This window comes from Lissotriton vulgaris, chromosome 11 (genome assembly GCF_964263255.1).
Source record: "Lissotriton vulgaris chromosome 11, aLisVul1.2, whole genome shotgun sequence".
NCBI lineage: Eukaryota > Metazoa > Chordata > Amphibia > Caudata > Salamandridae > Lissotriton > Lissotriton vulgaris.
Genome location: NC_141699.1, coordinates 563849893 through 563921981, shown reverse-complemented (window position 1 = coordinate 563921981; position 72089 = coordinate 563849893).

Below are 72089 nucleotides of genomic sequence, written 5' to 3'. Positions count from 1 at the left end.
CCGCCTTCCAGTGGGCAAGACTTATCAATTCATGGTTGGATTTAAATCATGATTTTTATAAAGATGTGAGCATGGTTATATCAAAAGTGAGAAAAAGTCAGGGGAATGAAATTAATGGGTGAACAAAATTGATTAATATGTCAAACGGGATGGTATGAGGAAATCAGATAATAGTCAATAGTCACTTTAGTTCTCAGAGATGTATGTATAATTCTTCTGATTGGTTTAATCCATACGGAGTCATTGTCCTGAAGTTCAATATATGTCTGGACTCTTTGCGTCTAAGAAGTTTTTCATTGTGTCCGCCCCTGTCTGAAAGGTTCATTGTTTCTAGACCCCAGAAGCGTAATTGTTTCCAGTCACCATTGTGGTTGGCTTCCATGTGTTTGGCAACGGCATTGCCCCTGTCCTTGTGTACCGTTGCACGTACATGTTCCAAAATGCGCTTTTTTAGCTCGCAAATCGTGCTGCCAATATACTTCAGTTTGCACGGGCATTCAATCATATATATAGTATATTTGCTGTCACATGTTATGCATTCCTTTATTTGCCAGATCTTTTTGTTGGGCATCGGTATTTCTGTTGTAGGCTTGGCAATTTCGCACACTTTGCAGTTATAGCACTTAATGAAGCCTTTAGTTTGTAACCATTGTTTCTTTTTTGGTGTTTTTTTAAAGTGACTGTGGACCAGTTGGTCCTGTAAATTTCTCGCCCTTCTGTATGTTATTACGGGATGTTTGCCCATTTTTTGGCCTATGATTGGGTCTAGTTGTAAGATTTTCCAGTTTTTTCTCAAGATTTGATTTATTTGCTTGGATTCTTGGCTGTAGTTCAAAATTAGCCTGATTGGCTCATCCGCTGTGGTGGGTGGAATTTCTTTTTTCTTTAAGCAATCAGTCCTTGTTGTTTGATTTGCCCTCTCCCAGCATTGTTGTATGATGTGATTGTTGTATTTCCTTTTTTGGAAACGTTTCATTGAGTTTTTGCTCTGTTTGTGCCATTCGGTTTCTTCGCTGCAAATTCTTCTTAGGCGAAGAAATTCTCCGTAGGGAATGCTTGATATCAGAGACTGCTGGTGAAAGCTAGTCGCTTCCAAGGTTGCATTTGTCCCAGTGCATTTTCGATGAAGTGTGGTTTCCACATGGTTGTTATTTATGTACACCTCTGTGTCGAGAAAAACAGCTCTATCGTGGTTGATGGTGTGGGTGAATTTTATGCATAGCGTGCTATTGTTCAGTATTTTAAAATATTCCAAGAATTTTTCTTCTCCCCCGTTCCACACTATAAATAAGTCATCAATAAATCTTTTCCAGATTACGATGTGTTTTGTGTAGGTTTGGTACTTCTCATTCCATGCTGTTGTTTCCTCCCACCATCCCATTGTTGTACAGGCATAGTTAGGACTAAAAGAGAACCCCATGGCAGTCCCGTTTTTTTGTCGGTATAATAAATCACCAAACATGAAGATGTTGTTGGTCAGTAGATTATTTATCATTTCCATTAGCATATAGTTGTGGCTTTGGTAATGAATGTTCCGTTCTTTTAGGAAATATTAGCAGGCGTTGAGGCCCATCTCATTGTCAATGTTGGTGTACAACGAGATCACGTCCATGGTGATCATGATGAAATTCGGTTGCCAATCGATATGTTCCAAGTTACAGAGAAAATCCGTGGTATCCTTTATGTAGGATTTTAGTAGTTTGACCAGGGGGCTTAGATAATAGTCAATGAAATTCGACAAAGGTTCAAGTAGGGAACCATTAGCAGACACGATTGTTCTCCCTGGTGGTTTCGTGGCATTTTTGTGTATTTTTGGTAAGAAATACACGGTTGCTGTTTTTGGGAAATCTACTGTTAGGTATTTCCTCTCATCTGAGTCAAGTAGTTCATCAGTTTCCCATTGATTTAGTTTTTTGTCCAATTCTCTTTTTATGTCGTCAAGTGGGTTTTTCTTTAGCTCCTCATAATAGTGCTGGTTCTTTAGTTGTTCCATAGCTTCTGCAATATATAAGTTTTTGTCACAGAGCACTATATTCCCCCCCTTGTCTGCTGATTTTATTTCAAAGCTTTGGTCATTTTTTAGGGAAGATAGAGCATCTCTTTCACTCCTTGATAAGTTGTCCATACCCTTCATTTTGGTGATTTTATATAAATCATGGATGACAGCCTCCTGAAACATATCTATTTTGTTTCCTGGTGTTAGTTGGGGATAAAATTTGGATTTAGCTTTCAAGTTACTCATTCCTGCGCCTAATTGCGGTATTGCAGTGTTTAGGTTGATTTCCTGGCCCTCTTCCACATTTAGGTTCAAAACAGTTCAGTTCAGTTCAAATTCTTTTATTCGGTTAGACAATTAGTTAACCATAAAAAGTACATCATAATTTTAAAAAACATATTCACATAAAAAAGAAACAAATTAATGTTATTACAGTATTATAATACGATTTAAAAAGCCTATAACGTTACAGAAAGAATAACAGAAGGGAAAAATACACTTTCAGTCAACTACATAGCACAATGTTTCAATGTGTTAGATCTTCGTTCCTTATTGCTTTACGAATTATTATGCATGATTTCAAATACATGGCCAGGCTCTTAGCCTCGTGTTGTGAATTTGGCTGTTGCAATGCAAGAAGCGCTGGTCGGCAGGTCCTCAACCCCATCTGACGCAACACGGGCAAAACCCAGCGTTTGCGAGGTATGGCGTAAAAATAACAGAAAAAGGCTGCATGCATGGTGGTTTGGGTGGCTTGTCGCATGGGCATTTCTCTAGGTCGTGGGACCAGTTTAATGGGTTTGGGAAGGTTACCAATCGGAAAAACAAATTAAAACGAAACCTGGTTAGAAGGTATTTTTCGTAGTTAGACAGATAATAAGTGAGATAAGGCTGTAAGCCTGGAGACACTTGTACCATCATAACGTGGGCATTTGATTGCTTGGGTAATTCGCCGCTCAAACGAAGTTCCCTAAGATGGTTAAGACAATGGCACTTAAAGGTTTTTCTACTTAGCTCACTGATTAGTGACGGCTCTGTTACATATTGGTTAAGATCCAAATCTTCCAGGAAGTTAACAACGTATGCCAACCAAGGGATCTTTTTCCAAGAGGTCAGCCCCAGGCAGTCCGAAATCAGGGCACGAGTAAGGTGACATTCAGGCTTAGACCAGATACGATGCCATAGCAGCATTGGTTGACATTTGATGTAATCAGCTAAATAGTCAATCCCAAGCTCAATATGGCATCCGTATGTGGGGGCACTCTGGGGGAGGGCCAACAAATATTTTACAAAGCCATTTTGAATTTTTTGGAGTTCAGCCGTATTTACATAACCCCATACACCAGCCCCATATGTGGCAATGCTCTGGCACTTAGCTTGGTGGATTTTAAGTAGTACGGGGGGAGATGGCTTACCCAATTTTCTAGAAAATGAGACTAGGGCGGATGTAGCACGTTGGTAAAGCAGTTTTCTAGTTACCAGTGCCCTTTTCCACATTAGCTGATCATCTATTAGAATACCCAAGTAAGGGTATTCCCTGACTCGTTCTAATTTTGATTGCTCGATAGAGAGATGCTTCGAGCTTTTCACCTTGGGCCCCGTTTGCATGACAAAGGTCTTGGTCTTGTTCACCTTTAACCCAAGGGAGAGCATATAGTTGCAGTATTTGTCCAATTGTTTCTGCAATTGTACCAGGGATCTAGCAAAGATAACTGAATCGTCAGCGTAGAGCAATGCTGGGATAGGGCGATGGTTAATGGTAGGTAAATCCTGGCTCCCTTCAAGCATGGCTGCTTCCAAACCATTGGTGTATAAATTGAACAAGAAGGGAGCCAGGACGCAACCCTGCCTAACTCCACGTGTTATTTGAAAGGAAGATGTTAATTCGCCACCTGTTCCAAACCTTACGCGAGCCGAAGCTTCAGAGTAAAGCTCGTGCAAAAATTTGATTAGCGGCGGATCGACCCCCAACTTCTCCAGGATGGGCCATAGCTTGGCATGAATTACACAGTCAAACGCCGCACTAAGGTCGACGTAAACCATGAATAGGTTTCCCCGTTTGGCTCCCACATACTTTCCTATTAGAAGTGTCAGATTTAAAGCCTGTTCAACAGTGCCCAGTCCCTCCCGGAATCCATACTGGAGGTCGGTAAAGATGTTATTCTCTGCCGCCCAATCCTGCAAACGGTCAAGAATTAGGCGACCCGAACAGTTAAGTATGCCTCAGATTCTTACTAGCAAAAGAATCTGAGGCATACTTAACTGCAATACCGCCTGCGTGAGAAGCTAGTGCCCAGTGAGACGCCGAAGACCCTACACCTGCCGCACTCGCGTATGAGCAGGAATGTGCTGACGCTGCCAAATCCGGGATCCTTACCGGGACAGTTCCGGTTTAAACTTCTATGTTCAAACCCTCTTGAAAGAAAATCAGCGTCTTGCCGCCCAGAGCAGCAATTGGTTTTTAAAGATATATGCCAGATATCTTCGGCGGCATTTTCATACAAAGGCGCCTGCGTGAGAAGCTAGTGCCCAGTGAGACGCCGAAGACCCTACACCTGCCGCACTCGCGTATGAGCAGGAATGTGCTGACGCTGCCAAATCCGCGATCCTTACCGAGACAGTTCCCGTTTAAACTTCTATGTTCAAACCCTCTTGAAAGGTAATCAGCGTCTTGCCGCCCAGAGCAGCAATTGGTTTTTAAAGATATATGCCAGATATCTTCGGCGGCATTTTCATACAAGGTTCATCCAATGTTCGTCCCGCGTTGCCAGCCGATTTCTTCTAGCCACTAACGTCTGCATTCTGCCTCATAGTGGCATGTTATTTCAGAGAAGCCTGTTCTTACCTGACCCCCTTGTGACTATATCTTCGTCATCTGGGTGTGTTTGAGGCCCTGACGAGAATCCCTCACGAATAGATGGGGATTTGAAACGCTTAGGCCATGTTTCAACTGGTCTGCTTGAGCATCTAGGAGATATTACTACTCTTGGATAGCTTATTTTTTGTACATTACCTATCATTGAATTAATCTTATTGAATGGTGCAAAATTCAAAGGATTTACTGGATTGTACTGTTTTCAAATATTTGGATTGTATTAGTGTATAATCTTTGCAGACCCAGTTTGTACTTCATTTTTACTGTAGTGTCAGTATGTGGTATGTGTGATAACAATCAGGTATGAATGTGTCGAATGCTTTTGACTGTGATATGATTGAGGTTTTTGGATGATTGAAGTTTCTATTGAATGTTCTTGACTTTTCTAATGCTTCTATTTTTTATGAAAAGATAAACTATGTTATGATCATTGAATTTCTATAAAATAAAACTGCGATTTAGTAGCAATACCCTATCTTGAATTATTTCTCTTGATATGGATGATGAGTTTAATTACTGAAATAATGTTATCAGTATTGGCAATTCCTTTTGTTATTTGATATGTAGGCTCAGCCTTGCTGATTAGAGCCAACCCTATTTTGTTTTACAACAAAAAGATCTGGCAAATAAAGGAATGCATAACATGTAACAGCAAATATACTATATATATGATTGAATGCCCGTGCAAACTGAAGTATATTGGCAGCACGATTTGCGAGCTAAAAAAGCGCATTTTGGAACATGTACGTGCAACGGTACACAAGGACAGGGGCAATGCCGTTGCCATTTGAAACTGATTTTAGTAATTTTAAATCAGGTTCAACAGTCGTTTTATGAATTCATGACCACAGGGTTTTGAAATTTAACAAAAACTATGAGTCTGTTGTTTATTAGATTATTGTAGTAGTTCTCACGTGACACAGCACGTAAGGGTGTTTAAAAATGGTTTTGGTGAATTAAATTGGACTATGCTTGGGTGGTCCTTTCAGACGACGCGCCCTCTGTTGAGGAGTAGCGGCGGGGTGCACACAAGCAGCGAGCAGGGATATATCTATATATATATCCAATCGCACCGTCCATGAAAGCCCCCCTGCCACTGCCTACGAAAACAGCAGTTCAGGTGTGAGTCTGGTAGTACGCAATGCAAGGTTATAATGACAAGCAATCCATGATTCTCCAAGGTTTTGCGAAAGCAAATCCTTTATTGTGGCAGTACACCAACTCCCAACGTGTTTCAGAGGTGGAAATCTCCTTGATCCCGGGTCGAGAGTTGACACCCAAACTCCATATTTAAACCTTATTCACACTGTGCAGTTTACATGGAGAACGGATTATACACACAATAGTTATGCATATTAGAACATAAATGGGTGCCATCTTAATATGAGTTGTTGCTCAATGAAAAGGTAAACTGATATCTCACAGTTAAATATAACAACCTTTCGGAACACATCAGAATTCATAAAAATGATGAGCATTGATTTCTTGTGAGGATTTCACATATTGTTGCAAGGATTAACAAACCACAAATATTTCAGTGCTGCGCTTCTCATGCAAAGCCCATACATAATGATAAAGTATAGTGAAAGTACACAAAAACTATTTGATTCACAAATATATTACTTATGGCAACCCAATGCTAAAGATTTCATGAGAACAAAACATACAAATGAATCCCAAGTGGGTTAGTATTCGGTCAATGTGGCTAAATTTACTTAAGATTGTGCTCTGGGGAAAATTCAGCCCAGTGATTATAGATCAGAAGTGACTCTGAAACTAATATGACTAGCATACGGGGTGCATACACAGCCCAGATATATATACATCAAATTCCACCAGGCAATTTTTCCAGTGATAGCATAAATATGAAATTGTGCATATAATGTACAAAAAATAAATAAAGGAAAAACTGGTATAGACTAGTCCCAATGAGCTTGCAATACAATGTCGTCATCATCATCATTTAGTAAGAATGTGTAACATGAAATTACCAGAAAATCAGTTTTCATGAATACATAATTATAAACAGAGAGCCCAAGTGGTCTTATGAAACATCTTTGTCAAAGTATATTGACGCAACATAAATAGCATTATAAGTTACACATCCTTACTAAATTATGATGTCGACAATTCATTGCGAGCTCATTGAGACTAGTCTATACAATCAGATATCACTCTAGTAGTAGTCTAATTTTAACTTTCCATCTACTAACAAGCCATCATAAGGCCCATGTTCAATTTACCTTACACTTACGATTTATACCTATAATAATTACAATTTAGTATTTCTGATACCTGAAAATATGGTTAATATTGGTATACCCTCTTTCTCTTTTGAGTCATTTTGTTAGTTTTGAAAAGACACAATAGTCTCAACAGGAAAAGAAATTAGAACAAGTTTAAAAACTAAGGCTATTGGGGAGGACTGGTGAGCCATAAGAAGCTCGCGATGGGTGGTCACATCCCTCTTCTCAGCAACTATGTCAATATGGCAGTGGAGACAGTATGTTGTCGTAATGCCATATTGCTCTACAATTTCATGTTTCTGCCTCAAAAGATGTATTGGCACGGTAATACCAGGAGCAGGTACTGGTGGAGGGGAAGATGCACTGGGTGTTGCTGAAGGGGTAGATGAAGCAGAAGAAGTCAAAAGTGCTACTGGAGGGACAGATGAAGGGGTTGGTGGTGGAGTTGCTGATGCAGCAGAAGAAGTTTAAGGTGTTGGAGTAATGGAAGAAGTAACCACCGCCAATGTCCCTGCATCTGCCTCTTCTATCTCCTTCTGACACTTTCTTTTCTACATGCGCCAACCTAGTGTAATGAATAACGTGCAGGTGTTTTCTCATTCCCATGGTACCAAAGGAACACTGTTTAATGTTCCCATGGGAAACAGCTTTGTTGCATGCAACCTACGTAACTAGGTTTATAAATAACTTTTAGACTTCAGGTGACAAAGAAATACATGTCCATACTATGGAGTCATTCAATTTCTTCATCCATGCCCCCTCTTCTTCCTCCTATTAGAACAGAACAGGATCATCTTCTTCAGACATTGCAGTTCTCCAAAGCCTCCAAGGTGGCTTCTGAACAGAAGATTTTAACTCTTGCAAAGAGAACCACCTTCACCTCTGAAGATATCAACTGGAAAAGGGATAAGGGGTATACACTTCCTGTTTTCCACAATTCACAGAGTTCTAAGCCAATAAAAATCTGGTTTATAAAAGGGAAAGTATTGGGTTGTATTTCAATACTATTGCAGTTCCCTAATAGTTCTAAAACACAACCTACAGTCATAATACTTACAAAGAAGCATCTAGATTACCAAAACTAGCCATCAATCCCTGGAGCCATTTTTTAAGAAAAAAATAAATGTTGGTGCAAATATCATTTAAAATTTAATGGCGGTACTGAAGTACTATCAAGGTATCACTATTGAAAGCAAAACGATCAGGCAAATGACACTGATGTTCATAATTATTTTGACCCACCTCAAAAGTAACACAGTACTGAAACAAAACATTTACATAATTAATAGCATAATGAGCAACATTATATGATTAAAAACAGATGTTTGAACACCATACAAATTCAATGAAAAAAAAGGTTTAAGATTAGTTAAAGTTAGAAAAACGTAACTTATTACTTTTATGCAAGCCAACGTAAACTACACAAACCTTAGAAATTCAAAAGTTATAGTTATAACTTAAAGTTATAATTTGCACCCCACCCAAAACTTACTAGGGTTCGTGCACCTAAGTACACAATGTTACGAACAAGCTGCCCAGTCTAATTTATCTGTAACTTGGTCCTCTACTATGCACAGTCTTTTCATAAATGATGTAATTTGAGATGCCATAAGTGTTCTTAAGAATACTATGATGTAATTTGCTATAAGTGATGTAATATGAAAGGGTATAAGCAGTGCACGAGGAAGGCGCAAGTTATAGTTAACTTAGTTGCAGATCCCCTGAATAGGCCTCACAGGACACAAGGGATGCTCAGACCACAGGTTAAGAACCTCTAGTTTAGGCAATCCAATAAAAAGACAGAGAAGGCATGCTTTAGAGTTTGGCAGATAAGTTTCTGTAGACCTACTCCTGTTTGCTTAACGAGCACAACATCATCGGCGTATTGTAAGAGCTTAGCAACTGGCTGCCAAGGGATGGTGGATGAGAAGGCACCTGTTTCCAGAGAGGGCTCAGATCAGAAATAAACAGGTTAAAAAGAGTGGGCATATCACAGTAATTTCTCAAAAGAAATATGATGAAGTTAGATAAATTGCTGTTGAAATAATGACTAACAATACATCAATTAAAATTTTCAATGTTAAAGGTCCTACATCAATAAATATTTATTTTTGAAAAGATATTGCTAGCTTACAATGAAGCGATTTTCATTATGGGTGGTGGTTGTAACCAGGTCATGGACTCCATTTTAGATATATACCCTAGAGTTACATTTATTCCCAATGAAAATGCATAAAACCTTTTGCTCAGCTATTTCTCAGAGATCTTTGGTTGATGTATGACGATAATGTAATCACACATTAAAGGAATGCACATTTTATTTTCCTGCACATCATACACAATGTAGAATTGACCATTTATTTATGAGTAAAAGCTAAACAACAAATCTACTTAAAGCAGAAATTGATTTGATCTTATATGTGACCATACTACTATAGTTACTGATGTTGACTTAATCCAATTTTAACCTTTCCCCAACACATAGAGATTTAACAATTCATTGCTTTTACTTGTTATTTGGCATTCCTTTAAAGCATCTGCAAGAGGTTCTATTATTAAATAGACGAGGGAACAAAACAACAAATGGAAAAAAATCTATTTCTACTTTAAATAACATTAAATAACTAGAGTACAGAGCACATAAAACTAGAGTGGACATTTTATTGTTCTACATCTCAAGAATCATTATTTGACCCCTACAATGTTATTTATTATGATGTTAGTACCTTTTGTTTCTAAAACTAGGCAGAATATAGATATTTCGGGTTGTCGGATTCTCAATTGAAGTTATTGGTACAAGCCAATGATACACTTCTATACCTTTCTAATCTGAACAATGCAATTTATGCTTTTCAAGAAGTTAAAGCATTCTCTTCTGTGTCTGGATATAAAGTGAGCTCAGATAACGCTGAAATATTACCACTTAAAATGTGTATCAACCAATCTTTGCTTCATTTGGGCATCTTCTGCAATCTAAATAAGCTTACTATTTGGGAATATGGTTCACAAACTCAATTAGAGAAACAATTAAAACGATCTTTGATGAGATCTAAAACTAAATAACTGTGAAAGGTTTATGCTCAAAATGGAAACCATTATTTTTATAATGGTGAGTACTTCTACTTTAAAATTGAATGAACAAGATGGAGGAGTGAACTTTTGTGAATTTTCAAAAATACCATGATGCATTTAGCTTAAGACCAACTGGGTATTGGCTAACATATAGTGATGATGTATTTAAATATTTAAGGGTTAAAATACAACATTCCTCCATTCATCATATTTCTTTCAGGATTTTTTCTCTTTTTACAGCTAAAACATGATTCTTCCTTATGATATAACAAAAATATAAAATTAATAATAAACCATATTTTTGGAAAACATTGAGAGACAAAAGTCTTAAATGGATTTCTGATTGCAAAATTATGTCTTTTGAACATAGTCAAGTCCCATTCGTTCAAACCACTTTATTCAGTTACTGAAAACCATAAAAGTACCATTCATTAGATCACAATACATTACATAAAACACATACGATACACAGTAAAAACACATGCATTACACAATAAAATGTCATAACCAATTCTTCAATAATAGGATGATTTAAGGAAATTATGGCGGTAATAAAACAAAATTCATGAAAACATAAAGTCTTCAGTATGGTTAAAATATTAAGGGCAATACACCATTACAATAAAAGAAATTAGTGATAAAAAGGCAAGTATTAAAAAAGTAGTAACATGGACTTTAAAGTATTCTTATACCAGCATGGGGTGCCAGATTTTTCCAAGTCTCACTGCTGCGACAAAAATTATCGCAATATTAAAAATCTGCCATGGATCATTAAGCTTTTGTAAGTACAAAAGAGCGGGTTTAACCTGAATAAAGCCTCTCTCTTTTAAGATTGGGACTAAAAACCTCTTGCAGATAGCGCAATAATGATCACGAAACATAATAAAGTGCATTGTGTCCTGTATCGAAAAATGATCACAGGTACAGGGCCCTAAATCACACGTCCTGCTCCAGGCTTGTGAATTTCCCAGATAAAAATGAATTAAGTTAAAACAGAATATCGTTAGAAGCAGGCGGGGAAATGGTTTAGTAACAATCCTCAGATAGGGTTCAATCTCAGGGATAGTTTTTAACAGGAAATGGATTTTAACCGTAGGTTTCATTAGTTCAATCTCCTCCCTTTCTACTTTCATCCGATCCAATAAGTCTATTTTTACCCATACCAAATCATCTTTAGTTACTTTAGGCCTAGAATTGAATAAGTCTGGATGTCCAAGCTTAGTTAAAATATTCTTGACATATTTCAGCCATGGGATTTTGTTGGCTTGGTCCAGAGTGACACAATCCCTGATTATCTTATGGTTCAGCGTTAATTGGGGGTTAAGCCAGGTATTAAGCTAGCAGAGCACCAGAGCCTGCCTCAACCTGTCTGTCACATAGCCAACCCCCAGTTCCTGGTGAATTGAAAAAGTAGGAGTGAATTGGGGTACAAACAGGAGCGAGCGTAGCAATTTATTTTCAATTGTTTGTATCTCCTCCATCAGTTTATATCACCATATTGCTGAGCCATACAAGGCAATTGCTATACATTTAGATTTATAGATAATAAGCATTGCTTCCATCGGTTTAGCCCCCATTTGCTGCTAAAAACCATTCACAGCGGCCGTTGACCTAGCCATCGCATTTGCTTTAACTTTTTTTGAGGTACCCAGGAACCCTTCTCATCAAAAAGTACTCCCAGATACGTGAAAGAGGTCACCTTAGTCAATTCTACAGTATCACAAAGAAAAGTTATAGTCAAGTTATTTTTAAGTTACCTAAATCTTTTGGAAGGAAGTATGCTTTGCCAACAGAGGCTATTTCTGCATCCTTGTAAAGTAATTCTAACAAAATGAATGCTGAGGTGCAGTGGCGGCTCTTTCATGGGGGCGTTTGGGCATTGCCCCCCTGTTTTCTTGCAGTGAGAGAAGCAGAGACATAAAATGGTAAAACTACCACTATTTCTGCTTCTCGCACTACGAGAAAGCAGAAGTGCCTGGAGTGCCTGGTTGTGGGAGGGTGGGTGGGCGGTCCTGCTCGAGGGCAGTGGGGGTGGCTTGCCCAATGTTGTGGGCCCTGACTGCTTTGCTCGGCCCCAGGGCCAAGCAAAGCAGTCATGGGCACTCCCCCTTTTCTCTATGAAGGGTGCATGCAGCAGCATACATAGAGAAAATTGACCCAGCTGTGGCGCTCTCTGCTGCACCTCACCAATCACAACACTGTCATTGCAGCGTTGTGATTGACGTAGGGGAGGGAGGTAGGCTGCCTGTGGGTGGCACTGCAGCTTCCAGAAGAGTCGCCGGAGAGAGAGCGGCAGCAGGAAGCGCAAGACGGTAAGTTTTATTTTATTTTGTAAACCCCTCGCCTCCTCCCCTTCCCCTAACCATGCACAACCCCCCACGCAATCTCCCCCAGCCACCTGTCCTGCCGCCCGCGGCCCGTGACTGCTGAGATGCTTCTAGCACCGAGATTCCAATCATAAGCCTCATTAATTACAAGCACCTTATTACACCAACAAATCAAAAACTGATTTGAAATGGGGTTATAGAAAGTTGCAATAAAATAAGAGAGAACATTCACAAGTCTTCTCAGGCAGCAAATACAGCTCAAACACTATATTATACTTCTAGTAGATTACTGAAAATGGAAGAATGAAAAGTGGTACATGATGGTCTTGTCAGGAACTGAGACAGATTTAGAGAATATGTTCTTTACATTTCCATATATATCTAGATTTTTAAAGAATGGTTTAGAAACAAATTGAAATTATATTAATGTTACTAGTCCATATAAAATATTGAATATTTTCTCAGGAAGTTTCTCTACTAAGAGCTGTTGCATTTCAGCAGATACCTTCTTACTGGAAAAAGACTTGAAATGTCAATTTCAAATCCTGGTGGTATGCTCCATGCTTTAGTTATCCATATATTTCACCTATATCACTTGCTAGTAACAGCATTTACATAGTGTTTGCTATGCAAGGAAAATCATATGCCAGACCACCTCCCAGCGAGAAACCTCAACTCAAGCAACCGCGGCAGGTCACTACCGCCCACGTTGAGAAACCTGCCGCTGGCATTGAGGAAGCTGCCACTTGAGTAGAACATCCCTTTGAGCTGCAGAAAGAAGTGAGGGACAAACACCCAACATATTGCCTCCTAACTCAACTCTATAATCATACCATTTTTCTTTATTGCAGGGTAAGCATGGCGCTTGTCTTGCTGATATACTAAAACAACAGTGGTCCCATGCAAGGAAAAAATGCAGTATCAATAAATATAGACGCGAATCCAATCTATATTTTAGAGTGACATGTCCAGCCGGACAGAGGTCATTCAAGTTTACTCAATAAACAAGTATCCAACATATAACAGGAATACCTTCCACAATGCCCCTGTGAGGTACACAAGCCTGTGCCCAACACTTGCGGGGTAAGTACAGGTGAAGAAGTGATAGAGAGAGTTTAAAGGCAAAACAACGTTTTCTGCTTACACATTCATTGCACAGAAAATATCAAGTTGCACCATTACATTAATTTAACAATCAAATATGTTTGTATAAGGTGCATGAGCGAGTCGACGGCGTTTCGGTTCCCCTAAAGGATAATTGGAACCATCATCAGGACAAAAACAATTTATTTGCCTTATAGCACTAAACCTCAAATTGCCTAAAGGAAATAGGGAAAAGAGTAAGAAAAATGACATTTAAGAAACAGAACAATAACATTTAAATTTCATGGAGTGACTCTTGGTGCAGGGTGTAACCACATACTCCTTCCATGCAGAGTGAAGTTATTACGCCGTTTTCTATTGGTGAAAAATCGGTGTTGGCTATGAAAATAAGAATCTAGTTCCATCTGTCAGTCTGACGTGACCCAGGGATTTTAAGCGCGAATACTACCATGCAATACGTAGCGATCAGGCACGTTTGAGCAAAGTGAGCACGGTGCTTGGGAGCTGCAGTGCCTATTTAGGACAGTGAAGGGAGACGGAAACACTAGAATCGCGTGCTTACCGAGGTAGTACAAAAATGGACCCATGCGAGTCGATGCTCAGTATGGTCCGGTCCAGCAAGCCTCTATAATTCAAAATTCTGAATGTTAGAGGTCAGGCATCTTTATGCCGGTTTAAGGATCTAAAAAGTGAAGAGCGAGCTGAGGTCAGTCTTACCGAATGAAGGGCTGCCGGGGTCCGTGTTACTCAGTCGCAACCGGACGGCGCCAGGGTAAGCCTGTGGGAGTCAGGAAACGTATTAAGATCCGGCCCTCGAACTGTCTAACAAAGTAAGGGGCAAAGCCAGGCTGTAAGGCTTACCTGAATCGGCGTTCATGGAGGTATCCCCTGGTGTGCTGTTGTGCTCAAACCAGGAAGTAAAGAAGGGGCGGGTGTATCGTGATTGGCCAGTGTTCGTGAGGGAACAGTCATAGAGATAAACAAGGGGTGCCTGGAGCGGGAGCCATCTTAGGTGAAGTGATATTCATGCACAGTGACATTTCAGAATCCATACTTTACAAGAAACGTTTCTGGAACAATAAAGTGCGCAGCACTAATTCCAAGGTTTTGAAAAAATAATAAGTCTGATCAGTCTAAATTAGAGCAGTCCATTCCTCTTGAAGATTCAAGCCCGAATTCAGGCTGTCTGTCTTCAATATCCATTTTAATTCTTCTCTGTTCAGCAGGCGCGATAGGTCGCCCCCTCTTGGTGGTATTCGGATTTGTGTAATGACCATCCAGCGAATTTCATTTTCAGTGTGCCCTCTGCTTTCAAAATGTTCAACCAGGGGTGCATTTGCAGTTTTGCACCTGATGCGGCTCCGATGCTGTGATATCCGTTGTTTAATCTTTTGTTTTGTCTGGCCCACATATATTAAGTTGCATGGACATAGAATAGCATAAATGAGATTAGAGCTATTGCAATTTGTCATAGTATGCAGTTCATTCTTTACATTTTTATAAACAAATTCTTTACTCTCAATTGTTAGGTCACAAACCACACAGGAGCCACATTTGAAATGGCCCAAGACGGGTGGTAGCGACCAATGGTCATGTAGGGTGACACTCCTACCAATTGAAGGTGGTAACGCTGCCCTTACCAATTGATCTTTAAGATTTTTACTTTTCTTGAAAGCAAAAAGTGGGGTGTCCCAGTTGAGGGGGCCTGAATTCAAGATGTGCCAGTTTTTTCTTATGCACTGTTTTACCCTGTTGGATATGGAAGAAAATGTGGTCACACACACTACTTTGTCCTGACTCTCACGCTGTCTAGGCTCCAGTAGGACATCGCGGGGACAGTACCAAGCTCTTTTCATAGCGTGCTTTATTAGACGCTTGGGGTAGCCCCTGAACCTGAGTTTCTCAGATAGTGTATCCGCCTCAGTAAAATAGTCCTCTTTCTTGAAGCAATTCCTTCTCAGCCTCAGGAATTGTGAATAAGGTAGACTATCCCTAAGCGCTCTTGGATGACAACTATTGTAACTAAGGAGGGTATTCCTCTCAGTAGCTTTGCGAAATAGGGATGTGTATAGGAGGCCCTCATGATGTTGAATAGTTAGGTCTAGAAAGGGTATACTATCTTTGTTGTGAGATAATGTGAAAGTAAGGCCATTACAGTTATTACTAAGCCAGTGTGTTAGGCCTGGTAAATCTTCAATAGCGCCATCCCAAATTAAAAAGATGTCGTCTATGTAGCGCTTCCAGACGTGTATACCCTGATGAAATTGGTTACTGCCAGACAGTATGGTATGTGTTTCCAGCCAGTCCATGTATAGAATTGCCAGGGTAGGAGCAAAAATGGCGCCCATGGAACAACCACGCACCTGCTGGTAGTAATCGGTGTCATAGAGGAAAAAATTCTGTGTAAGACAGACCTCCAGTAGCTGTATTATGAATAGGGTAGGTACCCTGTGGGGACGAGTCCTTGTGTTTAATATGCTTTCCATTACAAGCAATGAGTCTCTCTGAGGGATATTAGTATATAGAGACTCTACGTCTAGTGTACATAGAGTCTCATGCTCAGGGTCAAAAGAAAGGTTTTCAATCAAATTAATCATGTGCATGCTATCCCTAATATAGCACGCAGTTGTTGGCACAAAGTCCTTCAAAAAGAAATTAACATAGTGGCCCAAAGGTTCTAAGACTGACCCACACCCAGACAGTATTGGTCGACCCGGGGGATTGTCTTGCCTTTTATGGATTTTTGGTAGTGTATAAAGAACAGGAGTTCTCGGGGTGACAGTGTTCAGGAAATTATATTCATGCTTGCTTAAGATACCAGTCTCAAGCCCTTCCATAGTAATAGTTTTAATGAGTTTCTGAATATCCTTAGTGGGATTGTAAGGTAATCTGCAGTAGTGGTCAGTATTGGATACCTGGCGTAAAAGCTCACTCTTGTAGTTTTCAAGGTCCTGAAGCACTATCCCCCCTCCTTTATCCGCAGACTTAATAATCAGGTTGGTATTGTTTTTAAGAGAATTGATTGCCAACTTCTCTTCTAACGAGATGTTATAGGGTATAAAGAGATGGGATTTCTCTATATTGGAGACTTCCGTCAGAATCACTTTTTCAAAAGTTATAATCTCTTTAGGGATCATGCTGGATGTAGGAGAGAAGGTAGATGGGGGGGCGGAAAGGAGTCGTGACACTCTTGGGCTCCATTGGGTTAAGCTCAAAATATGAGCGTAGTCTCAATTTCCTAAAGAAGACAAGTAGTTCAGATTGTAGGTTTAGAAAATTCGGGTAGGTGGTTGGGACAAAAGATAGCCCTTTGCTAAGGATGGACAGTTCCTGGGACGACAAGACATGGTTAGAGATATTAAAGATTGGGATAACATTCAGATTAGCAGAATTTGTTACCACTGATAAAACTTCTGCCTGGTCTGGCGTTCCCCTGGAGGGTTTTGCCATCGTTTCTGTTGCTTCACCCTGCCTCTTTTCTGGGGTTCTGGATTGCCCCTGGATAAAAAAGGAATCTGATTAGGTCGCTGTCCACTGCCCCCCTCACCAGGGTCCGAACTATCGGATGAATCTGCTGAAGAGTCGGTGAATCCCACCACAGTATTCCTTTTGTTAAACCGTCCCCAGGGTCTCGGGGTTTGCTGATGTGGCTGAAAGTTACGATTTGTATAGAAGTCTTTGTTTAAGTATGGGTAAGCACGCTCCAAAGTAAAGAGCTTGATGTCTTTTTTGACCTTATTCGATTTTTTAGTTTGCTCAATGCGTTGAAATTCAGAGACTGTTTTTCCAATTTTCTCTAATAAGGCTTTTACATCAGTGATAGTTTTGTCATCAACTATTTGCTTCTCTAAGTCTTGGATAGTTTCTTCAAGTATTTTGAGTTCCTCTCCTGCAATTTCTATCCCTAGCACTAGCCAGTGCCTGGAACAGGTGGTACCTATGCCACTAAAGCCTGATATATATTTTGGATTGTCCGTAAAGACTCCTGGAATGTTTCTAACCTGGAGGCCAAGGGGAATCGTGTTGGATTTAAGGTATTGGGTAAGCTCAACTCAAGTCTCACATATTTTTTCTTTTGTTTTTCAAGCTCATCAGAGAGATTAGTACTGCTTGTAACATTAGTTTCGTCTTGATCAGAGAATAGGGATGGACCAGCACAGATTTTGTTAATATATTCGAGTGAATATAGGGGGGCTGTGTCAGACATCACAGTAAGAAAGGAAGTGGGGGACGGTGAAAACCGCTTGTGCACAGGTAGAGAAGCTAGTGACCACTTAGGAGAAGTGGGAAGGAGGTCAAAGCCCTTGCAATCTATTGATTGCGCACAGTTATTTTTTGTAACAACAAGGGACCCCAATTAGTCTGCTCGGGACCTCGGGGAACAATTATACTAAAACAACAGTGGTCCCATGCTGAAGCAAAACTTTTAAACAAACTACAATACAGCACAATATGGATCGACAGACACTGACAACCAAACTAGCACCCAATCACCTGTGGCATCAGTGTGTGTGTGCACATAAAAATACAAACACGCACCACCAAAAAGTCATCTCAAAAAGGTACCTAAACCTGTATTGGCTGAGAAATATGTAAAAGGAGGAAGGGAATGTGCAAGAATGTTTTAAAACAATATGGGACTAATGGTTAAAATATTGAGAACAGGGGTAGGGAAACCTCATAAGAGGGACAGAAGATTCCAGGGCAAGGGGGAGGTTGTTCCGTCTAGGCTGTAAGAGATTCAAGCAGCTGTAACAGTAACCAACATGTGACCTGGCATAACAAGAAAGATGTACTAGTGATTTCCAAAGTACAAAAATCGCTGAGAACGACGCACATTCTCTCTTAGGGCCAGATGTAGGAGCACAAATACCGGTCGGTAACGGACGATTTCGGCCGTTACCGACCGGTATTTGGGTATTGTAATGTAGGGGGCTAGAAAATGACAGAATCGGTATATTTAACGATTCAGTAAATTTACTGATTCAGTAAAATACCGAATCGGTAAATATACCGATTCTGTAATTCAATATGTAGGTGGCACAGTTTACAGTGCCACAGGCCCTTAGAAATTCGTTATTTACTACCCAATACTATTGGGTGGTAAATTACGAATTTCTGTGTACATGCACATCTGTGCATGTACACCTGTGCCATGTGGCACACATACATGCCCTAAGGGCATGTATGTGTGTCACGTGGCACACAAGTTAGAAACAGGGGTGCAACAGGGTGTCAAAGTGACACCCTGTCCCCCTTGGAAATTCGGTATTTTTACCGATTCGGTAATTACCAAATCGGTATTTGCTATTGAATCCTATGGGCTTCAAGGCCCATAGGAATCAATGGCAAATTCTGATTCGGTAATTACCGAATCGGTAATTACCGAATCTTACCGATTCAGTATTTTTACCGATTTTTTTCCTACATGGCAATTACCGATTAGTAAATACCGAATCGGTAAAATTCGGTATTTACCATTCGGTAATTTGCTATTACCTACATCTAGCCCTTAGTCTTTACTCTATAATAAATACTTGTTTACAGAAATATGAAAACAATATGTTGTTTAAAAAGTACCCAAACCCACACACAGAGACACAGTGGGCATTTGCGTATAAATGTGCATTGGGAAGGAGGCGTATTGTGATATGTTCCTAGGGACACACACACACATATGCACACTCATGCACACACATAAGCACAGAAACATCCTCACATCCTCAGATTTTGCAAACTAAAATTGTAATGCCTTCGCCTTCACACAAATGCCTTTTTTTGGATCTGAAGTCACCGTGTTTAAGCATCGCAGACGGAACATGTCAACATGTAATCAGGGTGTACTTAATGATATACACTTCAAATTGAGGTTGTGTTGTTGATTATGAAGAGAATATAATCTTGAAGTCCTTTGCTGTTTGGAGATAGGTAAGACAAACACTAGCTAAAACTCACATGGAGGTAAACACATTTAAGCGTAAATTAAATATGTAGTTGCTTTTCAAAACAATCGTCTGTTGAGTAGTTACATCGGGATATAACAAGCACTGTTGATTCTGTGGCATGTGGTGTTTATGTTTGCTTGCACAGAGCAAACACCATGGATTAACCATAGAGAGAGACTCAGTGAACTTTAAGCAAGAAGTCTTAGGGAAACAGCACACGCAGACTCAATCTGTGCTAAAAATTCATTACTTTCACTCCCCGCGTCCATTTGTAGTGAGGTTTATCAATATGTGTTAGAAAGGAGCTTCAGGGCCACCATACAAATAATAAATATCCAAACCCCCTTAGATCCCATGCATAAGAACTATCAGGTACATGCATCATTGGTGCCGTTTGCGATTCCTTATTTTCGAAAAATAAGGAATCGCAATTAAGGAATTGCAAACGGCAATGCATCAAGAAATCGCAAATGTTTTAGCGATTTCTTAATATTCCTTATTTGTGATTCCTTAATTGCAAATCGCAAATAAGGAATCGCTTTACATTGATTCATATGGGCCTAGAGGCCCATAGGAATGAATGGGAAGGCATTTTCATTTTGCGAATTTGCAATTAAGGAATCGCAAAATCAGAATGCAATTTCAAGGGTGCAGGGGGGGTCCAAAGGACCCCCCCTGCACCCCTGGAAAGTCACGTAAGTACATTTTACTCACACACATGTCCCAAGGGCATGTGTGTGTGTAACATGTAAGTGTCAAATATGCATTTATTTGCATTTGTTACACTTTTTGCAAAATTACCATGAAGGTGTACTTCATGGTAATTTTTCCCTACAAAATTGTGAATTCTTAAATTGCGATACTTGAAAAATAAATGATGCATCCCAATAAGTGATTTTGGAATCGCAAACGGGTGATTTTTGCGATTCGCTCCGTTTGCAATTCCAAAATCGCTTGATGCATGTGCCTGTATGACTCCTAATCACATACAATATTCAGGTGGGAAGGTTTGCTTACATCTATACTTGGTTCCTCCTTTCCCTTTTCTGTTGTATACATACCAGGCAAATGTTTGTTCCTTGGTGGATTATGGTGATGGAGCCCACCATTTCACAAGTTGTTGAGCCGTATGGGAATTCCTGGCACTGAGACTTTGGTGGTAGAATTCTTGAGACTGCTGCAGAGTGTGGGTGGTGGCAAAGAAGTAAATGATATATTGAGAGCTTATTTGCATGCTCTATCACATCGACATACCTGAGTTGTAGGTTCCAGGGGAACAGTTACCAATTTGAGGTGCTTTAATTTGATTAAAAACTTCTCCAATAGAGCTCATAAAGATTTGACATGTCTGTGGATTTTTTTGTATGATGATAGTGCAGCACCACACTATCGAAGCTCTTGTATGACACTATATTTTGGTTGAAATATTACCCTACAAAATATTTACATCCAAAATAGCAACCACAAATATATTGTCATGGTAGGTAAGTATAGATTTACTATTCTTAACTCCACGTCTATTTACCATGATGATATACTGGTAGCCAAATATTGTGGATACAATATTGCCCCAAGTTGTTAATTGGGCTCCATTAAAGTGTTATAATACTGATCAGTGGTCAGTTGAATCATGGCAGAACATGTTTTACGGTAGGTGTTGCCAAGCAAAAGTTTTGTGAGATCTTGGCAACACAGTGTTTCCTTCTGTACTGCGAGATATGTGTCTGCAGCCCTCTCAGCAACTGGAGTCTATTGGTTCTTGGCTAATAGATGTGGTAGTAATTCTTTGATGCCAACGCTGAGTTTATAACCTGCAGGCTCCTTTCTGAGTTATTCTGGATGAACGAAGTGAGCATCTCACCGATGTTAAAGGTCCAGGTGGAGTTCTGGACTGTATTAAGGTCCAGAGGTGTCAGGGACAACACCCAAAGACCCCTGAGTTCTACATGTCTCGGTGCACAAATAAACAGAAACACGGGCTTCTCGATGGTGGCGTCAAAGACCAAAGGTTTATTACTGCAGGGATACAGAAGTCACAGAAACTACACATGGGCAGATTCTAGGAGCCTGTTCGATTTGTACTAAGTGGGTTGCTCCTTAAATACGCGATTTTTAGCTGTAGGCAACATTCTTCTCATACTCGTACATTTCTTAAACTTTGTATCCTAAACAATAAATATTTGCCGTTAAACAGGAACAGTCAACAAAGTTTCTGATATCAAACATTTCGAATGAGGGGTTCCCACTGTGCAATCATAATCTCATGTCATCTTCTCATTCAAGAGCCGGACCGCCTCATCGTAAATTTTGTTACCTCCCCATAATAAAGACCCAGAAGGAAAAGAGCAGAGCCAGGTGTATGAGATAGAAAAACAGGATAAGAGATGCTTTGTGGGTCGTAAATGGGCAAGGCTACCGACTTCGGCCGCCTAATCATGATTAGGCCAACGAGCACGAGAACCAGTATAGCAGGACTGGCCTCAGGCAGAGGAGGCAGCTTCTGCCGAGTCATGCGGCCACAGCGTTTCTGAACTAAGGTGTACATGTCATTAACAAGGGGAATCGCCGGCAAAAGCCTACGTGTCTTTTAGCGAAAATGAATTGATCAGAGGTCACTGTTTGTTCATTGACTATGTGAGGGCAAGAATACAAGATGGATGCCGTTTTATAAAATGGATGCCATTGGTGTACCGGAAATGGGCTCATAACAAGAGTGCTCTTGCTCGTAGCATAGCGAAAACACCAGGATATACTATATGGATCATTTACGGTTCACTGGTACCGGAATTATAGGTCTACGACGATGTCAAAAACACGGGTTCGAATCGTCACGGAACCTCAGACCCTCCTTTTGCCCTTACATAGGCAATTACTCACTCTATGTCAGGGTCTATCTCGATGTTCATCAGGTCAGTGATATGTTGCTGTAGCATTATTCTTTCTCGTACCTGGTCTCCCAACACAGGCGGCTTCCTTAAACAGGTTGCAGCACAGAGGCTACACAAGGCCGGACCACACTGGATAACAAGACAGCACGAGAATAGGAACACTAAGACAATACCAATGACCATCAGAACCTTCCATCCCCACCCTGATAACAGAGTCCAAAGCCATTCCATGAATGACCAATTTCCCTTGTCTACATGAATAGAGTCGGAGATCTTGTGTAGTTTAGAGATCGCCTCGTACACTGTCGGAGCATTATTGGGGATATAAACACAGCAGCTCGATTGGATCATTCTGCATACCCCACCTCGATCTGCAAGTATTACATCAAGAACCATACGGTTCTGTAATGTCATGAGACGATCCGCCTGGAGCTCAGCTGTTAGGTTACTAAGGGCGCCAGCAGTTTCTGTAATAGTAGACTCAACTACCCGTGTTAGCAGACGTAGATTTCTACTATTGGCCATAGGCCCCCAGAACGGAAGGAAACCTTTGAAGAAGTCTCCGGCTTCTTGACCAGCGGTGTCTTCCTTGCTAAAGACACCTCTTACCACTCTGGTTTTGTGATAATCTGGGGCAGCTGTGTACGTCGGAGGTAACAGTCGAGCAATATAGCATGAACCTGAAAAGTCAGCAGGCAACCATGTATATGCTCTGTCTCGACAGATGAAGTAGGTACCCTTAGCAGTTAGGAAGGCAGGGGAAGAGTTTGATGGATACACATAAGTTTCGACACAGTCCCTCTTCCCTAGCCGAGCTCTTGGATTTCTCCCATTACCTTGCAAGCAGAATTGACCTCGGGGAGGTACGACCCAAACTGGAGTGGAGCTCTTACGCTTGTTTTCACCCAAACTAATGCTATACTCCGTAGCATTCCAACTCAGATAAACTCGTAGCTCATCTTTAGGAATAAATGGGGTGTTACTGACGTCTTTAATCATGTCAGTTATTCCCTTTAGCAAGGCTTTATTAGCGGAGTTATACTTGGTGGAACGTGGAGGACGCGGGGGATAGGTCTCGAGAGCATAGACAAATACAGTCTGGAAGGCCCGACATGATCCATTATAGCTAAAAGCCAAGACCAGATAGGGAATACCTTTATCCATGGTATGTGGTATTAAACCACACACCCAGCAGTTCGTTGTGTTAACTACCAGTTGGTGTTGGTGCAATAGCTGTACAAAGTGTTATTTATAAATTCTGAGCGTCGAGCTTGCTCATGTTCAGGAAACGGATGAAAGGAATGAAGAGAAACATCAGTAGGAGAAACAGGAACATGGGGAGGTACTGTAGTTGTGATTGGTGCAAAGATTAAATGAATGCCAAAGGCAATTCCACCCACCAACGTTATTAAAATAATCAAAAATGTAATTGCACATTGCATCAGAAAGCATCTGTTATGTAAAATTTTGTATAATCTATTCCTGCGAACATAAATTACATTCTCTCGGTGCAGCCCAGGAAGCTCCATCTTCTACGACCGTTCGTGACCACTGATGATTTGTACGTAGTTGAAAATGCCTCTATCAGCCCTGGGAGTTCCCAAAACTAATAGAAAGGCCGACCTTGTGTCTGGCCCCCGCAGATTCAACTAAGCACAAAGCCACGACCCTACGGCGACCCAGACGGTAAGGTAATAGAAACAACAGAAAAAAACAGGGAAGTACAAAAATGTTCAGTAAACTTCCTGGCTGGAAGCAATGTAATAGATTAAATATGAAAATGCAGTTTCCTGCTTTATTTGTCCTTAGAATGAGAACGAAGGTTGTATCTCACTTGTCCTGGCTTCGTTTGATCCGGGAATAGTCTGTCTTCAGCAGGAGCAACAATGTTCGAACTTGCAGATGACAAATGTTCGTTCGATGCAGTGTTCTGGTCAGTAACCAAAGAAACAGCTTCAGGGGGGGAGTCAGAGTTCGGCGAATCAGTTGTCAGTTCTGCATCACTGAAAGGAACATATCTAGGAACAGGTTCTGTGTCAGAGGCACCAATTCCTTGCCTAACCCAATTGTCATAAGGGAGTGGAAGGGGTACACGCTTAGTGTGAGTAGCGTGGACCCAATTTTTCCGGCCAACCACACGTACAGCAGTCCTTGTCGCCAAGAGCACCTGATAGGGGCCCACAAACTTCGGTTGGAGATTCCTGGTCCGTCCGAAGTTCCGGATGACGATGAAGTCTCCGGGTTTCAGCTGGTGACCTGGACTTTCCGGAGGCTTTGGCAATGCATCGAAAACCTGTTGGTGAATGAGACTCAATTTAGCAGTCAAGTCAAAAAGGTAATCAATTAACATTGGGTACTCTAGCTGCTTAAACTCTCGTGGTCTCGGTACCCCCCAGACATTTGCAGGGCGACCGAACACAATCTCATATGGGCTAAGCCCTACTCGAGAGTGCACAGTCGCTCTAGTGGATAACAAAGCCAGCGGTAGTGCATCTGGCCAGGACAAACCCGTGGAGGCTTGGATCTTAGCAAGTTTCAGTTTAAGAGTACCATTGTACCCTTCAACTAAACCTGCTGACTGGGGGTGGTTCGCACTATGAAACTTCTGCTTAATCCCTAAGCCTGCACACACACTCTGCATAACTTTCCCTACGAACTCACTCCCATTGTCTGACCATACAATCCGTGGCATTCCATATCTGGGGAAATATTCCTTTAGGAGGATTTTAGCAGTGGACAAGGCAGTGTTATCTTTTAATGGATATGCTTCAATCCACCTTGAAAAAGCACAGATTACCACCAGGACATATTTAAGGTTATTACATCGGTCCATGTGGATGAAATCCAACTGAATCACTTCCAAAGGGCAAGAAGGAGGAGCGAAGTGTCCGGCGGGTGTGGGGGTTCCCTTACCAGGATTATGCATCAGGCATACCATGCAGTTCCTAACCACTCTTTCTGCACACTTACTGATTCCATCATTCTTCCAGACTGGGGCCAACATTTTACAAATTCCTTTTGAACTGATGTGCGCTGCTCCGTGCGCCATCGTTACCACCGCAAGCACATACGCATCAGGCAACATCCAACGCTGATGCTCCGACAAGTCAATCCAACATCCACTCGAGTCCAATTTACCCGTTTTCTCTTTCCATGTAATCTTTTCCTCTTCAGTCGCTTCTTCCTGAATTGCTTTCACACTTTCCACTGTGTCCTCACACATTCCCGATTCAGCAATCCATCTCGCAGACGTCGCAACATACATCCCACTCATCGTATTCCTAGCTGTCTGTTTAGCTATCTCATCAGCAAAAGCATTTCCACGACCGACATCATCCGTAACTGCTCGATGAGCACTGCACTTTACAATCGCAACTTCAGTCGGTAAGGTTAGAGATTCCAACAAGTCATTGACTAACTGACCATGCTGGATCTTAGTCCCATGGGACGTAATAAAACCTCTTTCCTTCCACAGTCGACCAAAACTATGCGCTACGCCGAACGCATACTGACTATCTGTGAACACATTCACTCTCTTTCCCTTTGCTAAAACACACGCTCTAGTCAATGCAATTAATTCTGCAGCTTGGGCAGAATTCTGACTCACTCTTGCAGTCTCCACAATCGTACTCAAAGTCGTTACTGCGTAGGCAGCTGTCACATCACCATTCTCCAATTTAAAACAAGACCCGTCAACATATAACGTGCCATCTGGATCTGGTAACGGAGTATCCTTAAGATCAATCCGTCCTTTTGCCTCCTCCTCGGTTCTAAAACAACAGTCATGGGGTTCAGAATCACTCGACTCCTGGCTAGTCGGCAACAGTGTTGCTGGATTTAGTACATTGCATCTTTTAATCTGAATGTGACTCGCTAGCAGTGTCAGCTCATAGCCTGCTAATCTAGCACTGGTGAGGTGCTGAGTCTTTGTTCGATTCATGAGTGTATCTACGGCATGTGGAACCATGACCACCAGCATATTGTTCATGACCAGACCAGCAGATTGTCGAATGGACACTGCAGCTGCTGTTGTAGCTCTTAAGCAACTTGGCAACGCTCTGGCTACCGGGTCTAATGTTGATGAAAAATACGCACAAGTACGTTGTTTATCACCAAATCGTTGCGTCAAGACACTCAACGCACAACCTTCTCTCTCGTGAACATAGAGTGTAAATGGCTTATTGTAGTCAGGTGTACCCAACACAGGAGCTGAACACAGTGCATTTCGTAACTCAGAGAAACTCTGCTAGCATTCGTCAGACCATGGCACCGGACTCGGGACACCTTTTCCAGTCAGGGCCACCAATGGTTTTGCCAAGAGAGAAAAATTTGGGATCCATTGCCTGCAGTATGAAGTAATACCTAAAAACGCACGCACTTCTCTCTGTGTGCTAGGAACATTCATCTGCGTAATTGCTTTTATTCTCTCCGGGGTCAACCTTCTTCCCTCCTTTGACAAGAGATGACCTAAGTAGGTCACTTCTTGGCAACAATATTGTAGTTTGGAAGGTGACACCTTGTGATGTAAATCCGACAAATGATGCAGTAGGGAAATTGTGGCTGTTTTGCAAGTTTCCTCGTCATCAGCAGCCACTAGAAGGTCATCTACATATTGCACCAGAGCAGAACCAGGAGGAAGCACAAAAGAATCTAATTGACTTTTTAATGCCTGGCTGTAAATGGATGGGCTTTCACAATAGCCCTGTGGAGCGCGTTTAAACCTGAAACTACGACCTCCTAGAGAGAAGCCGAAAATATCTCTGCTCTCCTCGGCTATCGGAATGCTGAAAAAGGCATTTTTCAAGTCGATCACTGAAAACCATGTGGCTGTCGCAGGAATCAACGTCAACAATGCTGTGATGTCTGGAACCACAGGAAACTGTGGAATCACAATTTTGTTAACCTCTCTAAGGTCAATGACAAATCTGTAGACTGGAGGATTTGAAGGATCAGTGCGTTTTAGAATCGGCAGGACAGGACTGTTACAGACATTCCCTCTAGTTTCTTCTATTACGTCTTTTTGGATCAAATCTTGCACTATCAATAAAAGCGCACGTTCACCTTCGCTAGAGATCTTATATTGTGGAATTCGTGGGAATTTAACATTTGCTTTCAAACTTACTACATAAGGAGGAATTTCCAAAAGACCTACATCATTAGGACCAGTCGCCCAAAGAGTATCAGGGAGAGAACGCAGCTCCAGTGGGAGCGCATCCATTGACAAGTACATTGGGGAGATGATTCTCTTACCTAACGTAAGCTGTACTCCTGACGGAGAACAGTACAGTGTCACATACAGGCGTTTTAACAGGTCTAAACCAAGCAGATTTTCATTGCAACCGGTCGTCAAAATCAGGGGTGCTTTTAATTGACGAGGCCCAACAGAAATAGACAAAGGACAAGAAACAGGATTGTGAACAGGGGCGCCTGAAAAACCTACTGAAATGTTCGTTAAGCCAGACAAAGGTGCGCCAGGGAGTTTTGCATGCATGATAGAACTTTTTGCTGCACCAGTATCCAACAGAAACGGTTCGACCACACCTGATGTAGCTACTGCGACATAAGGCCCACTCTGATCTACTGGAACTGATACTACTCCCTCTCTTTGTCCATGGCTGTCCTAGTACTCATTTTGTTGAATTTCCTCGCTAACCTCACAGTAATCTTCAACATGGTACTGTTGAGATCTACCAGGCTGTACAGATTGTCCGTTTCGCTGATCAAAATAATTAGAAGGACGATCATTAGTCTGCGGAGGCATAGTACCTCGTCCTCGGCCTCTAGGAGTTTGCGTAAAACCATTACGACCTCTCTGAGCTGGAACACCATTATTTTGTGCATTTAGGACTGGACACTCATTCTTATAATGACCTTCCTTTTTGCAGTAAGCACATTGATTCCATTGATACTGCGGTCTTTGGGAACCGTAATCGGTCCTCTGATATGGCCCTTGCTGTGAGTTTGTCTGATTCGTGCGAGGCGGATATGCCTGCTGCAAAAGGACTTTAGTTTTTAAATCTTTAGTTTTCTTTTCTGACTTTTCTTTCTCTTCTTTATCCCTATTTTCATAGTACTGGGCAGTTGCAAGTATTTGCGCAGTCGTAGATACAGCCCATGCACTTTCAGAATCTTTTAATTTATTACTACGCTCTGTTAACAAATTGTGCACAAATTTATCAACGAACAATCTCTGGCCTCCCTCCGTGCTCATATCCTGACCACTGTGATCTACGAAAGTTTCTTCAAATCTAGTGAAGAAGTCGGAGACGCTTTCGTCTTTCTTCTGCTTGCATGCGGACAATTTGTCCCAATTAACACGCAATGCTGGCATCAAAGTTTTCATTAAATCAATTATCCTACCAGGTAAATTAGCAATTAGAGGTTCGGGCTTAGAACCACCAATTTGTTGACCATCTGCCGCTATTATAGCTGGCCAATCGCCACCAAGGGCAACTGGATGATTTTCGTTACGAATTTTAGCCCAAATAGGTTGCGGCACTACATTGCCAAATAGCATGTCGATGTCTGCTAAATTCATAACACAAGCTTGAACCGTCTGAGTCAGCTCTTTATAATATCCGGCTGGATTTTTACGCGGATCTGGCAAAGCCTGTTTTACTGCTAACACTTCAGCTCGTTTCCACGGAATGTGTATCCACACACTCTGGAATTGTGCTGGAGCGGCTACAATACCATTGACCGCATCAGCTTGAATGGCTTCGAGCCATATTGGCGGAACCTCCCTCATCGGATATTGACAACCTTGTTTTGTGCTACGTTTCTCTAGGTCCCTTGGTGAGCGGAGAGAAGGATCAAACCTATAGCTTAAGATCAGTTCCATCACTTCCTTTACGTCCTGACCTACTATCATACCTGCAGCAAATTTTTGCTGAACATGAATTAAATCATCCGGAACTGATTCAGAGTCGTCCTCCTCCCACTCCTCACGCAAGAGGGAACACATTACATCGAACACATAGAGCTGTGTCGGTTCATTCCATTGCGTAAATGTTTCCAATACATCTCGTACATCATACCTTCCAACTTTCGAAATCCACCTAAGGGCCGTAGAATCTAATATTCCTCGTTCTTCAACATTAGGAAGCTGACTACGTCTCTGAGTAGATTCAGAGGCAGGAGTCTTGATTAGAGTTTTGTAAAAAGGAGATAGAATATTAGTGACAGATTCAGTGATTTTCCGACGAACAGAAAGCGGAGTCATATAGCTTGCAGAAGTTTTGAGTAGAGTAGTAGTTGGAACAGATGAAACAGCAAGAGTAGGGGTAGCAGGCAAAGCAACTTGCGAAACAACAGGTATGAGCGGAGCAGGCATAGGCAGAGGAGCGGGCAACCCTGGAAGAGGGGGTGCCGGAGGAATATTGTTAACCACAGGGAGTGCAGGAGCTAGATTCAAGGGAACGGGAGCAGGCATCCCAGGCTGTCCAGCAGCCGGTAACAAAACATGTGGCAAAGGTGGAGCCGTAGCACCCTGTGCATACGGTGGAGGTGACCTCAACAAGTAAGACAACATGGGATCTTTTTCAGGGTCCTCTACTGGCTTAGCAGCACTCGATGGCAAGGCAGGATAGCAATTGTCAATCGCCAAATTACGTTTTCTATCAGATATCTCTATCGCTTTCTCAGTTTCATTGAGTTGCAGCTGCTTAGCAGACTGCATTAAGGTCAACTCTTGCTCTTTTTGCTCTTTCTTCAATTTCTTAAGCTCCCTTTGTTTAGATTCTTTTCGCCAACAACGGAAAGAATCAAACATTGCCGGCCGGGCTTTCTTCTTAAACAGTTTTATTTCCAAATTATCAAGGATTTCAGGTTCAAAACTACCATGTAGTGGCCAACTAAGGACACCATCCTTTTTCCTGTAACGGACCCATACCTCATTATAAGATATAGGACCCACACCATGTTTGCAATAAAGCTCGTAAGTAGGAGTTCCAATCGGAGGAACCGGACATGAGTCCTCCAACCGGGAATCCCTGTTGCAACCAAAACATGAAAACATACTGTTTTTCCGACTTACCATTTTACAAACCAGAACACAGAATAAACACAAACAAAGATGCGCAATCGAACTTAGAAATTAGGCCTACCAAATGAACAAATGTATCGATACTCAAACCAAAGATTATCGTAACGAGAACAACCAGTGATAATCTACAAAACCAAGTCAAATCAGAGAACTGAAAGGATGTATCCGAACAGGAGTAACCAATTGATAAATCCTTACAAAGTAACCAATAACAACTAGCAACCACTTAATACTTAACTGAGGCACTGAAGACGTCACCAAGGAGAAAACCCGTCTACGTCTCGCCGTACTAAGGTCTGCACCTCGGGTCCAAGACAGGGCGACAGTCAAGGCAGCGGATCTCTGCAGCCGTCTGAACGGGAACCCTCGTGGAAGAGAACGTCGGGCCACTTTTGCGATATACCGGGATCGATGAAGTGGGGCGCCTCCCTCTGGAATCTTCACACGAAGCTTCTCGAAATCTTCAGGCTTTTGGACCGGTACCGAATGACGTCGCCCCACGTGGGCGCCAATTGGAGTTCTGGACTGTATTAAGGTCCAGAGGTGTCAGGGACAACACCCAAAGACCACTGAGTTCTACCTGTCTCGGTGCACAAATAAACAGAAACACGGGCTTCTCGATGGTGGCGTCAAAGACCAAAGGTTTATTACTGCAGGGATACAGAAGTTACAGAAACTACGCACGGGCAGATTCTAGGAGCCTGTTCGATTTGTACTAAGTGGGTTGCTCCTTAAATACGCGATTTTTAGCTGTAGGCAACATTCTTCTCATACTCGTACATTTCTTAAACTTTGCATCCTAAACAATAAATATTTCCAGTTAAACAGGAACAGTCAACAAAGTTTCTGATATCAAACATTTCGAATGAGGGGTTCCCACTGTTCAATCATAATCTCATGTCATCTTCTCATTCAAGAGCCGGACCGCCTCATCGTAAATTTTGTTACCTCCCCATAATAAAGACCCAGAAGGAAAAGAGCAGAGCCAGGTGTATGAGATAGAAAAACAGGATAAGAGATGTTTTGTGGGTCATAAATGGGCAAGGCTACCGACTTCGGCCGCCTAATCATGATTAGGCCAACGAGCACGAGAACCAGTATAGCAGGACTGGCTTCAGGCAGAGGAGGCAGCTTCTGCCGAGTCATGCGGCCACAGCGTTTCTGAACTAAGGTGTACGTGTCATCAACAAGGGGAATCGCCGGCAAAAGCCTACGTGTCTTTAAGCGAAAATGAATTGATCAGAGGTCACTGTTTGTTCATTGACTATGTGAGGGCAAGAATACAAGATGGATGCCGTTTTCTAAAATGGATGCCACTGGTGTCCCGGAAATGGGCTCATAACAAGAGTGCTCTTTCTCGTAGCATAGCGAAAACACCAGGATATACTATATGGATCATTTACGGTTCACTGGTACCGGAATTATAGGATCATTTACGGTTCACTGGTACCGGAATTATAGGTCTACGACGATGTCAAAAACACGGGTTCGAATCGTCACGGAACCTCACAGGAAGGCAAGGCATCCAGTGGCGGCCGCCACATACAAAAGGTAGTGGGGCAGAGGAGGGGGGGGTGCGGCGTGGGCCAGCGTAGGTGGAGAATATTAAAAAGAAAAAACTTACCTTAAGTTGACAGCAGCATCCCGCGGCGGACCGGGTGCTTCCTCTTCCTTGTCCCAGCAAGCACGGGGGCTGCCTCTGACTCCCTGTTCAATCCCCGGACTGAAAAGAAGCTCTGCTCAGGTCAAGGAGTCGGTAGGGTTTCTCCAGCCTGGCTGCTCAGTGTAGCCGGGCTGGAGAAACCTGAGTGTGCATGCGTGTTTTGATCAGCCTGAGACGGCCAGCCAAACACATATGCGCACTTAGAGAGTGCATATAGCACTCCTCCTACCCCCTTCAATGCCCTGGCCTGCCCCTGCACACGCAGGCTGAGCCACCTGCTTAAAAATATAATGATAATCAAATATTGTTTCATTTTTAGCTGCTGGCTCTGCCAGTTGGGCGACGCTCCTCCGCCATTGCGGAGGAGCCGCCCCTGATGGCAGCTGGTGTGTTTATAGTTCCCTTGGCCAGGATACACCCCAAACTGTTAATAAGGCACATGTTCATTTACTGGGATCTCACCACATAATTTTAAGCTCCTTCAAGGAATAGCCAGTGGGGTTTGGTTCTAGTAAAGCTAATGAAGTGGGGTTTTGATGAAAACGTATGTGTTCAGGGTTGATATGTTAGGCACTAGTGGCTAAACGTCTATTGGATGTTTGACCTCCCCAGACAATTGGAATTGGTGAGTAGCAGGATTCTGATAGAGCGTCATGTTATTCTGAAATTTGTAGGGGTGCATCATAATCACTGTTAGTCTGCACCCATATATACTCTGGGTCGAACTAAGCATTTAATCATTAGATAATGTGGATGTAATAACGAATAATATGTGTATAATGATAGAAAATTCGTTTGTGTTAGTGGTAAATGTAAAACGGCATTTAAATGTAATTGCATATTGCAAGAGTTTCATAAATCAATTGTGAGTAATGCAATACTGCATTAGATTTAAACGTGCACTATAAAGTCTGCACGTGTAGAGATGTCAAAATGTGCAATATAGTAGAAATGCATTGCTTATAAGATGTAATGCTTATTAATGTGTATCCTTTAGAGTCTAAAGGCCCAAAACGAGTATTTACGTTTTGACATGGAAGGCCTGTTCGGGGTTTCTTATGTTAGCAAAATCGAGTATGCCTGAAATTTATTTTTCCCTTGAGAAGGCTCTCAATTGAATGTAATCAGCAGATTTATATACATTACACCTGAGCACACATAATCATTATTTCTATAATCCAATAAATTGATATTGCTCTCCAAACAATATTGCAGTGTCTCTCCACTCTATAGTCCAAAATCCATATTTTTCAGGAAAAGATGCAATAGTCCAATCACAGTCTTCTGTTGAATGTATGTTTTTAATTTTCAGATTAATAGTATGTAGCACCACAGCAGCCGACGCGCGTTTAGCCCACAGGGCTTTTTCAAGGCTTTGTTTATTATCTCGAAACACAGCTTTGATATATTTAGGGGAAACGTCTTTCTTTTAGATTGTTGTTGACCCGGATGTTTACGGATATGGTCTCAATAAAGTTGCAAATAGTTTCACCTTTTGGCAATCCTCAATAAGTACTTGTGTCCCAAAATGTTATATTCTTCTAGGTCTTTGTTTCGTTTTCATCCAGGCAAAAACAACGATCAACTTCGTCCTTTGTATATTTCTGCCGTCTTAGGGTCGGATCTTGATACATCCATACGCCTTGAGACAGTCACTCAGGGCTCAATACAGCAGCTCCTCATTTCGTGGCTTCTATATCATGTTCCTTGTAGAAGGATTATAACATTTTGGGGCACAAGAACTTATTGAGGATTGCCAAAAGGTGAAACTATTTGCAACTTTCCCCCTCTGCGGCGCTTGTGTTGCTCTCTCTCTCACTTGTGTGCTTCTCCGCCAGCTGCCTCTGTGATGCGCTTGGCCTTGTATGCTTCTCCCTCTTTATTACTTTCTCCCTTCAAGATCCATGTTGCTCTCTCACCATTTTGCATCCTCCCCACAATCAACTTCGTTCTGTCTTTCTCCCATTTGCTTTTATCTGCCCCTCTGGCCTTCTGTGTTGCTTCTCCCCTACCTATGACCTCTGTGTTCCTGCTGCTCCCCACCCCATGTGTTGCCACCCCACACCAGCTTTAAAAAAAAGTGCGGTGGTACTTGTTTTCTTTTTAATTATCAAATCCCAATCAGAACAGAAAATACAAATAGAGGCTGTGTTATTTTGTAGGCTGCATCATAGGTTTTTCTCAAATTCCTCTTTAGCCATGCTGTGGAGTATTGGGGATGCCGTACAGCAGTGCTAAAAACCACTGGCACTGTCAACAGGCCTCAAAGGCTAGACCTATTGGCTTTGTCAATGCTTGTTTCCACTTTTCTGTCTAGCATCAAAATGCTTCGTGGTCCCAGGAAGCAGGTGTGTCCACTCGTACTATGAAATGCTGAGACAGGGCGAGGGGGGAGCACAAAGAAAGACAATAAAAAAAATTAATAACATTTCACTTACCTACTCCGACGTCCACAGCCTTCCACCCGATCCCAGCGTCCTTGTCAGGGACCTAGTGCACACTGCGCAGGCACCCAACTCCAAATCTCAGCACTGCTCACATGCTGGGAATGCTATTCTCAGCATGTGAGCAGTGCTGGGATTGATCTGAGCGCCTCAGTTCGGCGCTCAGACATAGCCTGGAAGCCTGTGTTGGTTTCTCCACCCAGCTGAACAACACAGCTAGGTGGAGAAAGGCTAAGTGCACAATACAGTTTGGCCGGCCCTCTGGGGCTGGTCAAACCATCATGTGCATTTAGCTGTGCCAACCACTCACCCCTAATCCCTGGTGCTGCCTCTGCAGCGTCACTGTGGCTGTTCCCACCCCTCCCTCAGCTCGGCTGGCAGGCAGCCAGCAGGATGCTAAATAAAATGTCAATAACAATGTTTTATTATCATTTTATTTATGTCCTTGCCTCTACAGACATTGAACAGAGGGGTGACGCTCCTCCACCAAAACGGAGGAGCCGCCACTGCCAGAAAGGTAAAAACTATGGCAGCTCCCCCTCACCAAAAAGGATGGGGACATCCATCACTATGATCCAGAAGCCCTGTGGTGGATGGGCTCCTAGATGAGCATTTATAATGAATTGGGTCCAAAGGGCTATTCCGGAGACTCAAAAGAGTGGAGAGATCCTTTCAAAACTAAAGGAAAGGGGATACATACTCCCACTGACACAATCCTAACTCAAACACGTATCCTCTCTTCCAAGGAGCAATGATTAAGGAGAAAGGGAAAAAGAAAACCTATACTCCACCGCACTTAAAGGTGGGAAGAGAAGAAAAGCTCTTTTTATACATATTCTCACCATTTAGCAGGGAGGATACCCCAGGAATTTATGGCAGAACTCTAATGCTGGCAAACCGTAACTGTTCCCCAGGGACAATATTTTACAGGTAGGGATTGTAAGTGTGCAATTGTTAACTAACCTCAGAATCAACTCTATCACCACAAAGCTTATCAGCATCCTCAACTCCGCCATCACCACAGCAACCTTCACGGGTGGATGGAAACACGCAGAGGTCGGACCCCACCTAAAGAAACCCTCTGAAAACCCCAGCAATCCCAAAAATTACTTTAGAAGGGTGGCTTAGTATATGGTGCTCACTTACGTAAGTGGAGCACCTTTCACTAATCCAGACAACCCTTATGATTTTAGTGGTCTTTGACATCCTTAGACAGCTCTCTAAGAGCTAACTGTGGAGATCAGCCTTCAGGATTAGTCCAGAAGGAGTGTGAAGAAGTTTGTTTTAACAATACTAATCATACAGTGTAGGTTAAGTGAAAAACAACCACACAGTGTAGTTATAAAAATATGTATTTATTATAAACACTCACTAACACATTGCAATATCTCCTCCCCGGAGATATAATCACAATACACACAATACTTTAGTAATAGAACACGTAAGTAGCACAAATACACAGGGGGGAACCAAACCATATACTAATAAAGTGGAATGCGACCCATGACCTAAGTCGAGACTGGTCCCAGAAGACTTAGAAGGTATTTACCACCCAAGGTAAATACACAGGAATCCCATGGAGGCTGTGTACAAAGGGAAAACACGACTGCATGCTCAATACAAGTCAATGGGGAAGTCGCAGCTGCAGTTTTCAAGAAGAAGGACCCTTCCCAGCAGACCCTGAAGATTCCCAGTAGAAGATAGAAGGTTGGAGAATCACCCCACCGGTGGATACCCGGGGAACCAGGATACCTACACCAGGGAAGCCTGGTGCAGAGGTGCAAAGTTACGTCGGAAACCACCATAGACCACAATGGAGGATTTCAGTAAAGATGCAGCTGGCGAAGAAGGTGAAAGAGTTGGGTGGAATCCAAGGGTGGATTCAGGTTGAGAGGTACCTGCAAGCAGAGGGGACAGAGTCTATGCTACTCAAGAGTGACCAGGAGGCACGGACGGCGAATGCCCAACGGAAGATGCAGGAGAATCTACAGTGACGTTGGCGCTGTAGCTGTGCGGATCAGTCGATGCTGTGGAAGACCAGGAGCCATTCACGAGCTGTCTCAGGTTGGATGTCAGGAGGCAGTGGGTCGGTGTCTGGCAGGAGCACCAACAAGCCTTGGCAGCGGCAACAAACGTGGCAGAAGAAAAAGGTGCAGTGTCGGGACAAGCAAGGTCCAAGGGAGTCACAAAGTGCAGGTGAGTCAGAGTAGGCCCCAAGGAAACAGGGGAGTGCACAGGTGCCGATGAATACCCTCAAGAGGCAACACAGGCCAGAGGCACAGGAGTCACAAGAGGACATCAAGCAGCACATCAATGATGCAGGCCCACAGTGCAGAGGATGCTGTGAGAACGAAGATCTGTGCAACAAGAGATGATGGAGGCTGGAGCTTCTTGGATCCCGAAGATCTCTGGAGAAGAAAGTCAACAAGCCTTGGCAATGGCAGGTCGATGCGGTCCAAAGGCGTACTACCTCAGCGATTCCGACGAAGGATAATAATTTCAAACTAGCTGAGAAGACAGTGCAGTCCTAAACAGAGTTGCAGAACCACCACCTGTGTTGCTGAATCTTTCAGAGTCCATTGGAGCTCAGGAACAGCAGATGGGTCAGCTTTGTTGAGGTGACTGCAGATACTGGGGAGTCATTCCTTCACTCCAAGGGAGATTCCTTCAGTTATCCTGGATGTCCACAGGCCTGTAGAAGTACCTGTATGGAGCACAGGCACAGATGACGCGGAAGACTGGCAGGACGACCAGAGCAGGAGTAGCAGGAGTCTTCCCGGTGCAGTCTTGGTGCCCAAAGCAAAGTCCGTCGAAGTCCAAAGTGCCCAGATGGTTGAAGATAAAGTGGTTTTGGATCTGAATCTTATCCCACGTCGAATCTTTGGAACCACCCACAAGTAAGCCCTTAAGTACCCTAAGGAAAGGATTGGGACGATTCAGGGGTCCCTCCCAGAGGAGGGGCTGAACAGTGCGGAGGACACTCCCATGCCCTTTGTCCAGTTACACGCCAGAGCGGGAGCCAACAGCTCCATGAACTGGTTTCAACTGGAATATGCAAGGAGGCCACCAAATGTGCCCTTCAAAGCAGTCCTGTCTAGGAGGTGGTCACACCTCCCTGCAACAGGAGACCTATTATCTTACCTTCCCCTGCTTGAGCTTGACTCAGCAGTAGGAGGGCAGAATTGTGTCTGTGGTTGTCAGCAGCCATAGCTTGCTGTCAGACTTGGAGGGCTTCCTGGAGGAGCCCCACGGTGCATGGAACCACACCTTAAACACCGTTTATAGTGTTGGGCTATGATTTCAACATGTTTGATACCAAACATGCCAGGGTCCGTTACAGCCAGTTTAGAGTTAGCCTTTGTGTAATGCTGCATGGCCACTCAATTTATTGTAATGGCTGATGCACTTACAACGCCTGGAAAATGGACCCCAGCATTTGTAGGTTTGTCCTGCTCATGCAGGTGCACACCCACACTTATAACTAAACACCCTGCCTTCAGGATTGAAAGGCCTGCCTTAGGGGTGACTTAGTAGTTTTAAGTGCCGTGACTTCAGATATAAGAAAACGTATATCTGTCTTTAGTGGTACTAGCACCAGCTTACACAGGCTGCAATGGCAAGCCTGTAGTCACAATTTGAGTGGTCTCTCATGGGTGGCATAATACATATTTCAGCCCATGGGGGTACCCCTGGTATACCTATGCCCTGGGTACCTTGGTACTATATACTAGGGACTTACAAGAGTTCCCAGTAGCCAATATGGGAGGTTCCTAAGTCCTCATCATGGTCCAATATAGGGAGGAAGCACAAAGACTGGGGTCCTGATTCGCAGCATCCCAGTCAGACGAGTCAGATAACAGAATGACACCAGCAAAAATTGGGGATAACCAGGAAAGCAGATCCTACTTTCCTACAATTACTGGTCAATCTCCCTGTTCCCCTACCCAGCCAAAGTACTTGAGAAAGCCATCAACCAATATCTCACTGAATAACTGGCAAAAAAACCCCTTCCAAAACACTTCACAATCTGAATTCCTGGTCATCCACAGCACAGAGGCCATGCTGATTGTCGCCACAGACATCAGAACTCTACATGACAGCGGAGAAACTGTGTTGACCTCTCTGCTGCATTCAACACCGTCACCCACCGTGCCCTCATCAACAGACTCTGGAACATCAGCCTACAGCAAAACGCCATCAAGTGGATCGCCTTTTTATTGACAGGTCGCTCATAGAGCATCCGACTTCCTCCCTTCACCTCCGCACCCAAGGACATCATTTGCTGCATACCCCGAGGATCGGTTCTCAGCCCCACCTTGTTCAATGTCTGCAAGACCCCCCTCACAGACATTGTATGATCCCAAAGACTCACATTATCTCCAATGCAGATGACATGTAACTAATCCTCTTGCTCATCAAGGACCCCACTAATGCCAAAACCAATTTCTGCTGCACAATGACCAACGAAGCTGAAAGGATGAGAGACAAATGCCTCAAACTCAACGCTGACAAAACAGAAGTACTGATCTTCGGGAAGGATGCCTCTGCATGGGACCACAGCTGGTGGCTAGCAGAACTCGGACCAACACCCACACTGACAGACCATGCACGCAACCAGGGCATCATCCTCGAAAGCCAACTGACCATGAAACGACAAGTCAACACAGTTGCTGCCTCCTGCTTTCACAACCTTCGCATGCTCCACAGACATTTTAGGTGGCTCCAGTCAACACCAGGAAAATCGTCACACCGACCCTCATCACCAGCCGCCTCGAATACGGTAAGCCCTCTATGCCAGAATATCCATCCAGCTCCTCAGAAGTCTCCAGACTATACAGAAACCCACAGTCAGACTCATCCTGGACCTCCCCAAATCTACCCACATCAGACACCACCTCAGACTCCCCATCCAGAAGAGATGCAAGCTCAAGATCCTCACGCACACACACAAAGCTCTAAATGATCAAGGACCATCCTACAACAACCATCGACTGAACTTTTATTTGCCCACAAGAGCTCCACCTCACTCACCCTTGCACACCCCGACATCTGTCACAGATGTAGTGGGGGCCGCTCCTTCTACAACATGGCCAAGACCTGGAACGACCTGCCCCTCCACCTCCGAGCAGCACCCTCCTTGGCGGACTTCAGTAAGAGAGACAAGACCTGTCTTTTCGACAAAGACACTGCAACCTCAGAGTCCAGATGTTCCTAATGCTGACATTGCTGCTCTATACAAATGCTGATTGATTGACTGATTGATTGATTGATAAATGCATTGTCTGTGTGTTTTGGCTACATGTGTTTATTATGTATGTTGGCTTTATGTGTTGGCTACATGTGTTGGCTGCATGTGCTGATTTCAAGTGTTAGCCACATGTGTTGGATGCATGCATTTACTGCATGCCTTAAATACATGTGTTGTCTGCATGTGTTGCCTGCATGTGTTGTCTACATATGTTGCCTGCATGTGCAGGCTGCATGCGTTAGCTGCATAGGTTGGCTGCATGTGTGAGCTACGTGTGTTGGATGCATGTGTTAGCTACATGTGTTGGCTGCATGTATTAGCTATATGTGTGGGCTACATGTGTTGGCTACATGCGTTTTCTACATATGTTGGCTGCATGTGTTGATTTCATGTGTTACTTGCATGTGTTTTCTGCATGCATTTACTACATGCATTGGATATATGTGTTGTCTGCATGTGTTGGCTACCGTGTTGTCTACATATGTTGGCTACATGTGTTGGCTGCATGTGTTGATTTTATGTCTTAGCTACATATGTTGGTTGCAAACAATTACTGCATGCATAGGATACATGTGTTGGCTGCATGTGTTGGCAACATGGGTTTTCTACATTCATTGGCTGCTTGTGTCCGCTGCATACTTTGATGCAGTTCTTAGCTGCATGTGTTAGTTGCATGCGTTGCTGCTTTGGTTGGATTCATGTGTTGGCTGCATGTGTTGTCTGTATATGTTTGCTGCACGTTTTGGCTACATGTGTCGGCTTGGCTGCACCTCTTGGCTCCAAATGTTGGCTTCATGTGCTGGCTGCAAGCCAGCGGCTACTGAGAAGCAATTATACTGATTCTGTAGAAATCTCATTCTTATCTCGCTAGGAAACCTTTGAGCTCACGTTGTACTTGACAGTGTTGGCTTTTCACTGATAAAACAATCTTACAATCAGCTGTTGACATTACACTGCGGTAATGGGAATAATGAGTTTATTGTACTTTCTTGTTTGCACTATTGACACCGAGGGCAATGCCCGCATGGATTCACTTCCACCTGCTTAGAATGAGGTCTACAGAATAAGTCATAATATTACTGACTCCCTCACAACAGACATTATATACCATTTTAAAAGACACTTATTTATAGAAGTGCCAGAGATCACAGACTAACTGATATGGTAGCGAACTAGACAGGAATAAGAGGGCACTAACCCCTACAGTGACGTGCAATGGGGAAGACTCCAGGGAGATCACAATACTCTTTAGACAGAGAGGCATAAGGAGTGAGGGGGAATTTTTTTAATGTATATATTATATAACAACACTGATGAAATAATCTGGTCTCAGCAATTAGACCCAAGGAGAGTCTTAACATAAATAGTTAGTAACAATGTTTCTGTTGATGCCGCGATGCCCAGTATCATGATCTCTGACATTGCGGTATATTTTGAGTACTATCCTTGTGATCAGTGATGAAAGGAGGGCCTTGGGTTCAATCATGACTGCTGCCTAGCAACTTCAGACGTTTGATGTTAGCCATGGCCTGATGGAGAAGGCAGTGGGCTCTGATTCAGGTTGAACTTACACTGGCTAAACAGGAGTATCTCATGAGGCAAATGGGCATTGGCAAAGGAATAGACAACTTCTACCAACCCATAGAAGGGCAGCTCCAATCATGAGTTCCACCCAAGTAAGGGGTGAGGGAGGAGGATGGGGCGGAAGTCATATATAGCCGGGTCTGGTGGCTCAGTGGACTAATGCGTCCATTGCAGGGGCCTGTGTTCGACCTTATTGTCACAGGTTCAAATCCCGGTGGGTCCACTCTGCCTTTCATCCATCTGAGGTGGATAAAATGAGTACCATTGAGTTGGGTAACAATGAACATCTGTTATTCAGCACCAAGAGACCTCTGGGTGAACATGCGCTTTACAAATACACATGTTATATTATGCTATGTTATTATGTTATAAATCAAAAAGCCAGATGGCCCACCATCCTTCATTGATGCACCATTTTCAGGATGAGAATAAGCATGGATGTCATTTAGGGGTCGCCAGGAGCTGCGACCCCTGGCTTTCCTCTTGCTACCCCTGGCACTGCTTTTGTGAACCCTGGTTCCAGAGGTGACAAAATCAGTGCATGGATCACAGAAGTAGCACTTCCTAATGGACGTTGGTTGGAGCTCCACTTGCCTGGTTTTCTGTCAATTGTTTTATTATACAAATAGGGAATAATATTATTCACCATTAGTGTAAAATAATGGTGTGTGTTAGCTGGATTATGATCCTATCTGAAAACTAAGGTAAGAAAAAAATGCTGTCAAATGTATGTTGGGTTCATGCTTGGTTGAGAGTCTGTTTATGTGTGTGAGATTGTGTAAATGTGTAAGCATGTGTGTGGGAATCAAAGTAAAGGTCAAATAGTACACTATGTCACTTTCGCTACCCCAGGCATTTTGGTGAATTGATATCCATTAATGTAAGTAAGAAATAGCTTGGTTAGCTAACTCCAATGTTTTGGTATCTTAGATGTTGGAGTACCGTTGGTAAACGTTCCCACCACGGATTAAGCAATGTAACAACTCCCTGCATTGATTTGAACCCATAAAGAAGGCCTTGCAACGACCTAACTAAACCATTGCTCTGTAAGACTGTAATGGTCACACGTCCTATGTGTATTTAATCATATAGAAAGAATCATAGCTGGGAGAACATTGCTGAACCTTCATGAGAACAGTTATAGGCCGTGGCCATGGCATGAACGGTGTAGACTCCTTTGGAGCTTGTGGAGAAAATGTATATTTACTAATATTCGCTTATTAACACTGGCAATTAACCTACATTCAGGTCTGGCCTTAGGTACAAACATCTAACAGGTTTTGCTATGTGCCCTACCATTTGATGATATTAAAAGTTGCTAAATCACCATCGAGAATTAATATTTACACAAATAAGACGACCTAGCAACTGCTTGGGTTAAGGTGCATCGGAACTGTTCTCAGGAGTAAAAGATTGTGGGTAAGACAGAAAGGGCACTCTGTGTTCTAATGTCAATAATTGGTTTCTACAAAACCTTTCAGACTTTTTTCAGAGTCAGTAGCAGAGCACGCCAGTGAAGGACAAAAAGTACAACACTTTTATTTTCTAACCCAAGGCATATTTCTGAATGAAATGGTAAACCATATTGTAGTTCTAGCCGATACAATGAGGTATATCCACACCTGCAATTACAAATGATTCTTATTGGAAATTCAGGAGGCAGCTCAGGTGTAGCTCTTGGTCACTTACAGAAAACCTGTTTTGAACTTTATATCCATTTGGATAAGGTTCATTATGACTACATTTTTGGAGTACCTAGAAGTGCCCCGGTTATGCCCAGATGTGAGTCCCGGGCTCACTGTGTCACTGGATTCAAGCTAGCCTTGCTGATAAGGGGTGATTCCCCGAAATCGCCCAGGATGCTTGTTTCCAGTCCAGTAAGGACCTGGCTTGGCAGTTCGGGCTGGACTGTTCCCATGAGGAACAGACTCAAAATTGATTTGCATATGGTTGGGTCTAAACTAGGGTGTCATGGTGAGCAAACAATCAATGGATTTAACCCAGATCTATTGACTGGGGGTGAATGTTTGATTTGATCTGCATTCCGTCCACCATCTGTGTGTATTTTAATGTTAAAATAAGGCATATGCACATTGGTTTTGATCCATGTTGGTTGTAACTACTTTATTGAGCCACTTTGGCACAGTGTAAATAAATGCCCATTTGAGACGACTATCTTTTCCTATAGTCGCATTGTTACAAATGAATGAACTTTACATCAGTATAAGTGATGTATCATTGTGGAACCCATATTTACCTAACTGCAGTTCCTTATCCCTTCCCCAGGCCCTAATAATCGGCCTCTTTCCTGATACCTCCCAATCTTGCGTCGAAAGAAGTTGGAAAAACGGGCAGAAAGGCAATGGCATGGGAAGAAAGACTAAATGGTTAAGTGCACTGCACTTTAGTTAAGTGGGAAAACGGAGCTGCAGCTTGAGAGGCATCTGTGACCCCCGCATAAGGTTACAATCCTCGGTGAAGCTGTGTGCTCTACTGTTAGCCAGTCTTGGCTGCCTGTGGCTGGCACACACACTTCCTCTGTTGGCATCAGTCTGTGTGTAAATGCATTCTTGGTTTTGCGCCTAAATAGTTGCCATTTTTGCTGCTGTCTACAATTTCATGTATGTGTGTGCTGTGAGAGCCAGGATCTATCCTCTTGCCTTGACACGCAAAATGTATTTATTTATTTTAATTGTATATTTCTACCTGTGTTATTTTTAAATTCCACATTTTGCTTCTCGCTGGGGCTTGGGGGCTCTCACATGCTGATATAAGTACTTCCCGCATTGTCCTTATGGCTGAAACTGGATTATTCAAGACATTTAAGTATGCCGTTTCTTTATAAGAATGTGATGTTGTGCTGGTGTTTTTTTCTTATATTTGTTATAAATCAAATTTATTTCAAAATAGCTAGCTAGGCGTGGCGTTTCTGCTGTTGACAAATTGTCTTGTATTTGTTTTGCTGCTTCATTCTGATGATGTTTCCTGTGGTCAATACGAAGTTATAAACTCAATCAAACTTCGAACTGCATTTTCAGTGTCAGTCATAGAAATTTAACCAAAGCGTGTCCTAAGAAGCAGGCATAGGTTATAAAGAGAACTGCCCGACTCGTGTTTACATTTATTTACACAAAACGGGTCTTATTAAAAATTGCTTGAAACCTACGAGATTTTACATTGTATAATATTACCGCCATTACTACTGCATGCCTATGCTATGTGTAGGATATTGCAGCAAACATGGCAACATTTTCAGCAAGGAATAGTGTAATTCAGAAATTAAATTGGTCAAATTAATTCGCCTTTGGATTAAATTGAATTGAAAGATTCCCTCCAGAAGTTACCCCATATGTGGTCATACTGGGCAATGCTCCTGCTCTCCCTTCAGGGGAGATAAAACTACGTTTTGTCTCAGTCAAAATACTTCAGGTGGGATGAATATCTCTAATAGTATAATAATGGTACGCAGGGTCAGCTGGATAGGTAGATCAAACAAGACAGGTAGTGGGGACTGTATCATTGTTAACTTTGATAACTCTTATATCGCTGGTCGGCTATTATTAAGTAGTCAATGCCACCAGCGGATGACGGGTACGGCAATTGAACTATTACCCCTAGGGTTTTTTTATAGGCCTTCAAGTGGGAGGGGTACGATAAGATCCAATCAGGGTGGAAACTGGTGCATGGGAGATCAGTCGAGGGTGAGATTTCACGCTGACTGTTCTCTCACCAGGCTACAACAGAATACCTTCAGCGACCCAATTAGGAATGGGCACGGACTTCCAGTCAATAACAGATTTGATTTTCTGTCTGGCCTGGAAGCCTGCGATTGACTCAAGGTACCTGATGATCAGGGAGGAGGGAGGCTGAACGACCTGGGAGCCATGGAGGACAGACCACATAAGGGGAGTTCTAATAATGTTGTCTCCGGGAATATTGCAGGATTAGCTGCTAAAATAGACGATCCTAGCTGGATCACCTATATTAAGCAGTACCTGATAATTTGTTTGCAAGAAACATGGTCGATTGAATGTAACCATCTCCTTGAAGGATATAAGGCATACTTTGTCCTAGCAACTGCCTCAAACAGGGGAAGACCAAAGGGGGGGTTGGTTATTTATATTTCGGTAGTGTTGTCTTGCATAGTACGCACAGTGTTGTCTTCTAACCCAGGTATTCTTGCTCTAATTTTAAAGGGAGAGAATTATATAGCTGGCCTGGTAAATTGTTATAATTCATTGTCTTCACGCTCGGATCATAGTCATATCAGAGACATATCCTACTCCAGAGGCGGAAGCCGGGACATCTGTGCTGCTATTATTGTTTACTTGTGTTTTGATTTGCTCGCTTTTAAAACTACTTTCCTTCCCCCTGAGCACCTTTTACTGGGACTAGGCGCCCCCTAGAGCAGACGCGCAGCGGACCTTAGCGCTGACACGTAGCTCAGGGTTATTTTGCCGCCATCTCCCCATCACGCACAAGCCACGCCCACTCGAGCGAGGCCACGCCCCCTCTCTGACTACAAAACGCCGCGCTGATCACGAGCGCGCCAGAGACATATCCTACTCCTGAGGCGGAAGCCGGGAGATCTGTGCTGCTATTATTGTTTACTTGTGTTTTGATTTGCTCGCTTTTAAAACTACTTTCCTTCCCCCTGAGCACCTTTTACTGGGACTAGGCGCCCCCTAGAGCAGACGCGCAGCGGACCTTAGCGCTGACACGTAGCTCAGGGTTATTTTGCCGCCATCTCCCCATCACGCACAAGCCACGCCCACTCGAGCGAGGCCACGCCCCCTCTCTGACTACAAAACGCCGCGCTGATCACGAGCGCCCCAGAGACATATCCTACTCCTGAGGCGGAAGCCGGGAGATCTGTGCTGCTATTATTGTTTACTTGTGTTTTGATTTGCTCGCTTTTAAAACTACTTCCTTCCCCCTGAGCACCTTTTACTGGGACTAGGCGCCCCCTAGAGCAGACGCGCAGCGGACCTTAGCGCTGACACGTAGCTCAGGGTTATGTTGCCGCCATCTCCCCATCACGCACAAGCCACGCCCACTCGAGCGAGGCCACGCCCCCTCTCTTCCTTCTGCCTCCTTATCACTATGTGCCTCCCAAGGACGCGCAGCGGACGAGCGCAGCGGGCGCGCCGTTTGCGCGCCGAAGGCGCGCCTAAGGCAAGCCCGTCTGCGCCCGTCCGCGCCTGGTCGGGCCCAGGAACCAGGCAGAATGGGGAATTCATCAAGTACTCCTCCCCTGAACTGCATTATCTTCAGAATTCTGCTCTCCCATCCCTCGACCCGATCACACATGCTCGCCTAAAGGCCAGCAATATTCTTCCTCACCATCACATGCAAGAGCCACCTCCTACCTCATCTCAAAGTCCTAAACCCACTAAGCTCCCCCCTAACCCCAATATCCTGACCCTCCGCTGTCTGTATCTTAATACCAGATCCCTGGTTAAACACCAATTAGATATATTCCTACTACTTAAGTCGGATAGACCAGACATACTATTTGTCTCTGAGACATGGCTCACTGCAGACTCCCTGCCAGACATTCTCACTGCCCTACCATCAGATTATTACATCCTGTCAGCAAATAGAAAACCAGGTAAATTCGGTGGAGGCGTCGCTGCCATCATCCATAAAGACCATACGTTCCCCACCCTACCTCCCCTAGACTTACCAGATACTGAAAACTTAGTCATTAAATCTGACACTGATACAGGCACCATGGTGCTAGTATTGATCTACCGACCACCTACATCCATGCCTTCCTTTCCAGCCTCACTGTTTGAGCAACTAGCAGGTCTAGTCGTTGACTATGACAAGGTCATGGTCATAGGGGATCTCAACTATTGGTACAATAATTCGGAAGCCGGACCTCATGCCACAGAACTTTTTGAGCTCCTCTCTAATCTAAACCTCCGTCAACAGGTCCTAATCCCCACCCATGAAAAAGGACATATCCTAGACCACATTTGGTCTCACAATATCCCTACCTCCTGCCCCACGGCCTCACCATGCATTTGGTCTGACCACCACCTATTGAAATTCTCCATCACCACTCAGGGCAACCCAAAAAACCATGCGCCCTCGGGGGGGGTCAGCCAGGAAATGGAGATCCCTAAACTTCCAAGATTTCCTATCCACCCTAACTAACTCCATCCCTATCCCGGCCCCAGACATCAACTTGATGGATAAAACGCACACTGAGTGGCTTCTTTCTGCTTGCAACGAACATGCTCCTCTCACCAGGTTCTCCCGCGCCCGTCACATGGACGCCCACAGGTGGTTCTCTGCTGACTTAAAAAAGCAGAAATTAGAACTCCGCCAACTAGAGAGGAAGTGGATTCACGGCTACCACGCCACAGACAGATCATCATATACGACAGCTCGCAAAAACTATAAGAACGCTATCTTATCTGCCAAAACTACTTTTTTCTCAGAAAAAATCTCGAATGCTCAAAACAAATCAAGGGAAATTTTCAGAGTCGTAAACGACTTATGTAACGATTCCAGAACCTCTCCCTCTCAACCAGCATCCCAAATGATGTGCAACCGGCTCAACGATTTCTTCGAGGAGAAGATCGACATCATAAAAAATAGTATTCAAACTAACCATGTCATGGCAGACTACTCGGACATCAGTAGAAACTCTAATACACTCCAGGACATCCCCCCCATCGACCAACCCAAATTGCTGGAACTGATGAACCGTGTAAAATCTGGCTCCCCCAATGATCCTTGCCCCCTGCATATACTAAAGGAAGTTTATGCTGCACTCCCTCAAGGCATACTCCCCATCTTGAACACCTCCCTATCATGAGGAATAGTCCCCAATTCCTTTAAAAATGCCACCCTAGTCCCTCTAATTAAGAAACCGGGTGCCGATCCCTCCAACCTTTCCAATTACCGCCCCATTTCCCTTCTCCCTTACGGCGCCAAGCTGCTTGAAGCCCATGTAACCAGCTGCATATCCAACTTTATAGAAACATCAGACTACCTGGAATCCAACCAAGCTGGATTCCGCCAGGCACACTCCACCGAGGCGGTGATCCTCGCTGTCCAGAATACTCTAAGGACCAATGCCGACAATGGAATCCACCAAGCCCTCGTACTCCTTGACCTGTCGGCCGCGTTCGACACGGTGGATCACACCATCTTATTACACCGTGTCGAACAAGCCAGCCTTAGCGGCGCGGCTCTTGATTGGATTAAGTCCTTTCTGACAGATAGATCCCAGGCTGTAAAGCTGGAGAACTTTATAGCACCTATACTCTCCACCACCTGCGGTGTCCCACAGGGCTCCTCATTATCTCCCCTCCTTTTTAATTTATATCTTAAACCGCTACTGCACTCTCTGAAAAACAGGAAAGTCACCATCTACAACTATGCAGATGACTTGCAGCTGGTATTCCCCCTCAACTCACCGGACTCCATCGAGGAATTCCAAAATACCATGCTGCACATCCAGAGTTGGATGGATCAGAACCATCTCAAGCTCAACCCAGGAAAGACTGAGCTTGTACTCCCCAGTAACAGCGCACTAAGCTGGGGCCCCCACTTCTGGCCATCCTCAATGGGCACCCCTCCATCCCCCTCTCAGTCAGTAAAGAGCCTCGAGATCACTCTTTGCGCCAACCTCTCACTGAAAACCCAGGCGGGAACAGTGATTTCCTCCTGTTTCTTTCAGTTAAGAAAAATTAAGAAAATCGCCCATCTGCTGACTCACTCTGCTCTCATCCAGGTAGTACTTGCATTGGTCCTTTCGCAATTAGATTTTTCCAACTCCATCTATTTGGGCCTACCCCTCGCCATTGCTAAACGCCTGCAGATTGTTCAAAATCAAGCGGCTAGATTAATATTCAAGAGCAATCGCAGGAAGTCAGCCAAACCTCTGTTAGCCTCCGTTCACTGGCTCCCTATAGCCCAACGGATCACCTTTAAGGTAGGCTGCATAATCTTCAAGGCTCTCCACGGAAAAAGCCCCAGGTTCGTCAATCAACTCATAAATAAATACGAACCGACCCGAGACCTTCGCTCTGCCCACCTGTCCCTCCTCACGTTACCGACATTTAAAAAGAAACGACTTGGTCGAATCCTGTTTCGCATACCTTGCCCCAAAAACCTGGAATTCCTTGCCCCTGTCTATTCGGAACTGTACTAAGCTGACAGAGTTTAGGGGAGCTCTGAAGACCTGGTTATTCAAACAAGCGCACGGTTAGAGCAGTGTTACCATCTGTCTCTTCATTTACCATCTGTCTCTTTCAGCGCCATGAAACCCCTGGGTGACCGTGCGCTTAACAAGTTCCGAATAACATAACATAACATATATGCTTTGAATGCTTTTATTAATGTGTCTATGAGTTACAGTCTGCACAACCTCATGGTCATGGGTGACTTTAACATACATCCTTTTGGTGACCCCTACTCACATGCATTTCTGAACTGATTTGCCCTCGAATCCATAGTTTGCACTTTGAGCATTCGGTTGAGGGGGGAGTTGCTTGATGATATGTTGAATGATTGTGATATGACACCCACCATGGCTCTGATGGACCCCTATACTAGATTTGGGGTACCCACTTTTAAGGGCCACAGGAAGGGGACTTTTATTGATTATGTGCTGATATCATCCCCCATGCAGATATTAGTTGATTCATTTAATTTCATTTCATTTCAAAAATCTTTATTCGAATTTTTGCAAATTCATAAAAGCAGTACATACTATCCCAATTCAAATAACATATTACAGTAATTAAAAACAGCAATAGTTAAAAACCGTTATGAATGGAATTCTCTGATTCACTAGGGGTTCTCCATAGTTTTGCGAACATGAGTAATAACTCTTAGAAAAGTGCTAGTGCGAAAAATCAACTCTTCGTTATTCAAAGTGTACAACATCAAATTTGATTCCTTCAGAGAAAGTGGTCTGTGCTTTTTAAAATACGGTGCTAAAAACCATTTAAAATATTTTTGATAAAATTTACAAAAGAAAAAGAAATGTAAATCAGTTTGCGGACTCATGTCATCACATGGACAAAGATTGTTTCCAGACTTTAAAACAGTAAAACCCAATGGAAAGCATAACAAGAATCTCACAGTTCCTGCCCTGAGGAGAAAAAGCAAAGATCTTTCCCACTTTGTCATTGGGAGTGTAAGGTACAAAGGAATGGGTTGTATGTACAGATCTTTGTCCACATAAGCCTGAATTGTAGGTTTAGTTAGTTCTCTTGCCGATCTTCCTTCCTTATAAAGTGCGTACAGTGCAAATTTTAGATCATTTTTGTCTTTTGGATTGATTTTACTTGGGTCAAGGAAAAGGTGTCCTTTGCCTACACTACTCAATTTTTTAAACACTCCAGAGAGCCATGGGATTAACATCCCTTTATCACAGTAAAGACAGTCTCCTATAATGTCCTGGGTTAGGCCAGCCATGTTGTTCTTCCAGATAGCGAGCCAAAACAATGCCGGTCTGGAGGCAATAAAATCTGATATGTAATGCAAATTTAGTTCACAGTGGCAAATATATTCCGAAGAGGAAATAGGCGCTCCAAGAAGTTTTCTACAGAAGCGGTTTTCCTCTGTCTGGATGCACTGTGTCTTTCCCAAGCCCCAGATTTCTGCTCCATAAGTAGTCACTGGTACACATTGAGATTTAACATTTTTCGTGATGGATTTTATAGCATCTACTTTCCTGGGCCGTGGGAGGCTAAGAATAGAGTTAATGGATTTTGAGAACTTGCTTGTGGCGTGGGCTAAGTGTCGACTCCACGAGCCGTTCGCAGCAAAAACCATTCCTAAGTAGGGGAAGGTATTGGTAGAATGAAGTTTATCATCACCCACTAAAATAGCTCTTAATTGTCTCTTGCCCGGGCCACAGGTCATAATAAAAGATTTTTTTAAATTTACTTTGAGGTTGAGTTTTCCCATGTATTGCACAAAGTCTTTTACCAAACTACACAGGGCGTATGGGGTTAAACCCATAAGCACCGCGTCATCTGCATAAAGCAGAGTTGGTAGCGGTTTCCCTTGTATTTTCGGGACGTCTGTGGTTATCGATTTGAGGGATTTGTTTAATCCATTTATGTAAATAATTAATAACAGGGGTGCTAAAACGCACCCCTGCCTCACTCCTCTTTCTACTTTTATGGGTTCTGACACCCTCCCCCCCCATCCCGATCCTTACTTGAGCCCTTGTGTCAGTGTGCAAATATGCAAGGAAATAGACAAGCGATTCCTCCAGGCCATATTCTAAAAGAATCGCCAACAATTTAGACCTATTTACTAGGTCGAATGCGGACGATACTTGATTCTTTTTTAATTGAGGAGAGTGAATTTAGTGATCATAATTCTCTCTCTCTGTGTTTAACAGGACCCTGGACTGCAAAAGTGGGGTCAAATCCCAGACAGGGAATATTAAGCACAACTGATGGAAAGCACAGACTTAAATGGACCCAAGGTACTCCTGAATTATTTTATAAAAATAATAAAACGCTTTGTGCAGATGAAATTGTTACCTGCACACAGGAGGGGCACCAGCATATGAAGGTGCTAGTGGCATAATCAGACGATCTCTGATAAGGTTATAGAGCTGTTGTCTGTGCCGATAAGAAAACAGACTAACGAGGGCCCCAAGTGGTTTGATCACCACTGCTCAAAAGCAGCTAAGAATTTAAGGGTAGCCTTAGCTTCCAAACCAAGAGTGCAGGCTAATGTAAAAATATGTCGGAAGGATTATAAGACAGTGTTAGCCAAACGCTAGGAGACCTTAAGGGATGAGGCATGGAATGATTTACTGGACCCTGAAAATCTCAAGAATAGCTCTAAGTTTTGGGGTACAATAAAAAAGCCATTTCTTGTCCAGGAGACCAGAGACGGTCTTGAATGCCACATACCTAAGGAGGACTGGGAAGTCCACTTTGAGCATTTGTATGCTTGCCCACTGGAATAAACTGATAGCCTGGCACCTGATTGTAGTGATAACAAATCATATTTGGAAGGGACGAAAACCTTGAAGGAACTGTAGGACTAACAGCCGGGAAAGCACCTGGTCCAGATGGGATCCCCCCTGATTTATTTAAGTCTGAGCCTTTTTTTTGGGCCCCAATTCTGGAGTCTGTTTTTAATGCCGCAGCACATAGTGGATGTCCTCAATCTTGGGGGGTTTCCACAATTGTACTTGTTTTTAACAAGCATTTACAATGCAATAGGTCTCGCAGCATTAAAGTTTGAGTTATTGGCATTGTGTATGGCAATGCGTTGCATACAATTTTTTGAAAATCTGAATTGGTGTATAAAGATGATTTGCCAACTCTCAGATCTTGCTTAATAATAAAGAAAGTTGGGAATAATATTGTCTGCTAGTTTGTAGCTATGAGCATATATTGTAAGTATGTGTGTTATGCTATGCTATGTTTTGTTATGATATGCTTTGTTTTGCTATGCTTTGTTTTGCTGTGCTTTGTTTTCTTATGATATGTTATGTTTTGTTGTGTTGTATTATGCTATGCTTTGTTTTGCTATGCAATGTTTTGTTATGCTATGCTATGTTTTGCTGTGTTTGGTATGCTATGCTATGTTTTGCTATGCTATTGTATGTTTTGTTGTGTTTGGTTAACCCCTTCCATGCTGCCTTCGGCCATTGGCCGACGGCAGCACTACCTCGATGGTGCTTCCGTTGGCCAATGGCCGAAGCGGCCCTGCCCATTTTTTTAAGTGCCGCTAAATCGCGGCAGCAGTCAAGGCGTTAAGCTATGCTATATTTTGTTGTGTTTTGCTATGTTTAGTTATGCTATGTGTTGTTGTGTTTTGTTATGCTATGTTTTGTTATGTTATGCTATGTTTTGTTATGCTATGCTATGTTTTGTTTTGCTATCCTATTTTTTGTTTTGTTATGCTATGATATGTTTAGTTTTGCTATCCTATGCTTTGTTTTGTTATGCTATGCTATGTTTTGTTTTGTTATGCTATGTTTTGTTATGCTATGTTATGTTTTTTATGCTATGTTTTGTTGTGTTTTATTATACGATGCTTTGTTTTGCTATGCTATGTTTTTTATGCTATGTTTTAATTTGCTATTTTATGCTTTGTTTTGTTATGCTATGCTATGTTTTGCTATCCTGTGCTTTTTTTTGTTATGCTATGGTGTGTTTTGTTATGCTATGCAATGTTTTATTATGCTATGCTGGTGAGGATGTGTGAGGGTGAGTGAGGGTGTGTGAGGGTGAGTGAGGGTGAGTGAGGGTGTTTGAGGGTGAGTGATGGTGTGTGAAGCTGTGTGAGGGTGAGTGAGGGTGTGTGAGGGTGTGTAAGGGTGAGGGTGAGGGTGTGTGAAGGTGAGAGGGTGTGTGAGGGTGAGAGGGTGAGAGGGTATGTGAGGGTGAGAGGGTTGTGAGGGTGAGGGGGTGTGAGGGTGAGGGGGTGTGAGGGTGAGAGGGTGTGAGGTTGAGGGGGTGTAAGGGTGAGGGGGTGTCAGGGTGAGGGAGTGTAAGGGTGAGGGGGTGAGGGTGTGAGGGTGAGGGCGTGTGAGGGGAGTGAGGGGATGTAAGGGTGAGGGTGTGTGAGGGTGAGGGGGGTGAGGGTGAGGACGTGTGAGGGTGTGAGGGTGAGTGAGGGTGTGTGAGGTTGAGAGGGTGTGAGGGGGTTTGAGGGTGAGGGGGTTTGAGGGTGAGGGGGTGTGAGGGTGAGGGTGAGGGGGTGTGAGGGAGGGTGAGGGGATGTGAAGGTGAGGGGGTGTGAGGGGGAGGGTGTGAGGGTATGTGTGAGGGTGTGTGAGGGTGTAGTAGGGATAGCTTCGCATGTGACTTACTGCCAGTTCTCTTGTGGGGTGTACAAAGACAGAAGGTAAAGAGTAACACACAGGAACTGATTAATTGCACACACATTTGCAGAAAATAAAGTAGTCCATTTGTATGCAAAACCCAAAGTGACCAAACCATTAAAATTACAAATATTTCCAAAAGGCTCAAAGTGTTGGAGTGCGCCATTCAGAGGAAATATCAGGCATGGAAAACCTTAACACGAAGCAGCTAGAATCCTGTGCTCCTTGATTTTACACAGTCACCTGCTCACCGGTGGGCGCCTAGAACACTCTGTCCCTGGTTCCCCTCCATGCCCCCTGCTTCTGACTTTCCCTCCCACCAGCCGGCGCCTCGCTGAGGCCGAAATTTCAATCAGGCGGCAGGAATCATTGCCCGTCGCCCCGTCCTTCTGATGAAACGATTGCTCGCTCTGCAGCACCAGGACTTGCATCCCGCCCACTATTAATCTGGCGTGGGGTGGGGGGCATGAAGCAGATGGGCGGGGGGTAACATGAGTGATGCATAATGTGGGTGGGAGGAGAGGGGGGGAGAAACAGATTGCTTCATGCGCCTGGCTCACAACTCAGAGCGGCAACTGCTACCACCAGGCGGTATAGCGAGGGAAAAATCAGATCTGAAAAGGATAGCTGACGAGCCATAATCTGTAGTGTCTCAGCTGCTCGAGATCTGTGATTTAAGATGTCTCTGTCCAAGCTCTAATTTGCGCCCAAGGATGCTGAGAGGACAGCAGAATCTTCCTGGAGCAGCCTCGCACCCAATGGTTCCCGGAGGAGACCGGCTACTGGCTTATGATGTGTATGTATGTTCGAAGATAGCCATGCCATGTCATTCACTGTGTATGTAGCCTGCGCCCCCTCCCCTGTCTTGGCCGGTTCTGCATTTATCTTCCAATGTAATATTAAGATTTCATTTGTATTTCTCTTAGGTTCACGCCAGTCAGTTCTTCCATTAGATTACTGCCCTGTAAATGCTGCCGGTCTGCTCTTACAATAGAAGGGAGCTTATATGATTGCGGAAACAGAGCAGGGCTTTGTTTTCCTGGGTATAACTGAAATAGATACTGCAAAGGAGAAGTTGAATTGAAAACAACAAAGTGAGGACAAGGCATTTAGCTAGACAAAAGGTGAAGAGAAAAACTGAAACTAAAGGAGCAAAGAAAAGAGAAAAGCAGCAAACGAAATAAAGTACAGATGGAAAGAAAATAAGCAATTTAAAAATGCACTGGCGCTGCTATAGGTCACTCACGATAAAAACAAGACCTGCGCGTGCACTGGCAAAAACGAAACCTGTGGTGGGACTTCCGTCTTTTGCCAGAAGCCCGTGCCCACGGAGTGCCTGGCCAGAGAAGCAGTGGAGACGTGGGGCTCCCAAGCCTGAGGGAGAGCCCCGTGGAGGCTGCAGAAGTCCGGAATGGTGGTAAGTGGGGCTTAGTTGTAGGGGGGACGGGTGCGGCGGGGGGGTCTAGGTGCGCTCGTGTGTGTGTGTCTGTGTGTGCGCGTGTGTGCATGTGTGCGGCGGTGGGGGGGGTGCCTCTGTATGTGTGTGTCTCTGTGTGTGCGCTCGTGTGTGTGTGCGCATGCGTGTGCGAAAGCAGGGGGAGGTGTGGCTGTGCGTGTTGGAGCTTCCCAGGAGACAGGAGATGTGCACACGCGCGCGCGGCCCGCTCCGATCCGATTTTTGAAGATGCACGTGGCCATCTCTTGCCTCCTGGGAAGCTGAGCCGGTGACTATAGGTCTCCGGTGAGACCGCGCTTTCGCGCGGTAATCGCCACGAGACCTAAAAAAGGGGATAAACGTTGTGCACATTGTTACAGACCCATTTCACTCATAGACTCTATGGTGAAAGTAATAGGAAGGGTACTGTTGCAAAGACTTACAACCTGGGTTGAGGATAACAACAATATGTCTGTCTCCCAATACGGCTTCTGCAGAGGTCGTTCAACGACAACCCAATCCCTCAATTTTTTTTAATATTAAGTAAATATACAGTGGCACATAGGGGACTTGTCTTCAGCCTTTGACTGTGTGAACAGACGGAAGTTGTGGCAGTTCATGAGGGCGAAGGGGGTTGATGGTGGTATTGTAGCCTTTCTAGTAGATTTACACAGCAATACCAGAGAGAAGGTTAGATTTTCCCAAGATCTGAGTGTGACAAAGAATTTTAATATTAGAAGAGGAGTCCGACAAGGATGTATTCTGGCTCCTTTTCTGTCTAGACAGTGCTCTTCAGGAGGTGGCGGCTGACTGTCCCAGAGTCGGACGCCGGGGAATTCCGGTCCTATTATATGCGGACGATGCAGTCCTCATATCTAGGACTGAAAGAGGCCTTCAAACTCTTTTAACTGCTTTTAAGTCCTTCATGACAGATGGAGATTTAACGATTAACAACTCTAAATCATTTATCATGCAGGTAGGTCAGCAACCCAGAAGGAACTTTTTATTCAAAGTGGGTGATGCAACAATTGCTATATCCAACACATTCTCCTATCTTGGGGTTCTTTTCGATAACAAACTAAACTGGGGCCCGCATGTTCTTAAAAAGATAGGGGACGTTGCTAGGGTGAACGCATCGATATTCAACTTTGCATCCAAACTGGCGAAAAAACCTACTGGTTCCATGCTGCAATTATATAATGCCAAATCAGTGGCTACAGCAGTATATGGTAGTGAAATTTGGGGATATATTGCGGGAGAGCAACTCCAGATCGCGGAGAATTCGTTTTTGAAACGTGTTCTGTGTGTCCCCCCGGGCACATCTAATTTAGCTGTCCATGAAGAACTGGGGACAAACTATGTCAGTGATATTTTCTCTGTACGCCCACTGACCTGCAGGTTAAATATATGGCTAAATCCTGATATCCCTCTTACGCATTTAATTGTAAAAGACTGTCTCAGGATAATGCACTCGTTATACCATGGTTGAAATATCTGAAGACAAACTTCCTCAGATTAGGGCGTAGTGTTTGAAACTCCTGACTGTATTACCAAGAGGGACCTGGAGGCAATAAAACTGGCTTTCCTCATGGAAAGAAAGATTCAGAGGGAAGCCATTGAGATTCAGAAACCGAGTGTCAGAAAATATGTCATGTTAAAAACATCCGCATCTATTGAGCCTTATTTAATGGGCGCTCTAACCTCACATGAAAAATGTTTACTTACCAGATTTCGGCTGAATCTATTTTATCATTTGCTTGTTGAGCTAAGAACTGCTATTTTTAGTAAAGTAGCAGCTCCCTGCGGATGCGACGGAAAGTCTCCGCCGGACATGCTGCATTTTATGTTTTTATGTAGATTTTATGAATATCCCCGTAAACGCTATTTGGTGTCACTTTTAGGAAAACTTAATTTTTGTCAGATCAGACCAGCTATGATGTATTTACAACTACTACACAGTGACAATATTCTCCATGTACTTGAATTTTTAAAATCAACTGTTAAGTATAGAAAATGCCTGGACTTGTAATGACTTTTTAATCAAATTCTTCTGAGTTTGTATTTATTATATTTAGGTAAAATCATGTATTCTTTTTGCTGTGATGCCCATTTTGCAATTTGTACTTTCTGTATCCTGATATGGTCTATTTTTTTTAAAGAACAATGAATTTTGTATTACTGTACCTGTACTTTTATGGTTTTCAAACAAAACCGAAATAAAGTTTTATTGATTTATTATAGAGAGGGCCCAATCTGTCTGTCCAAATTATCATTCAGCAATGGGCACTTAACTTTTTACTGTGAGCAGTGATGTGATAATGCTACTGGAACACACATACTGCTGCGACAGATTTCGGAGTCCGATAGTTTCTTCTCTTAAGATGGGTTGTCTTACTAACACCATCAATAAAAACATCAGATGCCATAGTATAGCTGCAAGAAAGTTAAATGTGTGCATGCATGGTTGACAGCACAGTTCATAACAGGGTGGACAGTCGGGCATTGACCGATGGGCCGGTTCCTAAGTGTCAACTGTGCGCTGTTTTTTTTTAAACCCTCTGTCACCTGGTTCACCGATTCTTGCTATCTTCACCAGCCCCCCCAGCCAGGCCGCTGTATTGTAAGGCAGGCTGACTGGCAGGCCAAGGTCTTACGTAGCTAGGCCTGCCGTGGCAGACTTCAGCTTAGCCCCTGCGGGGAAAGCAGTGTTCCTTCTCCATTGCCGGGCTGTCAAACAGAGGCGGGGAAGGAAGAGTAAAGCAGCCTCGCTGGGGGAGGGTTGGTGGGGGGGTCAGTGTTAGGTGATATGGCAGCTGCGCCATCTTAACTTTAGTCCCTATTGCCCCCCCACCCACCTCAGAGGCTGGCCCAGAAGCTTTTTTATTTGCTTTCTTCCACCTCTGCCAGGCCATAGCCCCAAGGCTTTCGTGGTCTGGGGAGGGGGTGAGTGGGAAGCAGCCTCACTGGGGGCCAGTTAATGCTCTGGCTGTAGGGTCATTCTCACCTCACCCCTTTTGGGTTTGACTCAGCCCAAAAGCACTGCCTTTTCCCTGTACCCTCCCCCACTGGGCCATTGAAGTAAATTGATAAAGCAGGTTCTTGAGAAAGTGTAGTTTATTCTCATAAAACAGCTTATAGATCCACACCCGGTAAAATCCTTCCCTTGAATCCCCAACTCCCACTAACAGAATGTACAGCAAAGAAAGAATAATAACATTCTAAAGAGGAATATTGTGAATAGGAATACCATACACCTTCCCCCCTATAAAAAAAACAAAAAAAAGTGTAATAAGAACAATTAGTAGTTAATATTGAATAAAATCTTTCAATTTGACAGGAGTATGCTTAATACGAGAACTTTTCCTTAATTCACTCACATTGCTTTCAGATTCAAGAATGTCATTACATGACTCAGCATTGTTATCATTAAACATGGGAGAAGCTAGATTCTGAAAATTATCTACACTTGTAGAACAAGACTCAGAGACAATTGGAGTGGAAATGACATTGTCATAAGTATCCAAGACAAAAGAAGCATTGTTATTCTCATCAGTGGAATTGGAAGTGGTGGATTGAGAAAATGATTGTGAATGCATCTGAAAGTCCAGATTTTCCCCCCATCTACTCTTACTGCTTTGCTAAAGACTTCCAATACTTTACAAGGATCAGACCATTTGGCCCACTTTCTGGCAGGAAAACCACCAAATTTAACACAGACAAAATCTCCCACTTTAATTTTGGAACTAAGATTACGATGTTGCAACACATTACCCGTCATTTTCTCTTGATATTTCTGAACACGCTCCCTGACCTGTGATAAATCAAGAGCGGAATCATTAGATGTTCTAACTTTCATCCACCATGGTAAAAGTTTAGAACCAGGTTTCCTCCCACGTAACATCTCGAATGGAGATAAACCTGTGACAGTATTCGGAGAAGTACGATACGACAACAAAGTAGCCCGAAGAGATTTTCTAAATTCAAGCCCACTCTTTATAGCTAGTTGGATGGATTCTTTGACTACCTCATTGAAGCGTTCTACTTGACCATTGGCGTGTGGGTTATAATTGGAGACTCTTTTATGTAAGATGCCACACCTTTCAAGAAATAAATCAAATTCCTTGCTAACAAATTGGGGTTCATTATCAGAGACAGTTTCTGCAGGTAGCCCTTCACGGCAAAAAACGTCATCTAAAATTTCAATTATTTGAGATGAACTGATTTTAACTACAACTTTCAACTCAGGCCACTTTGAAAAGTAATCTGTTAAGACTAATGCGTACACATCCTTGTTAAGAGACAAGCCAAGAGGACTAATAATATCAATGCCCAATTTTCTCCATGGACCTGAAACATACTCAATAGGAGTAACATCCGCTGACAATGGTTTGACTGATTTGTCACTTTTAGAACAAGGAAGACACAATGTAACCCATCTGTCTGCCATGCCATCGACACTAGGCCATCAATAAAACTCCCTAATATGTCTTTTAGTGCTGGACATACCCATGTGACCTTCATGAGCCATGGGCAGGAATTTTTCTCTTATCTTAAAAGGAGGAACAATTTTATTCCCTCTTGTTACGAAACCTTGAGAAAACATTAATTAATCTTTGATCTTGCAAAAAGACAAAAAATCACCAGTTAAATTCCTTTCTTCAGGCCAACCCACTTGCAGGAATTTAACAACATTAGCTAACATGCCATCCTCACACATAGCATTTTTCCATTCAGATTCAGAAATTATATCTGATGACGAAACATTGGTGTTACCACTATTAATATCGTCAATTGTTTATGCAACATCGAAATCAAGACGGTTATTATCAGAAACACATGTGTCTGGCAAAGGTATTCGAGACATGCAATCAGCATGACCATTCAAACGCCCAGGATCGTATTCAACAGTACACTGAAATACCTGTAATTTAGCAGCAAGACGTGTCAAACGAGCAGTGAGTGTTCTACCACCACCAGCATTAACATATTAAACAAAGGTTTGTGGTACCCCACAAACATTGACGGAAATGTTGGACAGCCCATGTACATGCTAATAACTCTTTTTCGATGGTGGAATAATTGTACTCAGCCCCACGTAACATGCTGGACGCATACGAAACAACGTATTCTTCGCCTTTGCTTTTCTGCATTAACACAGAACATAAACCAACATTGCTGGCATACACAGCCACAATACATTCCCTTCCAACCTCAAAAGGTCTTACAAAATGGAGCATTAGCAATTTCTTTTTTTAGAAGATCAAAAGCACATTGTTTTTCTTTGTTCCAGATTAATTTTAAATTTTTCTTTAATATTGATCTTAAAGGATGGACTTTAGAAGAGTAATCTTGTATGAATTTACTGTAAAATTCTGTTAATCCTAAAAAAGAAACTAACTGTTCTTTCGTAGTGGGAGCAGGGGCATTAGAAATGCTTAGAACATGATTAAGTATAGTTTTAATACCCTCACTGGAGATTTCATGTCCCAAGTATTCCACTTTGTTTTGTCTGAACTTACATTTGGAAAATTTCAAAGCCAAACCTTTCTTTTGTACACATTTCAATACATTCTCCAAATGTTTATCATGTTCCTCATGGTTCTTTCCATAAATTAAAATATCGTCTTGGAAGGCGATAGCACCAAAGCATCCCTCCAGAACTTCTTTCATGAGCCTTTGGAAAATTGAAGCCGCACTGGCTAAGCCGAAGGTCATACGGGAAAACTGAAACATACCTTCAGGTGTAACAAAGGTAGTCAGAAATGTAGAATCCTCGTGTAAAACTACTTGATGATATGCACTAGCTAGATCGATATTGGAAAAAACACAAGCACCTGAAAGTGTGGAAATTAGCTCATGTATGTGAGGTAAAGATATCTATCAATCCATATTTCCTTCTTTAGGCTACGAAGATCTACACATAAACGAAGATCGTCATTACTTTTAAGGGATAAGACCACTGGAGAAACCCATGGAGAGGATTTGAAAGGCTCAATAATGTTTTTTAAAACTAGGTCAAACAAAATCCCCTTCAGTTTTTATCTCGATATGCTAAAGGTACATTTCTTACCCTGTGTCTGACAGGGATAGCATCATCCTTAAGAATAATTTTGTGTTTGAAATTCACAAATTCGCCTAGGTTATTCGTAAACATAGAAGGAAACCTGTTTCTTAATTCATTAGCGAGCTCCTCGTTATCAGGAGGGACAACATAAACAGGTGACAGTGCATTGGGATCTAACTTTATTCCCATTTCTTGTTGATGAGGCCAACCAAGAATAGATACCCCTTTAGTGGCTACGTATACTTTCCCTCCAGTTCTTCTGTTTTTAAACTCAAGATCTGCCCACATAAATCCATCAAGATCAATTTTGTGGCCAGAATAACCACCTGGTTCAATATCGGGTGGAATAATTTTTTAGTTCTCCAGGATTCATCAAAGACATCTCTGCCTATAATGCTATACCAGGCACATGAATCTATTAGCATGGAAATTTCCATACCATTTACTAATTTTTTGCCACTGGGAAAACCATTGCAATTGGCTTTACCAACACACAAGAGACTGTTAATATCTGGGGAATATTCACTCTCTTCATGTGACATGAAATTAATTTTTTGAGAAGACTTACAAACCTTGCTAAAGTGTCCCAGTTTCTTACACTTAATACATATTTTGTTCCATGCAGGACACCCTTTGTAACTTCCAACATGGTCAAAACCACTGCACCTATAGCAAACAACTTGAGATTTTTTTCCCAAAAATGTGTTGTCTTTTCCTATAGTGTCTTTCTTAGGAGGAAAAGAGGAAAAGAGGCGAATGTTTGGGAAGTAGATTGGTCCTTTACTATTGATACTTCAGGAACAGTTTCCTTGACTTTAACAACTTTTTTTAAGTTTGAGTTTATTGAGCATGAAAGAAAAAACAGAGAAAAGAAAAACCAGATACAGGAAAAAACAGGCAATGATAAATCGACAAGTTATAATAGAAAGGGGAGGGGGGATGAGAATTACACAGAAATATAAAAGCGCAAAAAATAGAAATACATCATAAATCGACACCTGAAATGACAAAGTAAGCATTGCATTCTATTAATAGATAATCAATGAAAATAGTGAAGGAAATTAAGGTGGTTTGCGTACCTCAATAGAATGCACATCGTGGGTGGTGGATGAAGGGGTAGATGAGGATAGATAGGTCACCAAAGGGAGCCAAAGGAGATCACGTTTGATTGCTAGAGAGATAAGGGAGACAAAATTAGAGTCCAGTCTGTGGTGAAAACAGACTACGTTCCACCATGAACGAAAGGAGACGTTTGTGGCCTGTTTCCAATTGGAAGTAATATGATGGTAAGCAATGGCAATAAAAAGATCCATTAGGAGGTAATGTCTTTGAGACTTAGGTAAAGTAGGGGATAGGGAACCCAAAAAGATGTGTGCAGGGGAAAAAGGAATGTTAAAATGGAAAGTTTTTGGGATCTGAGACCATACCAGATTCCAAAAGTGAAGGATAGGAGGGCGTTCAAAAAGCATGTGTTTCAAATCTGCATCTGAACAGGGACATGACCAGCAAGTAGGAAGGGCGTCTGTGGAGAAGGAAGATAAAACTGAGGGAGTAAAAAGGGTGCGGTTGTAAATAAAATACAAAGTTTGGGTCGTGTTGGCAGCTCTAGAGGTCTTGTGGAGTTTGAACTAGATCTTGTCCCATAATGCAATTGACCATTCCAGAGAAAAGTCCCGCTCCCAAGCTAATTAAATTTTCGATTTAGATCTATCAGCAGAGAATTGAGCTGAATTGTACAGGAAAGAAGCAGAAGGAAAGGAGTCCAGAGCTAAAGCTATAGAGCGGCAGGCTGGAGGGATGGGATTAGAATCCGGCAGGGAAGAAAGATACGACAAGATAATAGGACGTAACGTATCATATTGAGAGCGTGAATTAGAGGGCAGGGTGAATTGAGACCTAAGATCCGAAAAAGATCAAGGGAGGTTATGAGAAATAAGCTGGGAAATCCAGCGAATGCCGCGGGAATGCCAAGACTTCCAAAAGAAGATGCGATTTCGAATCAAAAGCCGTTTATTATGCCAGATGGGCTGTTCATGTGTCGAAGAAGCGGAAGGATAGTAAGAGGATAGGTATGGAGAAAGAAGCCTGTGAGAGATAATTGGGTTACGCAGACTAGTCGGAGGGAAAGTAAAGGATAAGAACTCACAAAACTCAAAAGGAGAAATAAACGAAGATTCGATCTTGAGCCAGAGAGGAGGATGAAAAGGGAGATCGGTGAAAAGCCAACAAGCCGATTGTTTGAGAGAAAAGGCACGATGATAAGCTTTGAAATCAGAGAAACGGACTCCGGAATGGGATTTATCCTTCCGCAAAGAAGCAAGAGCAATACGGGGTCGCTTGCCTTTCCATAAAAATTTTAGTAAAATAGAGTCAGTCTTTTTAAAATAACAATCGGGAATATGGATTGGAATCATGGAAATAGTATATAATAAGAGAGGCGAGAGCATCATTTTAATCGAACCAAGACAAGAAAAGCGGGTTCCAGGGAGTAATGGCAGATTCTAATTTTTGGGATACGTAATCAAAATTAAGTTTCAGTGTGTCAGATAACAGTGGAGAGAACCAAACTCCTAAGTATTTAATTTTAATTCGTTGCCAAGAGAAACTTGAGATATCAAAAAGATGCTTTTGACACAATGAATTTAAAGGAAGAATTTCACACTTGTCTACGTTGAGACAATAGCCTGAAACGGCAGAGAAAGAGGAAGCCAGTTGTAGAAATGAGGGAAGAGATGAGACCGGATTAGAGCAGTAAAAGAGAATATCATCGGCGTACACCGAGAGTTTGACTTGTTGAGAATTAAAGTGAAAACTGGAAATTGAGTCATCCTGACGAATTTTGGTAAGAAAAGGTTCCAAAGCCAATACAAAAAGTAGAGGAGAGAGAGGGCATCCCTGCCGAACTCCTCTGCGGAGTTGAAAGTAATCCGACACAGCTCCATTAACAAAAATCGATTCCTGGGGACTGCAATAGAGCAAAGAAATTAGGGAAATAAATTTGGGGGGAATACCTGTCCAAGAAAGAACCTGAAACATAAAGTCCCAACCAATCCTGTCAAAAGCTTTCTCCGCATCCAGAGAAATAGCGGCAAGAGGAACATTCAGAGAAGAAGCTTTACTAAGGATGTTGAAAAAGACTCTGGAGTTGTCAGATGAAAGGCGACCTTTCACAAAACCTGACTGCTCAGGGCCAATCAAATCAGGTAATAAGGGATCTAATCGAAGGGCCAGTAGTTTAGCCAGAATTTTATAATCCGTATTTACTAAAGAAATGGGTCGGTAATTTTTACAAAGAGAGTGGTCCTTATCTTCTTTAGGAATTAAACAAATTAAGGCTTGTTGAAAGGTACCACTTGAGAGACCAGAATCCAGAAAAGATTGAAATAGAAGTAAGAGTTTTGGTAAAAGAAAAGGAGCGAAATGGCTATAAAATTCAATAGTAAACCGATCAGGGCCCGGAGCGTTACCATTATGCAATTTAGAGACAGCGTGAGAGATTTCAGAAAGTGAGATGTCGGCTTCTAAAGAACCAAAATTCACGTGAGCCGAGGGGGGGGGGGGAGAGAGAGATTGGAAGTAGGAATGGATGTCGATCGAAGAGGAAACATGTTCTGGAGTATAGAGATCTTTATAAAAAAGCATAAATTCATTGAGGATGTCTTTATCTTTAAACAAGGAATCTCCAGTTGGTGTTTTAATCAGTTCAACTCTTGTTCGTTCCTTCCGAATTTTTAGATGGTTAGCAAGTAGTCTTCCCATTTTGTTTTGACCCCCATAATAGCGTGCGTTACATTTCAATAATAAGTTGGAGGCAGCATCAGTGGTGAATTTGTTAAAAGAAATTTTGGCCTCAATTAGATCCTTAAGGGAGGATTCAGAGTTGGAAGAATGAAAGGCGAGTTCGAGCTGTTTGATTTTGGTAAGTAAAGAGGAAGATTTAGCTTCATTAGCCTTTTTCTTGTGTGGGACAAAATTAATAATAAAACCTCTAGAAGCTGCCTTAAAAGAATTCCATACCATGACATAGGCGGAATGAGGTGTGTTATTGAGCGCAAAGAACTCAGAAGCAAATTTGGAGAATTCCGCACAGAAGGTAGGGTCAAGGAGTAGGGAATTATTAAACCTCCACCTGCCGGATTGTGGAGAAAAGGGGAGGAGGTCAATATCGACAAGTACTGAGGCATGATCGGAAATCAAAATGGAGCCAATGTCAGAGTGAATAGCATGCTGGGTGAGGGATTTGCTGAGAAAGAGGTAGTCAATGTGTGATTGGGAATTGTGTGCAGGGGAGTAAAAACTATATTCTCGAAGGTCAGGGTTACACAATCTCCATAGGTCTACTAATGCATGGTTTGAAATGGATTTAGTGAATAGGGAGTGCCTCCTAGAGGGCGAGAATTTAACCTGGGAGCAACGGTCTAAAATGGGATCAAGAACCATATTGCAGTCACCACCAAAAACAATATAATCTTCAGTCAGGAAAGAGAGTTTGTCAGAAATAGAGGATCAGAACAGTGTATCAACACCTGTGGGAGCATAAACATTGAAAAACACAATCGGTATCTTATCAATAAGCAGTCTAACGAGTACCCAACGGCCCTGATCATCACATTCGTGAGAAACTACAGAAATATTTAACTTTTTATGAAACAAAATCAGAACTCCACCCTTCTTAGTGTCAGAGGGAGAGAAGAAAACATGCCCCACCCAACAACGTTTTATTTTTAAGGCTTCAGTTTCCGAGAGATGCGACTCTTGAATAAAAGCCACATCAGTTTTGAGCCTGGCAAGATGCGATAAGACTCGTTATCTCTTAATTGGGTTGTTTAGACCCCTAACATTCCAAGTAGTAACATGGAACGGAATACAGTGAGATAAATATATAGCAAAACCAAAACATGCTTACTAAATCAGTAGAAATAGAAAAATGAAAGATGGTATCATAATAGATGAGAAGTGAGATGGGGATGACAGAGAGAAAGAGAGGGAAGGAGAGAGGGACGAAAAGGAGACATAGCAAGAAAGAAGAAGAAGAAGAAAAGTAGACAGAAACAAACAACATAAAGACAGTACAAGTCCAAAAAAGACGACTGAGGAACATACTTACGGGACAAACGAAAAACAGGGGATAACGGCACTGGAAACAGAAGTGACAACAGCGAGAGCAGCAGCTGCAATCGGAGCCCCGCCTGCAGAAGAACAGAGAAAGCAGTATAAAATGCCAACAAAGGTTACAGCAGGGTAAATGGTGAAGGAGCGAGCCTATAAGAAGAGAGGATATAAAACAAAGGTTAAGAAGAAAGGATAAAACATTAGGATGAGATAAAGCACAAATTTAAGACAAGGTTCACGGGACTAAGGCCAGTCAGAAGCGGACATGTCCAATCAAGTGACTCCGGAGGTATCCATGTCGCTCGCTCCATGTCGCCGAAGAAATTCCTGCAGCACAGCCGGATCCTCGAAGGTAGTAGTTTTCTCCTTGTAAGTGACTTTGAAGATGCGAGGATGCAGAAGACCGTATCTGGCATTGAGAGCTCTCAACTGGGGACGCATGTCAAGGAACTTTTTCCGACGATCAGCCGTAGCTTTAGCAACGTCTTGAGATAGATAGAGGTGATGACCCTCCCAAACCACTTGTTTTTTGGCCTTGGCGGCAGAGAGCACTTGTAGAAGATCTGTGTACTGAAGGAACAGCATGATGACTCCACGAGGCTTAGAGGAGCTGTATGTTGATGGAGGATAAAGCAGGAGCGTCCAATAATTTCAGGAGGAAGGTTTGGAAGAAGGCAGTGGGGTTGGACCCCTCCTTGAGTTCAGGAAGCCCATATAAACGAAGGTTGTTTCTGCGATTTCTGTTTTCTAAGTCGTCTGTCTGCCTTTTAAGTAGAAGGATTTCAGCCTCCATGGACGGAATTCGAGAGCAGGAGTTCTGAACAGACTCTGTAGATTGTTCGAGAAGTAAGACTCGAGTAACAAGGTTCACCCAATTGTCCTGCATGCTTTGTAAGGTTTGAGTTGTCGTTTCCATGAAAGGTCTGAGAGCCCGCAACTCTTCCAGTATTAGGTCTAGAGATGAAGGCGAAGGGGTGTCATCTGGAGAAGGAGGATCTTTTTTAAGGCGTTTAGAGGAGGCTAGGGTAGGTGGAAGTTTGCTGCTATTATGAGACTTAGAAACTGCCCCCAGATGACTCTCAGGCTTAGACATCACACCCCCCTACATATCCTGCGAAGGAGAGTCAGAATCAGAGTTGGCAGACCCCTTGGTTGGAGTAGACAGTTTCAAATTTCAAAGTTTTGCCATGTATGAGTGACAGCGGGTGGAGAGTAAGTGCAGCGTAGTCTGCTCAAGGCCAAAAAATCAATAACGAAAGTCCGTCAGGCAGAGGAGTAGTAAGGAGAGCAAGATAATAAACCTGAATCCACTCAGCTGCCGATGAGGCAGCAAAAGGAGTCAAAAAAGGATAGAAGCTATCTTCAAAAAGAGTCTCCACAATCCTTATGAAAAACTGGAAAGAACTGCATCAACATAGCAAGTAGTGTGGGGTAATATGAGCGCCACAGGCAACATATTGACAGTGAGGCCGTTGAAATCAAGCTGCACCAAGAGTATTGCCGTCAGAAAAACAGTATGAAGGTGGAGCTAGAGGAGAGCCCTTGACAGCATCATGAAGACCCTATTAGCAGGGACGCGCCTCAAAAAATGGAGACAATATTACAGCTGGGCCAACAGGATTCAGGAAGAAAAAGAGCGCTACTTGCATAGGCAGTGCTAGTATTAATGTGACTAGTGTCATGAGGTGGCCCACCCAGAGCTCCAAGTTGGTGAAATAATGGAAGAACCAAGTGAGGGGGTCCTCATTCGCAGTGCAGCACTGTTGCATAAAATGGCGGCCGGGAATCAGCGGCCGGAGCCGCGCGTAAAAGAAGGTCTGGGCATGAAGAAAAAATACGAGACAAAAATTGTCCAAGGACAAGAGCTCACCTCAAAACCACAAAGGCAGAAAGCAATCCATTCAAGCTTGCAACCTCGCAGCAAGCGAGGACATCCAGTAGAGTCGGCTAAACTCCGCCGCCTCAGATGACGAAATGGCGGCTGGAGCCGCGGTGAGCCGGGTTCAGTGTCAAAGCCGGCGGGAATCCAACGTAGACGGAATATGGAGAGTCCATTTAAATCACAGCATCCTGCAGGCTAAGCAGAGGTATTTCCTATTCGAAACACCGCTTAAAGCCGCCAAAAAGGTGCAAGCGAAGAAGTCCGACGCGGGAGCTCCGCAGTCAACCCGCCATCCTAGCCGGCGTCTAAGCCACGCCCCCATTGACTTTAACAACTTGACCCCTAATTTCACTGACAAATTTCTCAGATTGTTCAATCCCTTTGGCAATATTCACTACAGCATAAAGAGAAGATTCAGTGCCCATCCATAAACGTTCTTGAATTTTCATGCTCCTAGTTTTCATCATTATTTGGTCTCTTAACCCCTTCCACACTCATGACGAGCTGGGCTCGTCATGGTGTAGCCTCCTCATACACTGATGACGAGCCCAGCTCGTCATAAAATAAGGAAAATAGCAATTCCCAGCACAGGAGGGGAATTGCCTTAGCAGCCATGGAGTTAAGACTTGTTCAAAATTTATAGTCTCAAAAGCACAAGATCCTGCTAATGTGCGTTATACAGCTACATAATCTTCTATGGATTCATCTTCTTTTTGGGCACGAGAAAAAAATTTGAACCTTTCCATAACAGTATTAATTTATCTCCCAAATCTAGTACTCATTTGTTGAATGGTAACTTCAAAAACATTAGTATCTCCAGATCCTTCGACGGGTGGTAAATTTGCTAATTCTTTTAAACCTGCCCCCATAAACAGTTCCTTAAGAGAGCAAGTTTCCTTTTAGGAGAACACTTATCTTCTTCTAACACATCAACATATGCTAAAAACATGGGATACCATAAATCCCATTCCATTTTGGGTTCACCAGCAACTGGCAGAAAATGTGGGAGTGCGACAATATTAGACATGGTATAAATTGTTATAGAGATAAAGCTATAATGAACACATTAGTAGGAGAATAACCTGAAAAGGAAGAAAAATATTTACAAAATAATGTGACTAAAATAATAAAAGTAGTCACCGACGTCTAGATGCAGAAGAATAGAAACAATGAATAGTTTTGTAATAAACACAACACTGTATAAAGTACCCTGTAAAATCCAGCTGATCTTGATGTGCGGTGTGCACATCACCGATGAAGGTAACAATTCTAAAGCTAATACAAACAGTACCTTAAAGTCCTTGAAACTAAATATGTATCGTCCGATCTCTTGTTGCTATGCTGTTGCTATGGTGGTTCCCTACAACAAAATGGAGGCACGCAGCGTTACGTGGCGTGACCAACGAGTTGACATGGAATGTGTTGCGTCATGCGTCAGCTTCCAAGAAGTAAAATCGAACGTTGAATAGAAATGCACAGTAGAAGCTTGACGCAAAGCACACGCAGGAGAGTTGGCTCGCTCGTAGAATGGTGCCGCCGCTCGAATAATGCAGTTGGGAAATGCCACCAAATTAAGCCGTTGAGAACGGAGACAAGTGAAAAGTAAACAACACCAAGGTAAAACTGTACTCTATATGTAAATTCCAGCCTGCACAGTCCAATAGTTAATTGTGCAGATTTAACACGAACCCAAAGTGATGTCAATTGAAAACACTATAAATGTTCAAAAGCAGAGGTCATGATTGATAAATATAAACAGACCTTTCTTGTCTCTGCCACTCAGTGAACAAACACCTTCCATAAGGTTAGTCGATAATACTCTGCTTACATTTAAGTTGCAATGTAGATCTAGGCATCCAAGTGATGGAATGAAGTCTTAGAAATTCAGGGAATATAATCAAAGTACTAATTTGTGTGAAAACGCTGACATATCTAAATAAAAATACACACAGTACAGGAACGTTTATCCGATAAACAGCCGCTGGTGCTATCAGAACACATTAGTTGCAATATGCAATACAGCCGCTGGTGCAATCCAAAACATGAAATTAAAATAAAACACAGTACCTGTTTTATTAAAAGTGAACGCTGTCTGTTTCAAAATCCCGATCGTCGCCAAATTGTGAAGTAAATTGAGAAATCAGGTTCTTGAGAAAGTGTGTAGTTTATTCTCACAAGACAGCTTATACGTCCACACCCGGTAAAATCCTTCCCTTGAATCCCCAACTCCCACTAACAGAATGTACAGCAAAGAAAGAATAATAACATTCTAAAGAGGAATATTGTGAATAGGAATACCACAGCCATCACATCAGGCTTTGTTGGACGGGGAGGGAGAGAGTATGCAGGGGCTTTGCTGAGGGCCAGGTATTGTCAGCTCAGCCCTATTGTCTTTCTGGGCTGAGTGTAAGGTGGGAGGGTGGGGGGCACCAGTGTGTTACACAGGGCCGATTCTAGGTGTTTTGCCGCCCTAGGCGAGAATTGAAAAATGTCGCCCCCCTCCTTTATGCTACCATCACTCTCTCCCCCTGTCATCCAGGATAGAACTAAAAATATCCACCCCAACAGATCACTCCATTTCTGGCTTCCAACCATGCCAGCTCTGGACCACAACTTTATTCAAAGTTTCCGACTGGACGACCCAGTGCAGTACCAAGTTAAGCAGAATATATCATAAGTATGGCTCCCAGTTTTTATTGGTTCTTACATATAAATACTGTCAGAAAACAATAGATTCTCCTGTCAGTATTTGTTTTTAAGTATGGAAAAATACAGAAAATAGGTTTTCTTCACCCTACCATCAGTCATGCATGCCAGGACAATAGCCATGCAAACTGACATTTAGAGAAGTTAAAAAAAAAGATTTCCTAATGAAGTTTAAATAACTGCAGCAATACAGTGGTCTATGCTGCTCCACAATGGGAATGATTACAGGTGACTGTATTGCACTCTAAATGCCTAGAACTCGCTATTCATCCGAACATAAGTAAACATTTGTCTGTGGAAATATACCTATTGTAGCATCTTTTTTTACACTAAGCACAAAATGACTATGGGCAAATACAGATAAAATGACCAAAAAAATACAGTTGATAAACACGAATGGAAATGTACAAAAATAAATACCATAAAAACAGGACCTCTAATTATAAAAAATTAATCCATGAAGTGGACTTGATATGTTTAAGCTACCACCATACTGAAAACCATAAAGCTGCAGGTGTGGTTCTTTCACTTTACCCATCACACACTACTAAGCGCTGCGGCTCATTCCACGAGAACAGCACCTTGGCAGTCATCATGCATCACATGGAAACACTTACCGACCACACAC